This window comes from Oncorhynchus gorbuscha, unplaced genomic scaffold (genome assembly GCF_021184085.1).
Source record: "Oncorhynchus gorbuscha isolate QuinsamMale2020 ecotype Even-year unplaced genomic scaffold, OgorEven_v1.0 Un_scaffold_1017, whole genome shotgun sequence".
NCBI lineage: Eukaryota > Metazoa > Chordata > Actinopteri > Salmoniformes > Salmonidae > Oncorhynchus > Oncorhynchus gorbuscha.
This window is the reverse complement of record NW_025745930.1, coordinates 42,501-104,022: the sequence shown is the minus strand read 5'-3', so window position 1 is coordinate 104,022 and position 61,522 is coordinate 42,501. Positions and strand designations below refer to the sequence as shown.

The window sequence follows — 61,522 nt, the reverse complement described above, 5'->3', positions numbered from 1 at the left end:
TCACCTGGTTCACCAACTACTTCGCAGACAGAGTTCAGTGTGTCAAATCGGACGGCATGTTGTCCGGACCTCTGGCAGTCTCTATAGGGGTACCACAGGGTTCAATTCTCGGGCCCACTCTTTTCTCTGTATATATCACCGATGTTGCTCTTGCTGCGGGTGATTCCCTGATCCACCTCTACGCAGACTACACCATTCTGTATACATCTGGCCCTTCTTTGGACACTGTGTTAACTAACCTCCAAACAAGCTTCAATGCCATACAACTGTCCTTCCATGGCCTCCAACAGGTCTTAAGTGCTAATAAAACTAAATGCATGCTTTTCAACCGTTCGCTGCCCGCACCCGCCCGCCCGACTAGCATCACTACTCTGGACGGTCCTGACCGAGAATATGTGGACAACTACAAATACCTAGGTGTCTGGTTAGACTGTACACTCTCCTTACAGACTCATATTAAACATCTCCAATCCAAAATCAAATCTTGAATCGGCTTTCTATTTCGCAACACAGGCTCCTTCACTCACGCCGCCAAACTTACCATTGTAAAACGGACTATCCTACCGATCCTCGACTTCGGCGATGTCATCTACAAAATAGCTTCCAATACTCTACTCAACAAACTGGAAGCAGTCTATCACAGTGCCATCCGTTTTGTTACCAAAGCCCCTTATACCACCCACCACTGCGACCTGTATGCTCTAGTTGGCTGGCTCTCGCTACATATTCATCACCACACCCACTGGCTCCAGGTCATCTATAAATCTATACTAGGTAAAGCTCTGCCTTATCTCAGCTCACTGGTCACCATAACAACACCCACCCATAGCATGCGCTCCAGCAGGTATATCTCACTGGTCACCATAACAACACCCACCCATAGCATGCGCTCCAGCAGGTATATCTCACTGGTCACCATAACAACACCCACCCATAGCACGCGCTCCAGCAGGTATATCTCACTGGTCACCATAACAACACCCACCCATAGCACGCGCTCCAGCAGGTATATCTCACTGGTCACCATAACAACACCCACCTATAGCACGCGCTCCAGCAGGTATATCTCACTGGTCACCATAACAACACCCACCCATAGCACGCGCTCCAGCAGGTATATCTCACTGGTCACCATAACAACACCCACCCATAGCACGTCACCATAACAACGCTCCAGCAGGTATATCTCACTGGTCACCATAACAACACCCACCCATAGCACGCGCTCCAGCAGGTATATCTCACTGGTCACCATAACAACACCCACCCGTAGCACGCGCTCCAGCAGGTATATCTCACTGGTCACCATAACAACACCCACCCATAGCACGTGCTCCAGCAGGTATATCTCACTGGTCACCATAACAACACCCACCCATAGCACGCGCTCCAGCAGGTATATCTCACTGGTCACCATAACAACACCCACCCGTAGCACGCGCTCCAGCAGGTATATCTCACTGGTCACCATAACAACACCCGCCCATAGCACGCGCTCCAGCAGGTATATCTCACTGGTCACCATAACAACACCCACCCATAGCATGCGGTCCAGCAGGTCTATCTCACTGGTCACCATAACAACACCCACCCATAGCACGCACTCCAGCAGGTATATCTCACTGGTCACCATAACAACACCTGCTTTTGCCATCTTTCCTTCCACTAACTTTAAACATCAGCTATCTGAGCAGCTAATCGATCACTGCAGCTGTACATAGTCCATCTGTAAATAGCCCACCCAATCTACCTACCTCATCACCATATTGTTTTTATTTACTTTTCTGCTCTTTTGCACACCAGTATCTCTACTTAAACACCATCATCTGCTCATCTGTCACTCCAGTGTTAATCTGCTAAATTGTAATTATTTCGCTACTATGGCCTATTTATTGCCTTACCTCCTCTCGCCCTTTGCACACACTTTATATAGACTTTATTTTGTTCTATTTCGTTATTGACTGTACGCTTGTTTATTCCATGTGTAACTCTGTGTTGTTGTCTGTGTCACACTGCTTTGCTTTATCTTTGCCAGGTCGCAGTTGTAAATGAGAACATGTTCTCAACTAGCTTACCTGGTTAAATAAAGGTGAAATAAAAATAAAAATATTGTTGTGTTGCTAACTAGTTAGCCCTGTAAACCACCATTGATAAGCACCCATAATATATCTACCCTAGAAATATAATCTATAGAACAGGCCTCGTCATTCAAGTCAACGATGGCATAATAGGTGGACTAAAACTGTCTCTAGGTGGAACAGATATCTACCAGATATCTCAGAGGGTTCACCTTCAGACTGTAGTCTGTAGTCCTCTCTCTCCGTCTCCTTAAGCTCCTCCTCTTTCTTTCTTTTCCTTCTCGCAGGTTGTCCAAAAACCGTTCCCGTTATCGTTTTTTCTTCATCTCTCTTTATCTTGTCTGTTCTGCTGTTGTTTCCCTCCCTCTCTTTCTCCCTCTCTTTCTCCCTCTCTCTCCCTTCTTTCTGCTTTATTCCTTCATTCTTTATTCGTCTGCCTCTCTTCCCAGTGTTTTCCCTCTCTCTCTCTCTCTCTCTCTCTCTCTCTCTCTCTGTCCCCGTGTTTCTCTCCCTGCCGCCTCCCCTCTCCTCCCCCTAGAGTGGGAGATTAGCTGGGTCAGAAGAGTAGAGTGATTCAGACACTGAGAATATCACCTGTGTGGGAGACAGAGATATATAGAAGAAAGAGACAGAGAGAGACAGAGACAGAGAGACAGAGAGACAAAGAGAGACAGAGAGAGACAGAGAGAGACAGAGAGAGACAGAGAGAGAGAGATATAAGAAAGAGAAGAGAGACAGAGAGAGACAGAGAGAGACAGAGAGACAGAGAGACAGAGAGAGACAGAGAGAGACAGAGAGACAGAGAGAGACAGAGAGAGACAGAGAGAGACAGAGATATATAGAAGAGAGAGACAGAGAGAGACAGAGAGACAGAGAGAGAGACAGAGAGAGACAGAGATATATAGAAGAGAGAGACAGAGAGAGACAGAGAGACAGAGAGAGACAGAGATATATAGAAGAGAGAGACAGAGAGAGAGAGAGACAGAGAGAGACAGAGACAGAGAGAGAGAGAGAGAGACAGCTAAACCCTAGCGGATCAACTACACTAATCACATTATATCAGAAGGATAGGGGAGAAGAGAGAAAGATAGAGGGGAGAGAGAGAGAGGGTGACGGGTGGTGGTGGTGTGTGTGTGTGTGTGTGTGTGTGTGTGTGTGTGTGTGTGTGTGTGTGTGTGTGTGTGTGTGTGTGTGTGTGTGTGTGTGTGTGTGTGTGTGTGTGTGTGTGTGTGTGTGTGTGTGTGTGTGTGTGTGTGTGTGTGCTGAATGTGTGTGTTGTGTGTGATTGTGTGGCTGAATGTGGTGAAGTGTGTGTTGATGTTAATCCAATAAGAAACAAAGGCTGAAAATACCTGCAGACTAATCTCATAGAGAGAGAGAGAGAGAGAGAGAGAGAGAGAGAGAGAGAGAGAGAGAGAGAGAGAGAGAAAAGAATACAAAGAGAGAGAGAGAGTGAGAGAGAAAAGATCCACCCTTCCCTTGGCTCGCTCTTTGTGCAGCTCATGCGAAATCTCGAAAGAAGACGCCCCCTGTAGGCCACGGGACGGCAACTAGATTCAACTGCTTGACTATTTTTGAAATACAGACTCAAATGAGAATAACTTTATCGCCCCTGTGTGGTGTGATAAGGAATTGCATATATAACAGACTATTTTGGAGTGAGTCATGGGTATCTTCATAGATGTGGGAAGTAGGGGTCCTGAGTTTGCAGCCTCGCTGGAAAAATTGGAATAAAAAAATAGGAGGTATGGCTAAGCAGTGACGTTCTTTATAAAAAATAATAACCAGATTCATAATAATCCTAATCATAAGGTTTGTAAAGCTCTTTTTTTTAGTACGTCCTATGTTGCCAGTGAAAGGTGTGACCTTTATAATGGGTAATGATATTGCCGGAGGAAAGGTAGTACCCGTTTTGGAAGTATATTGGATAAAAGTGACCACTCTCTATCGAATGAGCTGGCACAGAGTTATCCACATGTGTTCCCCGCTTGCGCTGTCACTCGTGCTCAGGCACGACAAGAGCAGCTGAATGCCAACCAAAAGGTTGACAACAAGCTTTACATGGGAATTTCTAAGCAAACAGGCAGGGCTTTCTCCTAAAGAGCTCCAATTTTATGGAATGATCTGTCTACCTATGTGAGAGACGCAGACTCGGTCTCAACCTATAGGTCTTTACTGAAGACTCGTCTCTTCAGTGGGTCATGTTACTACTACTAACATGTTACTACAACACATGACTACAGCTCCTGTATAACATGCTGTTACAACACAGACCATGGTGATAGCTACAGCATAAACAAAACCCCCTGGTAAGCAGGATCGGACTCAGTTCCATTTCCATTCCAGTCACTTCTGGAAGTACATTGAATTTCATATTCCAATTATCTTCACTGCTTTTCAACGAGGAAAACATTTAAACTCAGCAAAAATAAGAAACGTCTCTTTTTCAGGACTCTGTCTTTCAAAAGATATTTCATAAAAATCCAAATAACTTCACAGATCTTCATTGTAAAGGGTTTAAACACTGTTTCCCATGCTTTTTTAATGAACCATAAACTATTAATGAACATGTACCTGTGGAACGGTTGAAACTTCATTGGGATAAGGGGCAGCATTTTCACTTTTGGATGAAAAGCGTGCCCAGAGTAAACTGCCTACTACTCAGTCCCAGATGCTAACATATGCATATATTAGTAGAACACTCTGAAGTTTTGAAAACTCTTTGAAAGATGTCTGTGAGTATAACATAACTCATATGGCAGGCAAAACCTAAGAAAAAAATCTGAGGTTTGTAGTTTTTCAACTCAGCCCCTATTAAAGATACAGTGGGATATTGGTCATGTTGTACGTCCTAAGGCTTCCACTAGATGTCAACAGTCTTTAGAAACATGTTTCAGGCTTCTACTGTGAAGTGGGGCTGAATGAGAGGGGAATGAGTCAGGTGTCTAGCAGAGAGCCACGGGCTCGTGAAGCGCGGTCATGAGAGAGTTAGCTCGCGTTCCATTGCTTTTCTACAGACAAAGGAATTCTCCAGGTTGGGACATTATTGAAGATTTATATTAAAAATATCCTAAAGATTGATTCTATACTTCATTTGACATGTTTCTACGACCCAGTAACCAGTAACTTTTTGGACTTTTCATCCGACCTTTCCGCTGGACTTGCACGCACGTTTGGATTTGTTTTCCAAACGCCCTAACAAAAGGAGGTTTATGGACATAAATTATGTACTTTAACGAACAAATCAAACATTTATTGTGGAACTGGGATTCCTGGGAGAACATTCTGACGAAGATCATCAAAGGTAAGTGAATATTTATAATGCTACTTCTGACTAATGTTGACTACACAACATGCTGGATATTTCTTTGGCTGGTTTGGGCACTATGCTCCATACTCAGATTATTGCATGGTGTGCTTTTTCCGTAAAGTTTTTAGAAATCTGACACAGCGGTTGCATTAAGGAGAAGTTTATCTAAAGTTCCATGTATAATAGTTGTATCTATAATCAATGTTTATTATGAGTATTTCTGTGAATTGATGTGGCTCTCTGCAAAATCCCTGCATGTTTTGGAACTACTGAACATAACACGCCAATGTAAAATTTGATTTTTGGATATAAATATGCACTTTATCGAAAAAAACATACATGTATGTTCATGTGTAACATGAAGTCCTATGAGTGTCATCTGATGAAGATCATCAAAGGTTAGTGATTAATTGTATCTATATTTCTGCTTTTTGTGAAAACGGCTGTATTTTTCTGTGACTTGGTGGTGACCTAACATAATCAAGGACCGCAGATGTGGCCAGGGCAATAAATTGCAATGTCTGTACTGTGAGACACCTAAGACAGCGCTACAGGGAGACAGGACAGACAGCTGATTGTCCTCGCAGTGGCAGACCACATGTAACAACACCTGCACAGGATCGGTACATCCGAACATCACATTTGTGGGACAGGTACAGGATGGCAACAACAACTGCCCAAGTTAAAGCAGGAATGCACAATCCCTCCATCAGTGCTCAGAGAGGCTGGACTGTGGGCATGTAAGCCTGTTGTAAGGCAGGTCTTCACCAGACATCACTGGCAACAACGTCGCCTATGGGCACAAACCCATCGTCGCTGGACCAGACAGGACTGGCAAAAATTGCTCTTCACTGACAAGTCACGGTTTTGTTTCACCAGGGGTGATGGTCGGATTCGTGTTTATCGTCAAATGAATGAGCGTTACACCGAGGCCTGTACTCTGGAGCGCGACCGATTTGGAGGTAGAGGACCGTCGTGTTCTGTGGAACTGGTTCAGTTTATGTCTCAGTTGTTGAATCTTGTTATGTTCATACAAATATTTAGACATTGTAAATTTGCTGAAAATAAATGCAGTTGACAGTGAGAGGGCGTTTCTTTTTTTTGGTGAGTTTATATAATCACATAACATGTCTAAATCCTTAATTATATCATAAACAATTATGACAAATGGAAATATTCCGAAGCCATTTCTTTTTTTATGAATTCAAATTCAAAATGTATGTTTTTAAAGTGTTTCCTGCTGTCGTGTCTTTGGCCGGATTAAGTAATATGACATGCTATTCTATAAAATAATTTCTCCGTAATTACTATTACCTGATTGAGCTAATCATGTAAATGTAATTAACTAGAGAGTCGGGCACCACAAAATAATATTTATAGAGCTGTTATCTTCCGAATAAACTCTTAAAGACCTAGTAATATTTTACATCAATAGCAGTCAACATTAATCTTCATCTTAATTCAGTCTCATCTGAAAGTTGTAAATTCTTGCACGAACCCTGTCTAACAATTTGAATCAGCAACACATAATTGTGTTTAATTATTTATTTACTAAATACCTAAATAATCACACACAATTACACATAATTAAATCATAACTTGATTACAAATTACGTCATAAAGGAAAACGTCCCTAGCGGGCGGAACAGATATGACAGCTTTTTACACAAATGAAAAGGGGCTGTGTTTGAGTGAAGGAGCGGGAAGACTGAAGAACAAGTGGAAGAAGCTGGGCTATCATAAATACAGTATCTGATGCATTCTAAATTACCGGCCATTTGGAAAAGGAAAATGCAATAAATATTTACTCTGAGCTGCGCTTCGGTAGGTTGGTGGTAGATGGAAGGCCGTGTTGCCAAACCGAGTCCTTTGAAGAATGTCTCTGGTTGTCAATTGGATACGTTGTAGTAATGTCGTTGGGTGATAGACGGGATACTCTGTCTGTTCCTTCCTAACCCTCGTTGCATATGCTGTTGCTAACTCAACGGCTAAGAGGTATCACTTCTGCAGTGAATAAGAGTTCAAAGTTCATACCATTCACAACCAAAGCTCACGCTGATGTTGGCTTCGTTCTGTAGTTATTATCTGAACCATTCTGACATAGGACCGTCGTCCTCACATCTTTGGAACAGGATTACAACATATTGACGTCAAGGGCTTATGTTGTCTGAATGGTAATATTATTTGTAACAAGGAGGAATCTGAAGAGGAAGATTGTGATGCTGGACTGGGACAGAGGAGAGGTTTCCTTTGTTAACGCTGCCAACAACAAAATCCTCTGCACGTAATACCACCGATTTACAGAGAAGATGTATCCGTTCTTCTTTGTACTAGATAATCACCTGCTAAGGTGTCTGTTACAGTGGAAAATGCTACGTGATGGCGGCATGGAAATAAAATACATCCTTTTAGTGTATATTTTCCTGATGGTGTATATTATGTGATATTTGGTTATCGTACCTGGAAGCTAAGTGTCACTTGCCACATCATCATGATGATGCTAAACGTACCATCATGACTCTAAACGTACCATCATGACTCTAAACGTACCATCATGACTCTATATGTATCATCATGACTCTAAACGTACCATCATGACTAAAAGTACCATCATGACTCAAAACGCATCATCATGACTCTAAACGTACCACCTAAATCCATCATGACTCTAAACGTATCATCATGACTCTAAACGTATCATCATGACTCTAAACGTACCATCATGACTCTAAACGTACCATCATGACTCTAAACGTACCATCATGACTCTAAACGTACGAGCATGACTCTAAACGTACCATCATGACTCTATATGTATCATCATGACTCTAAACGTATCATCATGACTCTAAACGTACCATCATGACTCTAAACTTATCATCATGACTCTAAACGTCCCATCATGACTCTAAACGTACCATCATGACTCTAAACATATCATCATGACTCTAAACGTACCATCATGACTCTAAACGTACCATCATGACTCTAAACGTCCCATCATGACTCTAAACGTACCATCATGACTCTAAACATATCATCATGACTCTAAACGTACCATCATGACTCTAAACGTACCATCATGACTCTAAACGTACCATCATGACTCTAAACGTACCATCATGACTCTAAACGTATCATCATGACTCTAAACGTACCATCATGACTCTAAATGTACCATCATGACTCTAAACGTACCATCATGACTCTAAACGTAAACCATCATGACTCTAAACATGCACGATCATGACTCTAAACGTACCATCATGACTCTAAACGTACCATCATGACTCTAAACGTACCATCACGATCATGACTCTAAACGTATCATCATGACTCTAAACGTACCATCATGACTCTAAACGTACCATCATGACTCTAAACGTACCATCATGACTCATCATGACTCTAAACGTACCATCATGACTCTAAACGTACCATCATGACTCTAAACGTACCATCATGACTCTAAACGTACCATCATGACTCTAAACGTACCATCATGACTCTAAACGTACCATCATGACTCTAAACGTACCATCCTGACTCTAAACGTACCATCATGACTCTAAACGTACCATCATGACTCTAAACGTACCATCATGATCATGACTCTAAACGTACCATCCTGATGCCTAAACGTACCATCATCCTGACTCTAAACGTACGATCATGACTCTAAACGTACCATCCTGACTCTAAACGTACCATCCTGACTCTAAACATACGATCATGACTCTAAACGTACCATCATGACTCTAAACGTACCATCATGACTCTAAACGTACCATCCTGACTCTAAATGTACCATCCTGACTCTAAACGTACCATCATGACTCTAAACGTACCATCATGACTCTAAATCATGACTCTAAACGTACCATCATGACCATCCTGACTCTAAACGTACCATCCTGACTCTAAACGTACCATCATGACTCTAAACGTACCATCATGACTCTAAACGTACCATCATGACTCTAAACGTACCATCATGACTCTAAACGTACCATCATGACTCTAAACGTACCATCATGACTCTAAACGTACCATCATGACTCTAAACGTACCATCATGACTCATGACTAAACGTACCATCCTGACTCTAAAACATCATACCATCATGACTCTAAACGTACCATCATGACTCTAAACGTACCATCATGACTCTAAAACATGACTCTAAACGCACCATCATGACTCTAAACGTACCATCATGACTGACTCTAACTGACTCTAAACGTACCATCATGACTCTAAACGTACCATCATTACTCTAAACGTACCATCATGACTCTAAACGTACCATCCTGACTCTAAAAATCATTACTCTAAATCATCATGACTCTAAACGTACCATCATGACTCTAAACGTACCATCATGACTCTAAACGTACCATCATGACTCTAAACGTACCATCCTGACTCTAAACGTACCATCATTACTCTAAACGTACCATCATGACTCTAAACGTACCATCATGACTCTAAACGTACCATCATGACTCTAAACGTACCATCATGATGATGTAGCAAGTGACACGTTGCTTCTTAAAAAATGTCCTATATCTTGAAAACTTGACCTCTGACATGCAAAACATTTCGGGGCTGTGTCAACAGTGGACCAGTTAAAAAAAAAACACCTAAATATTATTTTGGGGTGGATTTTTCTTTTAAGTTGAATGAATTAACTGAAAGTCACTCCAGATACAAGCGTCTACTAACGACTCACATGTAAATGTAACGTGCCAGTCAGATGAATATGGATAACTTCCTTCTCTTTTATATTTCATGCAAATGATGTGTGTGTGACCTGTGAATTTGTTACTAGCAATAAAAATGATCTATGTGAAATATGATATGACAATATAAGTACATGACATTATTATTACATCACAGTACATTACATCATTAGTACATGACACCATTTTACGTTACAGTACATTACATCATTAGCACATGACACCATTATTACATCACAGTACATTACATCATTAGTACATGACACCATTATTACATCACAGTACATTACATCATTAGTACATTACATAATTATTATATTATGTGATAATTGTATCTTTATACAGGGGCAAGTATATGGTATAATAATGCACTTACTTTAGATACATCCATATACGCTGTAGTGCACTACGTAGGGAATAGGGTGCCATTTGAGAGTTACTGTAGATACATCCATATACGCTGTAGTGCACTACGTAGGGAATAGGATGCCATTTGAGACACAGCCTCTTAGTTGCAATGAAGTCGCATCCTTGGTTGGTAGCTGTGGGTTGAATCCTAATTTAAGCAGTGCACATGGAAGCCGTGCCTCACACACAAACATAGTCGGAGACTCAGACTGACACTCGTGCTTGATTTAAGGGAACGTTCAGGTTACAAGCGACCATACCTGGGTTCAAATAGTATTTACTTTTCTTTTGCTTTAGCCTGCCAGGAGTGCCAGGTGGGCGGGGTTCTGGACTTTTGAGACTTGTCTATGAGTTCCATTGCTGCCAGGCGAGTTCAATCAAGCCCAGATGAAGTATTTGAAATAAAGCAGATACTATTTGAACCCAGGTATGTTCGCTCGTAACCTGAAGAAGCATTTAATGAAGCATTAAATCAAGCATTAGTGTCAGTCTGAGTCTCCAGTTATGTGTGCATGTGAGGTTCAGCTTCCATGTTCCCTGCTTAAAGTAGGATTTGAACCGTATATACCAACCACAGACATGGTCTGGTGAGAGAGAGTAGAGAGTAGAGAGTAGAGAAATATATATATATATATATATATATATATATATATATATATATATATATATATATATATATATATATATATAGAGAGAGAGAGAGAGAGAGATCACTTCAGTACACCCCATTGAAGTTGCATGATTAGTGATGACTCATACGAAAGTAGTGCACTAGATAGGGAATAGGTGGCCATGGGTCCATAGGAGTTATCACACATACATCTAGCATTCAGTTCATGGAGTTATCACACAGGTACTGATATAGACACACACATACAAACACACACATACACACCCACTCTCACACACACACGCACCTATGCACACACAAACACATGCATACGCACACACATGAACACAAAATGCCAATATCCCCCCCCTGTCTCTCTCTGTCTCTCGCTCTCTCTACGCTTCCCTTCCCTCCCCTCTCTCGCTCTCTTTCCCTCTTCTCATGCCCTTTCTCCCTCCCTCCTTTAGTCTCCCCTCCCTCTTCTCCCTCCCTCGTCTCCCTCTCCCTCCCGCTCTGTCTCACAGCTGAATCTCTCTCTCTCTCACAGCTGTCTCTCTCTCTCTCTCTATATATATATACTGTATATATCTTTCTCTCTCCCTCCCTCCCTCTCCCTCCCTTCCCTCCCCCTCCCTCCCTCCCCCTCCCTCCCTCCCTCCCTCTTTCTCCCTCCTCCCTCCCTCCCTTCCCTCCCTCCCTCCTCTCTTTCTACCTTCTTGCACTCTTGCTCAGAAAAATAATCCATGGAGGCTCTCAGACTAGAAGCTCGAGCATTAGGGTCCCACTCAGGGGGTTCCACCCCGCTCAAGGCCCTTCTCCCTGGGGCAGAGGGCCTCGTCCTTCCCCCTGGAGATCCAGAGCTGTGCCGGGAGCATGGAGAGACGTTTACCTTGTTCTGTGTGGATGACCTGGAGCCAGTGTGCAGTCAGTGCGGACTGACTGAGACCCACGAGGGGCACAGAGTCTACCCCATAACGGAGGCTGTACCTGACTGTAAGGTAAGAGATGGACGGACAGACGGACAGACAGGCAGGCACACAGACAGGCAGGCACACAGACAGGCAGGCACACATACATACATACATACATACATACATACATACATACATACATACATACATACATACATACATACATACATACATACATACATACATACATACATACATACATACATACATACATACATACAGACAGACAGACAGACAGACAGACAGACAGACAGACAGACAGACAGACAGACAGACAGACAGACAGACAGACAGACAGACAGACAGACAGACAGACAGACAGACAGACAGACAGACAGACAGACAGACAGACAGACAGACAGACAGACAGACAGACAGACAGACAGACAGACAGACAGACAGACAGACAGACAGACAGACAGACAGACAGACAGACAGACAGACAGACAGACAGACAGACAGACAGACAGACAGACAGACAGACAGACAGACAGACAGACAGACAGACAGACAGACAGACAGACAGACAGACAGACACTCCTACTTTATGTAACTTCGCATTTAAATATCTGTTCATCGAGTATCTGCCATTTAGCAGATACTTTTATTTGCAGTTACATCAGATAGTGTGTGATGTGGTTACCGTGTGTGTGTGTGTGTGTGTGTGTGTGTGTGTGTGTGTGTGTGTGTGTGTGTGTGTGTGTGTGTGTGTGTGTGTGTGTGTGTGTGTGTGTGTGTGTGTGTGTGTGTGTGTGTGTGTGTGTGTGTGTTGTGTGTGTGTGTGTGTGTGTGTGTGTGTGGTTTGCACTGATTGTTTTCCACTCTGTTGTTGTTGCCATGCCGCATACATACAGATGTAGCATCGTAATTTGACCAGCATTGTCACAGTAAAATAATACTGCAGCAACAGGATTTGAACGTTCAGTCCGTAATGTTGCTTGATCGGTGGTTAGGCTGTTAGCTGGCTAATATGAGGCTACGTGAAGTGTGATACTGTTCATTTAACCGTGAGTCACTGCAGGGTTTCAGTGAATTGATGTAAATCTCAAAGCTCACGTGCATTTAATGTGGTGCAGGAAAATTCTCAGCAAAAAAATAGTTCTGACATTAAGATCCTACATTTGTACGTGTTTGGCTCATGAGGTGTTGTTTCGGTTCCAGTCTCCATGTGCTTTGACACTTAATTGACGCGTAGAGTAACACACACACACACACACACACACACACACACACACACACACACACACACACACACACACACACACACACACACACACACACACACACACACACACACACACACACACACACACACACACACACACACACACACACACACACACACACACACACACACACACGCAGGGGTGGACTGGCCATCTGGCATTTCAGGCAAGTGACAGATGGGCTTGTCCACTTTTAGCCCAGTGGGCTGGTGTCACTTGTTTCTTTTTTAGCAGTTTTATTATCTGGGTAATAATGGGGGATTCACATAAAAGGCCTCAAGGAAAAAAATGGGCCAGTGTGGGGGCCCTTTAAAATTGGCCAGTGTGGGGGACCTTTAAAATGGGCCAGTGTGGGGGCCCTTTAAATGGGCCAGTGTGGGGGCCCTTAAAATGGGCTAGTGTGGGGGCCCTTTAAAATGGGCCAGTGTGGGGGCCCTTTAAATGGGCCAGTGTGGGGGCCCTTTAAAATGGACTAGTGTGGGGGCCCTTAAAATGGGCTAGTGTGGGGGCCCTTTAAAATGGACTAGTGTGGGGGCCCTTAAAATGGGCCAGTGTGGGGCCCTTTAAAATGGGCCAGTGTGGGGCCCTTTAAAATGGGCCAGTGTGGGGCCCTTTAAAATGGGCCAGTGTGGGGCCCTTTAAAATGGGCCAGTGTGGGGCCCTTTAAAATGGGCCAGTGTGGGGCCCTTTAAAATGGGCCAGTGTGGGGCCCTTTAAAATGGGCCAGTGTGGGGCCCTTTAAAATGGGCCAGTGTGGGGGCCCTTTAAAATGGGCCAGTGTGGGGCCCTTTAAAATGGGCCAGTGTGGGGGCCCTTTAAAATGGGCCAGTGTGGGGGCCTTTAAAATGGGCCAGTGTGGGGGCCCTTTAAAATGGGCCAGTGTGGGGGCCTTTAAAATGGGCCAGTGTGGGGGCCCTTTAAAATGGGCCAGTGTGGGGGCCTTTAAAATGGGCCAGTGTGGGGGCCCTTTAAAATGAGCCAGTGTGGGGGCCCTTTAAAATGGGCCAGTGTGGGGGCCCTTTAAAATGGGCCAGTGTGGGGCCCTTTAAACTGGGCCAGTGTGGGGGCCCTTTAAAATGGGCCAGTGTGGGGGCCCTTTAAACTGGGCCAGTGTGGGGGCCTATTTTGGGATGTGTTGGAACAGTCCCAAAACGTTTTGCAGGTCATCAATCAAGTTGACAAGAACTTTCAAAATGTGTGAAGCGAAACACATCAATCACACTGTGACACTTTCTGTATGTTGAAAGTTCTATCACACTGTGACACTTTCTGTATGTTGAAAGTTCTATCACACTGTGACACTTTCTGTATGTTGAAAGTTCTATATCTTCAGTAGATTTTTTATTTTTTTTGTAAAATCGATCACTTTACAACTTCATTTTCATTACCTCAAAAAAATCAAATCAAACCAAATCTCCTTCCAGTACCAGTACCAGTGTCTATGAGTGAAAACAGCACATTTCTACATTTTTGCAGAAAGAAAAAAAATAGTAATGACATCATCAAAAGTTGAAACAATTTCCAAACAGTGATACTCAAATACAATGATGTTCCTGGTGACCAGGGGAGCATGAACATACCCTTCCCTTCCTCTGACTAGAAACCCCTTTCAGGTTTTCAAAATCACCGTTTTTCTTTCTTTTAATCCCACCCTGTGATGTCACATAGAAGACTTTTCTTGGGGGACTTTTCTTCTTCTTTTTTTAACATCACAGATCATGGAGAATATCATTCACGATTGACAGTGATGACGCCACGTTCTGAAAGCAGCTAGGCCTAATTTGGTGTTTGAGGGAGTAAAAATACAAACATTTCTTCAAGTCAATCAAATCAAATCAAATATATTTATATAGCCCTTCGTACATTCAGCTGATATCTCAAAGTGCTGTACAGAAACCCAGCCTAAAACCCCAAACAGCAATGCAGGTGTAGAAGCACGGTGGCTTGGAGAAACTACTTAGAAAGTCAATGTGTGTAAGAAATGATGACACCATTTTTTTTTTTTTTTGTGCACTGGCAACTAAATAAAGCTGTCAATAAACCACTGTTTAAGGAGAATACTAAGTAGAATATAATTATATGAAGTCTCCAATCTTCATTTTATTTTTTTATAGGCCGACAGGATTTCATTTCTCCCGGTCTCTGGCCCACACTCCAGTACAGTAGGTGGCGGTAATGCGTCATTACCCCTTGACTGCCACCCGCAGATAAACCCCCCGAAGAAGAAGAAGAAGCTCGTCAGCCACCTTCTTAGCTTGCTAGCCAATATAGCCGGAATATTGCAGCTCTTTAGACGGTTTCGGTAAATGGGAAGTTGCTGTGTTTAAAGCACACGTCTGACGTATCTACTAGTTACCCCGTTGAATTTCATATTTACATTGTTAGTCATTTAGCTAGCTGGTTAAGTTAGCACTAGGCTAATTGTTTATGCTAACTAACTAGCTAGGTAGCATCCCCGACCATGAGCTCACTAAACAACTCCCCCGCTGCCAAAGGACAGGAGGTCTGCTGGACGGAGAAAGAGGGTCTGTGGCTTAATATTGTCGTGAAAGAAGAGGAGGAAGAAAGAGGAGAGGAGGAAGGAAGGAGGACGTCACAGGAGTCAGAGAGGAAGAGGAGGAAAGGAGAGATACAGGAGCGCTCAGAGAGGAAGAGGAGGACGTCACAATGAAAGGAGATACAGGAGCGCTCAGAGAGGAAGAGGACGTCACAATGAAAGGAGATACAGGAGCGCTCAGAGAGGAAGAGGAGGACGTCACATTGAAAGGAGATACAGGAGCGCTCAGAGAGGAAGAGGAGGACGTCACAGTGAAAGGAGATACAGGAGCGCTCAGAGAGGAAGAGGAGGAAGAGGCGGATGTCGTTTTTGGAGTGAAGGAGCAGGGGAGGTTACTGTCACATTGGAAAATGAGGAGGGAAAAACTGGAGATCTGATGAACACCGGTAAGTAACTAGTGGGCTGATAATAATGAACTAAAGGAGTCTGTAATGTTCTGTTTAGAGGCGAATTGGCTCTTGCAGCCAAAACAGCCAAAAACTCTGTCTAAACGTGAATCGGTTCTCAATTGCGGTACAGTTCTAGAAACATAAATCCCTCTACTTTCATATCACATCAAGATAATTAACCAAATGCTAAATATATACACTTACTGTACACCAGAGGAGGCTGGTCGGATGATCTATAGGAGGACAGGTTCATTGTAATGGCTGGAATGGAATAAATGGAATGGTATTAAACATATAGAAACCACGTTCAACTCCGGTTCCATTCCAGCCATTACAATGAGCCCGTCCTCCTATAGCTCCCCCACCAGCCTCCACTGCTGTGCACTTTAACCATAGAGAATAATACATTTACATTTACATTTAAGTCATTTAGCAGACGCTCTTATCCAGAGCGACTTACAAATTGGTGCATTCACCTTATGACATCCAGTGGAGCAGTCACTTTACAATAGTGCATCTAAAACTTAAGGGGGGTGAGAGGGATTACTTATCCTATCCTAGGTATTCCTTAAAGAGGTGGGGTTTCAGGTGTCTCCGGAAGGTGGTGATTGACTCCGCTGTCCTGGCGTCGTGAGGGAGTTTGTTCCACCATTGGGGGGCCAGGGCAGCGAACAGTTTTGACTGGGCTGAGCGGGAGCTGTACTTCCTCAGTGGTAGGGAGGCGAGCAGGCCAGAGGTGGATGAACGCAGTGCCCTTGTTTGGGTGTAGGGCCTGATCAGAGCCTGGAGGTACTGAGGTGCCGTTCCCCTCACAGCTCCGTAGGCAAGCACCATGGTCTTGTAGCGGATGCGAGCTTCAACTGGAAGCCAGTGGAGAGAACGGAGGAGCGGGGTGACGTGAGAGAACTTGGGAAGGTTGAACACCAGACGGGCTGCGGTGTTCTGGATGAGTTGAAGGGGTTTAATGGCACAGGCAGGGAGCCCAGCCAACAGCGAGTTGCAGTAATCCAGACGGGAGATGACAAGTGCCTGGATTAGGACCTGCGCCGCTTCCTGTGTGAGGCAGGGTCGTACTCTGCGGATGTTGTAGAGCATGAACCTACAGGAACGGGCCACCGCCTTGATGTTGGTTGAGAACGACAGGGTGTTGTCCAGGATCACGCCAAGGTTCTTGGCGCTCTGGGAGGAGGACACAATGGAGTTGTCAACCGTGATGGCGAGATCATGGAACGGGCAGTCCTTCCCCGGGAGGAAGAGCAGCTCCGTCTTGCCGAGGTTCAGCTTGAGGTGGTGATCCGTCATCCACACTGATATGTCTGCCAGACATGCAGAGATGCGATTCGCCACCTGGTCATCAGAAGGGGGAAAGGAGAAGATTAATTGTGTGTCGTCTGCATAGCAATGATAAGAGAGACCATGTGAGGTTATGACAGAGCCAAGTGACTTGGTGTATAGCGAGAATAGGAGAGGGCCAAGAACAGAGCCCTGGGGACACCAGTGGTGAGAGCGCGTGGTGAGGAGACAGATTCTCGCCACGCCACCTGGTAGGAGCGACCTGTCAGGTAGGACGCAATCCAAGCGTGGCCGCGCCGGAGATGCCCAACTCGGAGAGGGTGGAGAGGAGGATCTGATGGTTCACAGTATCGAAGGCAGCCGATAGATCTAGAAGGATGAGAGCAGAGGAGAGAGAGTTAGCTTTAGCAGTGCGGAGCGCCTCCGTGATACAGAGGAGAGCAGTCTCAGTTGAATGACTAGTCTTGAAACCTGACTGATTTGGATCAAGAAGGTCATTCAGAGAGAGATAGCGGGAGAGCTGGCCAAGGACGGCACGTTCAAGAGTTTTGGAGAGAAAAGAAAGAAGGGATACTGGTCTGTAATTGTTGACATCGGAGGGATCGAGTGTAGGTTTTTTCAGAAGGGGTGCAACTCTCGCTTGAAGACGGAAGGGACGTAGCCAGCGGTCAGGGATGAGTTGATGAGCGAGGTGAGGTAAGGGAGGAGGTCTCCGGAAATGGTCTGGAGAAGAGAGGAGGGGATAGGGTCAAGCGGGCAGGTTGTTGGGCGGCCGGCTGTCACAAGACGCGAGATTTCATCTGGAGAGAGAGGGGAGAAAGAGGTCAGAGCACAGGGTAGGGCAGTGTGAGCAGAACCAGCGGTGTCGTTTGACTTAGCAAACGAGGATCGGATGTCGTCGACCTTCTTTTCAAAATGGTTGACGAAGTCATCTGCAGAGAGGGGGGGGGGGGAGGAGGATTCAGGAGGGAGGAGAAGGTGGCAAAGAGCTTCCTAGGGTTAGAGGCAGATGCTTGGAATTTAGCGTGGTAGAAAGTGGCTTTAGCAGCAGAGACAGAGGAGGAAAATGTAGAGAGGAGGGAGTGAAAGGATGCCAGGTCCGCAGGGAGGCGAGTTTTCCTCCATTTCCGCTCGGCTGCCCGGAGCCCTGTTCTGTGAGCTCGCAATGAGTCATCGAGCCACGGAGCGGGAGGGGAGGACCGAGCCGGCCTGGAGGATAGGGGACATAGAGAGTCAAAGGATGCAGAGAGGGAGGAGAGGAGGGTTGAGGAGGCCTCTAGTGGCCAAAAGACTGTACTAGCATGGGCAGCGTCATTGAAAGGCTTCCATCATTTTAATGTAGTCAACTGGGTGGGACTTCCAACTTCTTTGGCTGAGCCGTCCTGGTGACCATGTTGGAGTCGCGTCCAACCGGGTCATCAGGAGGGATCAGCCAATCCTAAAGAAGAAAATGGACTACTTCAAAATGGAGACGAGGAATCCTCTATCTCTATAAAGGTGTATCACTGTAACCTTTTTTAACGAAACTCCCCCGCACAGAAGACATCTTTGTCCAATGACTCTTATCAAATCAAATTGTATTGGTCACACATGTTTAGCAGATGTTATTGCGGATGTAGCGAAATGCTTGTGTTTCTAGCTCCAACAGTGCAGTAATATCTAATAGTTCACAACAACAATAATAATAATACACATGTAAAAGTAAAATAATGGAATTCTGTGTATTATAATGGAACTGAGAGTCACGATCAAGTCCTTGATGGTTGACGAAGAAAACAATACATTATTCAAATACTGAACTAGCCAATAGTGTATATGCTCACAAAAGGGAGGAATTACATTTCTCAAAAGGTAGTATGTACCGGAGCACCAAGTCTAGGTCCAAGAGGCTTCAAAACAACTTCTACCCCCAAGACATAAGACCCCTGAACATCTAATGAAATGGATACCCAGACTACTTGCATTGCCCAGCCCCAACCACCCTCTCTTCTACACGGCTGATGATCTCTGTTATTATCTATGCATAGTCACTTTACCTACATGTACATATTACCTCAACAACCTCAACACCTGTGCCCCCGCACATTGACTCTGTACCGTAATACCCTGTATATAGCCTCCACATTGACTCTGTACCAGTACCCCCTGTATATAGCCTCCACATTGACTCTGTACTGGTACCCCCTGTATATAGCCTCCACATTGACTCTGTACCTGTACCCCCTGTATATAACCTCCACATTGACTCTGTACCGGTACCACCTGTATATAACCTCCACATTGACTCTGTACCAGAACCCCCTGTATATAGCCTCCACATTAACTCTGTACCGGTACCCCCTGTATATGGCCTCCACATTGACACATTGACTCTGTACCGGTACCCCCTGTATATAGCCTCCACATTGACTCTGTACCGGTACCCCCTGTATATAGCCTCCACATTAACTCTGTACCGGTACCCCCTGTATATAGCCTCCACATTGACTCTGTACCGGTACCCCCTGTATATAGCCTCCACATTGACTCTGTACCTGTACTCCCTGTATATAGCCTCCACATTGACACATTGACTCTGTACCGGTACCCCCTGTATATAGCCTCCACATTGACTCTGTACCGGTACCCCCTGTATATAGCCTCCACATTGACTCTGTACCGGTACCACCTGTATATAGCCTCCACATTGACTCTGTACCTGTACCCCCTGTATATAGCCTCCACATTGACTCTGTACCTGACCGCCCTTTATATAGCCTCCACATTGACACATTGACTCTGTACCGGTACCCCCTGTATATAGCCTCCACATTGACTCTGTACCTGTACCCCCTGTATATAGCCTCCACATTGACTCTGTACCTGTACGCCCTTTATATAGCCTCCACATTGACACATTGACTCTGTACCTGTACGCCCTGTATATAGCCTGCACATTAACACATTGACTCTGTACCGGTACCCCCTGTATATAGCCTCCACATTGACTCTGTACCTGTACCCCCTGTATATAGCCTCCACATTGACACATTGACTCTGTACCGGTACCCCCTGTATATAGCCTCCACATTGACTCTGTACCTGTACCCCCTGTATATAGCCTCCACATTGACTCTGTACCTGTACCCCCTGTATATAGCCTCCACATTGACTCATTGACTCTGTACCGGTACCCCCTGTATATAGCCTCCACATTGACTCTGTACCGGTACTCCCTGTATATAGCCTCCACATTGACTCTGTACCGGTACTCCCTTTATATAGCCTCCACATTGACTCACCGGTACCCCCTGTATATAGCCTCCACATTGACTCTGTACCGGTACCCCCTGTATATAGCCTCCACATTGACTCTGTACCGGTACCCCCTGCATATAGCCTCCACATTGACTCTGTACCTGTACCCCCTGTATATAGCCTCCACATTGACTCTGTACCGGTACCACCTGTATATAGCCTCCACATTGACTCTGTACCTGTAACCCCTGTATATAGCCTCCACATTGACTCTGTACCTGTACGCCCTTTATATATAGCCTCCACATTGACTCTGTACCGGTACCCCCTGTATATAGCCTCCACGTTGACTCTGTACCGGTACCCCCTGTATATAGCCTCCACATTGACTCTGTACCTGTACCCCCTGTATATAGCCTCCACATTGACTCTGTACCTGTACGCCCTTTATATAGCCTCCACATTGACACATTGACTCTGTACCTGTACGCCCTGTATATAGCCTGCACATTAACACATTGACTCTGTACCGGTACCCCCTGTATATAGCCTCCACATTGACTCTGTACCTGTACCCCCTGTATATAGCCTCCACATTGACACATTGACTCTGTACCGGTACCCCCTGTATATAGCCTCCACATTGACTCTGTACCTGTACCCCCTGTATATAGCCTGCACATTAACACATTGACTCTGTACCGGTACCCCCTGTATATAGCCTCCACATTGACTCTGTACCTGTACCCCCTGTATATAGCCTCCACATTGACACATTGACTCTGTACCGGTACCCCCTGTATATAGCCTCCACATTGACTCTGTACCGGTACCCCCTGTATATAGCCTCCACATTGACTCTGTACCGGTACCCCCTGTATATAGCCTCCACATTGACTCTGTACCGGTACTCCCTGTATATAGCCTCCACATTGACTCTGTACCGGTACTCCCTGTATATAGCCTCCACATTGACTCTGTACCTGTACTCCCTGTATATAGCCTCCAAATTGACTCTGTACCGGTACCCCCTGTATATAGCCTCCACATTGACTCTGTATGTACCCCCTGTATATAGCCTCCACATTGACTCTGTATCGGTACCCCCTGTATATAGCCTCCACATTGACTCTGTACCCCCCCTGTATATAGCCTCCACATTGACACATTGACTCTACCGGTACCACCTGAATATAGCCTCCACATTGACTCTGTACCAGTACCCCTGTATATAGCCTCCACATTGACACATTGACTCTGTACCGGTACCCCTGTATATAACCTCCACATTGACTCTGTACCGGTACCCCCTGTATATAACCTCCACATTGACTCTGTACCGGTACCACCTGTATATAGCCTCCACATTGACTCTGTACCGGTACCCCCTTATATAGCCTCCACATTGACACATTGACTCTGTACCGGTACCCCCTGTATATAACCTCCACATTGACTCTGTACCGGTACCCCCTGTATATAGCCTCCACATTGACTCTGTACCGGTGCCCCCTGTATATAGCCTCCACATTGACTCTGTACCAGTACCCCCTGTATATAGCCTCCACATTGACACATTGACTCTGTACCGGTACCCCCTGTATATAGCCTCCACATTGACTCTGTACCAGTACCCCCTGTATATAGCCTCCACATTGACACATTGACTCTGTACCGGTACCCCCTGTATATAGCCTCCACATTGATACATTGACTCTGTACCGGTACCCCCTGTATATAACCTCCACATTGACTCTGTACCGGTACCCCTGTATATAACCTCCACATCGACTCTGTACCGGTACCCCTGTATATAGCCTCCACATTGACTCTGTACCAGTACCCCTGTATATAGCCTCCACATTGACACATTGACTCTGTACCGGTACCCCTGTATATAGCCTCCACATTGACTCTGTATCGGTACCCCTGTATATAGCCTCCACATTGACTCTGTATCGGTACCCCTGTATATAGCCTCCACATTGACTCTGTATCGGTACCCCCTGTATATAGCCTCCACATTGACTCTGTACCAGTACCCCCTGTATATAGCCTCCACATTGACACATTGACTCTGTACCTGTACGCCCTGTATATAGCCTGCACATTAACACATTGACTCTGTACCGGTACCCCCTGTATATAGCCTCCACATTGACTCTGTACCTGTACCCCCTGTATATAGCCTCCACATTGACACATTGACTCTGTACCGGTACCCCCTGTATATAGCCTCCACATTGACTCTGTACCTGTACCCCCTGTATATAGCCTCCACATTGACTCTGTACCTGTACCCCCTGTATATAGCCTCCACATTGACTCATTGACTCTGTACCGGTACCCCCTGTATATAGCCTCCACATTGACTCTGTACCGGTACCCCCTGTATATAGCCTCCACATTGACTCTGTACCGGTACCCCCTGTATATAGCCTCCACATTGACTCTGTACCGGTACCCCCTGTATATAGCCTCCACATTGACTCTGTACCGGTACTCCCTGTATATAGCCTCCACATTGACTCTGTACCGGTACTCCCTGTATATAGCCTCCACATTGACTCTGTACCGGTACCCCCTGTATATAGCCTCCACATTGACTCTGTACCGGTACCCCCTGTATATAGCCTCCACATTGACTCTGTACCGGTACCCCCTGCATATAGCCTCCACATTGACTCTGTACCTGTACCCCCTGTATATAGCCTCCACATTGACTCTGTACCGGTACCACCTGTATATAGCCTCCACATTGACTCTGTACCTGTAACCCCTGTATATAGCCTCCACATTGACTCTGTACCTGTACGCCCTTTATATATAGCCTCCACATTGACTCTGTACCGGTACCCCCTGTATATAGCCTCCACGTTGACTCTGTACCGGTACCCCCTGTATATAGCCTCCACATTGACTCTGTACCTGTACCCCCTGTATATAGCCTCCACTTTGACTCTGTACCTGTACGCCCTTTATATAGCCTCCACATTGACACATTGACTCTGTACCTGTACGCCCTGTATATAGCCTGCACATTAACACATTGACTCTGTACCGGTACCCCCTGTATATAGCCTCCACATTGACTCTGTACCTGTACCCCCTGTATATAGCCTCCACATTGACACATTGACTCTGTACCGGTACCCCCTGTATATAGCCTCCACATTGACTCTGTACCTGTACCCCCTGTATATAGCCTGCACATTAACACATTGACTCTGTACCGGTACCCCCTGTATATAGCCTCCACATTGACTCTGTACCCCCTGTATATAGCCTCCACATTGACACATTGACTCTGTACCGGTACCCCCTGTATATAGCCTCCACATTGACTCTGTACCGGTACCCCCTGTATATAGCCTCCACATTGACTCTGTACCGGTACCCCCTGTATATAGCCTCCACATTGACTCTGTACCGGTACTCCCTGTATATAGCCTCCACATTGACTCTGTACCGGTACTCCCTGTATATAGCCTCCACATTGACTCTGTACCTGTACTCCCTGTATATAGCCTCCAAATTGACTCTGTACCGGTACCCCCTGTATATAGCCTCCACATTGACTCTGTATCGGTACCCCCTGTATATAGCCTCCACATTGACTCTGTATCGGTACCCCCTGTATATAGCCTCCACATTGACTCTGTATCGGTACCCCCTGTATATAGCCTCCACATTGACACATTGACTCTGTACCGGTACCACCTGAATATAGCCTCCACATTGACTCTGTACCAGTACCCCCTGTATATAGCCTCCACATTGACACATTGACTCTGTCCCGGTACCCCCTGTATATAACCTCCACATTGACTCTGTACCGGTACCCCCTGTATATAACCTCCACATTGACTCTGTACCGGTACCACCTGTATATAGCCTCCACATTGACTCTGTACCGGTACCCCCTTATATAGCCTCCACATTGACACATTGACTCTGTACCGGTACCCCCTGTATATAACCTCCACATTGACTCTGTACCGGTACCCCCTGTATATAGCCTCCACATTGACTCTGTACCGGTGCCCCCTGTATATAGCCTCCACATTGACTCTGTACCAGTACCCCCTGTATATAGCCTCCACATTGACACATTGACTCTGTACCGGTACCCCCTGTATATAGCCTCCACATTGACTCTGTACCAGTACCCCCTGTATATAGCCTCCACTTTGACACATTGACTCTGTACCGGTACCCCCTGTATATAGCCTCCACATTGATACATTGACTCTGTACCGGTACCCCCTGTATATAACCTCCACATTGACTCTGTACCGGTACCCCCTGTATATAACCTCCACATCGACTCTGTACCGGTACCCCCTGTATATAGCCTCCACATTGACTCTGTACCAGTACCCCCTGTATATAGCCTCCACATTGACACATTGACTCTGTACCGGTACCCCCTGTATATAGCCTCCACATTGACTCTGTATCGGTACCCCCTGTATATAGCCTCCACATTGACTCTGTATCGGTACCCCCTGTATATAGCCTCCACATTGACTCTGTATCGGTACCCCCTGTATATAGCCTCCACATTGACACATTGACTCTGTACCGGTACCACCTGAATATAGCCTCCACATTGACTCTGTACCAGTACCCCTGTATATAGCCTCCACATTGACACATTGACTCTGTACCGGTACCCCTGTATATAACCTCCACATTGACTCTGTACCGGTACCCCCTGTATATAACCTCCACATTGACTCTGTACCGGTACCACCTGTATATAGCCTCCACATTGACTCTGTACCGGTACCCCCTGTATATAACCTCCACGTTGACTCTGTACCGGTACCCCCTGTATATAACCTCCACATTGACTCTGTACCGGTACCCCCTTATATAGCCTCCACATTGACTCTGTACCGGTACCCCCTTATATAGCCTCCACATTGACACATTGACTCTGTACCGGTACCCCCTGTATATAACCTCCACATTGACTCTGTACCGGTACCCCCTGTATATAGCCTCCACATTGACTCTGTACCGGTGCCCCCTGTATATAACCTCCACATTGACTCTGTACCGGTACCCCCTGTATATAGCCTCCACATTGACTCTGTACCAGTACCCCCTGTATATAGCCTCCACATTGACACATTGACTCTGTACCGGTACCCCTGTATATAGCCTCCACATTGACTCTGTACCAGTACCCCTGTATATAGCCTCCACATTGACACATTGACTCTGTACCGGTACCCCTGTATATAGCCTCCACATTGATACATTGACTCTGTACCGGTACCCCCTGTATATAACCTCCACATTGACTCTGTACCGGTACCCCCTGTATATAACCTCCACATTGACTCTGTACCGGTACCCCCTGTATATAGCCTCCACATTGACTCTGTACCAGTACCCCCTGTATATAGCCTCCACATTGACACATTGACTCTGTACCGGTACCCCCTGTATATAGCCTCCACATTGACTCTGTACCAGTACCCCCTGTATATAGCCTCCACATTGACACATTGACTCTGTACCGGTACCCCCTGTATATAGCCTCCACATTGACTCTGTACCTGTACCCCCTGTATATAGCCTGCACATTAACACATTGACTCTGTACCGGTACCCCTGTATATAGCCTCCACATTGACTCTGTACCTGTACCCCTGTATATAGCCTCCACATTGACACATTGACTCTGTACCGGTCCCCCTGTATATAGCCTCCACATTGACTCTGTACCTGTACCCCTGTATATAGCCTCCACATTGACTCATTGACTCTGTACCGGTACCCCCTGTATATAGCCTCCACATTGACTCTGTACCGGTACCCCCTGTATATAGCCTCCACATTGACTTGTACCGGTACCCCCTGTATATAGCCTCCACATTGACTCTGTACCGGTACCCCCTGTATATAGCCTCCACATTGACTCTGTACCGGTACCCCTGTATATAGCCTCCACATTGACTCTGTACCGGTGCCCCCTGTATATAGCCTCCACATTGACTCTGTACCGGTACCCCCTGTATATAACCTCCACATTGACTCTGTACCAGTACCCCTGTATATAACCTCCACATTGACTCTGTACCGGTACCACCTGTATATAGCCTCCACATTGACTCTGTACCGGTACCCCTGTATATAGCCTCCACATTGACACATTGACTCTGTACCGGTACCCCTGTATATAACCTCCACATTGACTCTGTACCGGTACCCCTGTATATAGCCTCCACATTGACTCTGTACCGGTACCCCCTGTATATAGCCTCCACATTGACTCTGTACCAGTACCCCTGTATATAGCCTCCACATTGACACATTGACTCTGTACCGGTACCCCTGTATATAGCCTCCACATTGACTCTGTACCAGTACCCCCTGTATATAGCCTCCACTTTGACACATTGACTCTGTACCGGTACCCCTGTATATAGCCTCCACACATTGACTCTGTACCAGTACCCCCTGTATATAACCTCCACATTGACTCTGTACCGGTACCCCCTGTATATAACCTCCACATCGACTCTGTACCGGTACCCCCTGTATATAGCCTCCACATTGACTCTGTACCAGTACCCCCTGTATATAGCCTCCACATTGACACATTGACTCTGTACCGGTACGCCCTGTATATAGCCTCCACATTGACTCTGTATCGGTACCCCCTGTATATAGCCTCCACATTGACTCTGTATCGGTACCCCCTGTATATAGCCTCCACATTGACTCTGTATCGGTACCCCCTGTATATAGCCTCCACATTGACACATTGACTCTGTACCGGTACCACCTGAATATAGCCTCCACATTGACTCTGTACCAGTACCCCCTGTATATAGCCTCCACATTGACACATTGACTCTGTACCGGTACCCCCTGTATATAACCTCCACATTGACTCTGTACCGGTACCCCCTGTATATAACCTCCACATTGACTCTGTACCGGTACCACCTGTATATAGCCTCCACATTGACTCTGTACCGGTACCCCCTGTATATAACCTCCACGTTGACTCTGTACCGGTACCCCCTGTATATAACCTCCACATTGACTCTGTACCGGTACCCCCTTATATAGCCTCCACATTGACTCTGTACCGGTACCCCCTTATATAGCCTCCACATTGACACATTGACTCTGTACCGGTACCCCTGTATATAACCTCCACATTGACTCTGTACCGGTACCCCTGTATATAGCCTCCACATTGACTCTGTACCGGTGCCCCTGTATATAACCTCCACATTGACTCTGTACCGGTACCCCTGTATATAGCCTCCACATTGACTCTGTACCAGTACCCCTGTATATAGCCTCCACATTGACACATTGACTGTACTCTGTACCGGTACCCCTGTATATAGCCTCCACATTGACTCTGTACCAGTACCCCTGTATATAGCCTCCACATTGACACATTGACTCTGTACCGGTACCCCTGTATATAGCCTCCACATTGATACATTGACTCTGTACCGGTACCCCCTGTATATAACCTCCACATTGACTCTGTACCGGTACCCCTGTATATAACCTCCACATCGACTCTGTACCGGTACCCCCTGTATATAGCCTCCACATTGACTCTGTACCAGTACCCCCTGTATATAGCCTCCACATTGACACATTGACTCTGTACCGGTACCCCCTGTATATAGCCTCCACATTGACTCTGTACCAGTACCCCCTGTATATAGCCTCCACATTGACACATTGACTCTGTACCGGTACCCCCTGTATATAGCCTCCACATTGACTCTGTACCTGTACCCCCTGTATATAGCCTGCACATTAACACATTGACTCTGTACCGGTACCCCCTGTATATAGCCTCCACATTGACTCTGTACCTGTACCCCCTGTATATAGCCTCCACATTGACACATTGACTCTGTACCGGTCCCCCTGTATATAGCCTCCACATTGACTCTGTACCTGTACCCCCTGTATATAGCCTCCACATTGACTCATTGACTCTGTACCGGTACCCCCTGTATATAGCCTCCACATTGACTCTGTACCGGTACCCCCTGTATATAGCCTCCACATTGACTCTGTACCGGTACCCCCTGTATATAGCCTCCACATTGACTCTGTACCGGTACCCCCTGTATATAGCCTCCACATTGACTCTGTACCGGTACTCCCTGTATATAGCCTCCACATTGACTCTGTACCGGTACCCCCTGTATATAGCCTCCACATTGACTCTGTACTGGTACCCCCTGTATATAGCCTCCACATTGACTCTGTATCGGTACCCCCTGTATATAGCCTCCACATTGACTCTGTACCAGTACCCCCTGTATATAGCCTCCACATTGACACATTGACTCTGTACCGGTACCCCCTGTATATAGCCTCCACATTGACTCTGTACCTGTACCCCCTGTATATAGCCTGCACATTAACACATTGACTCTGTACCGGCACCCCCTGTATATAGCCTCCACATTGACTCTGTACCTGTACCCCCTGTATATAGCCTCCACATTGACACATTGACTCTGTACCGGTCCCCCTGTATATAGCCTCCACATTGACTCTGTACCTGTACCCCCTGTATATAGCCTCCACATTGACTCATTCTGTACCGGTACCCCTGTATATAGCCTCCACATTGACTCTGTACCGGTACCCCTGTATATAGCCTCCACATTGACTCTGTACCGGTACCCCTGTATATAGCCTCCACATTGACTCTGTACCGGTACCCCTGTATATAGCCTCCACATTGACTCTGTACCAGTACTCCCTGTATATAGCCTCCACATTGACTCTGTACCGGTACCCCTGTATATAGCCTCCACATTGACTCTGTACCGGTACCCCCTGTATATAGCCTCCACATTGACTCTGTATCGGTACCCCCTGTATATAGCCTCCACATTGACTCTGTATCGGTACCCCCTGTATATAGCCTCCACATTGACTCTGTACCAGTACCCCCTGTATATAGCCTCCACATTGACACATTGACTCTGTACCGGTACCACCTGTATATAGCCTCCACATTGACTCTGTACCAGTACCCCCTGTATATAGCCTCCACATTGACACATTGACTCTGTACCGGTACCCCCTGTATATAACCTCCACATTGACTCTGTACCGGTACCCCCTGTATATAACCTCCACATTGACTCTGTACCGGTACCACCTGTATATAGCCTCCACATTGACTCTGTACCGGTACCCCCTGTATATAACCTCCACGTTGACTCTGTACCGGTACCCCCTGTATATAACCTCCACATTGACTCTGTACCGGTACCCCCTTATATAGCCTCCACATTGACACATTGACTCTGTACCGGTACCCCCTGTATATAACCTCCACATTGACTCTGTACCGGTACCCCCTTATATAGCCTCCACATTGACACATTGACTCTGTACCGGTACCCCCTCTATATAACCTCCACATTGACTCTGTACCGGTACCCCCTGTATATAGCCTCCACATTGACTCTGTACCGGTGCCCCCTGTATATAACCTCCACATTGACTCTGTACCGGTACCCCCTGTATATAGCCTCCACATTGACTCTGTACCAGTGCCCCCTGTATATAGCCTCCACATTGACTCTGTACCGGTACCCCCTGTATATAGCCTCCACATTGACTCTGTACCAGTACCCCCTGTATATAGCCTCCACATTGACACATTGACTCTGTACCGGTACCCCCTGTATATAGCCTCCACATTGACACATTGACTCTGTACCGGTACCCCCTGTATATAACCTCCACATTGACTCTGTACCGGTACCCCCTGTATATAACCTCCACATTGACTCTGTACCAGTACGCCCTGTATATAGCCTCCACATTGACACATTGACTCTGTACCGGTACCCCCTGTATATAGCCTCCACATTGACTCTGTACCTGTACCCCCTGTATATAGCCTGCACATTAACACATTGACTCTGTACCGGTACCCCTGTATATAGCCTCCACATTGACTCTGTACCTGTACCCCTGTATATAGCCTCCACATTGACACATTGACTCTGTACCGGTCCCCCTGTATATAGCCTCCACATTGACTCTGTACCTGTACCCCCTGTATATAGCCTCCACATTGACTCATTGACTCTGTACCGGTACCCCCTGTATATCGCCTCCACATTGACTCTGTACCAGTACCCCCTGTATATAGCCTCCACATTGACACATTGACTCTGTACCAATACCACCTGTATATAGCCTCCACATTGACTCTACCGGTACCCCATGTATATAACCTCCACGTTGACTCTGTACCGGTACCCCTGTATATAACCTCCACATTGACTCTGTACCGGTACCCCTTATATAGCCTCCACATTGACACATTGACTCTGTACCGGTACCCCCTGAAAATAACCTCCACATTGACTCTGTACCGGTACCCCCTGTATATAGCCTCCACATTGACTCTGTACCGGTACCCCCTGTATATAGCCTCCACATTGACACATTGACTCTGTACCGGTACCCCCTGTATATAGCCTCCACATTGACTCTTTACCGGTACCCCCTGTATATAACCTCCACATTGACTCTGTACCGGTACCCCCTGTATATAACCTCCACATTGACTCTGAAACCGGTACCCCCTGTATATAGCCTCCACATTGACCCTGTACCGGTACCCCCTGTATATAACCTCCACATTGACTCTGTACCGGTACCCCCTGTATATAGCCTCCACATTGACACATTGACTCTGTACCAGTACCCCCTGTATATAGCCTCCACATTGACACATTGACTCTGTACTGGTACCCCCTGTATATAGCCTCCACATTGACTCTGTACCAGTACCCCCTGTATATAGCCTCCACATTGACACATTGACTCTGTACCGGTACTCCCTGTATATAGCCTCCACATTGACACATTGACTCTGTACCGGTACCCCCTGTATATAGCCTCCACATTGACCCTGTACCGGTACCCCCTGTATATAACCTCCACATTGACTCTGTACCGGTACCCCCTGTATATAGCCTCCACATTGACACATTGACTCTGTACCGGTACCCCCTGTATATAGCCTCCACATTGACCCTGTACCGGTACCCCCTGTATATAACCTCCACATTGACTCTGTACCGGTACCCCCTGTATATAGCCTCCACATTGACACATTGACTCTGTACCGGTACCCCTGTATATAGCTTCCACATTGACTCTGTACCGGTACCCCTGTATATAGCCTCCACATTGACTCTGTACCGGTACCCCCTGTATATAGCCTCCACATTGACTCTGTACCGGTACCCCTGTATATAGCCTCCACATTGACACATTGACTCTGTACCGGTACCCCCTGTATATAGCCTCCACATTGACACATTGACTCTGTACTGGTACCCCCTGTATATAGCCTCCACATTGACACATTGACTCTGTACCGGTACCCCTGTATATAACCTCCACATTGACTCTGTACTGGTACCCCTGTATATAGCCTCCACATTGACCCTGTACCAGTACCCCCTGTATATAACCTCCACATTGACTCTGTACCGGTACCCCCTGTATATAGCCTCCACATTGACACATTGACTCTGTACCGGTACCCCCTGTATATAGCTTCCACATTGACTCTGTACCGGTACCCCTGTATATAGCCTCCACATTGACTCTGTACCGGTACCCCTGTATATAGCCTCCACATTGACTCTGTACCGGTACCCCTGTATATAGCCGACACATTGACACATTGACTCTGGGTACCCCCTGTATATAGCCTCCACATTGACTCTGTACCGGTACCCCCTGTATATAGCCTCCACATTGACACATTGACTCTGTACTGGTACCCCCTGTATATAGCCTCCACATTGACACATTGACTCTGTACCGGTACCCCTGTATATAACCTCCACATTGACTCTGTACTGGTACCCCTGTATATAGCCTCCACATTGACTCTGTACCGGTACCCCTGTATATAGCCTCCACATTGACTCTGTACCGGTACCCCCTGTATATAGCCTCCACATTGACACATTGACTCACCGGTACCCCTGTATATAGCCTCCACATTGACTCTGTACCGGTACCCCCTGTATATAGCCTCCACATTGACTCTGTACCAGTACCCCTGTATATAGCCTCCACATTGACTCTGTATCGGTACCCCTGTATATAGCCTCCACATTGACTCTGTACCGGTACCCCCTGTATATAGCCTCCACATTGACTCTGTACCAGTACCCCTGTATATAGCCTCCACATTGACTCTGTACCAGTACCCCTGTATATAGCCTCCACATTGACTCTGTACCAGTACCCCTGTATATAGCCTCCACATTGACTCTGTACCAGTACCCCTGTATATAGCCTCCACATTGACTCTGTACCAGTACCCCTGTATATAACCTCCACATTGACTCTGTCGGTACCCCTGTATATAGCCTCCACATTGACTCTGTACCAGTACCCCTGTATATAGCCTCCACATTGACTCTGTACCAGTACCCCTGTATATAACCTCCACATTGACTCTGTACCAGTACCCCTGTATATAGCCTCCACATTGACTCTGTACCAGTACCCCTGTATATAACCTCCACATTGACTCTGTACCAGAACCCCTGTATATAACCTCCACATTGACTCTGTACCAGTACCCCTGTATATAGCCTCCACATTGACTCTGTACCAGTACCCCTGTATATAGCCTCCACATTGACTCTGTACCAGTACCCCTGTATATAGCCTCCACATTGACTCTGTACCAGAACCCCTGTATATAGCCTCCACATTGACTCTGTACCAGTACCCCTGTATATAGCCTCCACATTGACTCTGTACCAGTACCCCTGTATATAGCCTCCACATTGACTCTGTACCAGTACCCCTGTATATAGCCTCCACATTGACTCTGTACCAGTACCCCTGTATATAGCCTCCACATTGACTCTGTACCAGTACCCCTGTATATAGCCTCCACATTGACTCTGTACCAGTACCCCTGTATAGCCTCCACATTGACTCTGTACCAGTACCCCCTGTATATAGCCTCCACATTGACTCTGTACCAGTACCCCTGTATATAGCCTCCACATTGACTCTGTACCAGTACCCCCTGTATATAGCCTCCACATTGACTCTGTACCAGTACCCCCTGTATATAGCCTCCACATTGACTCTGTACCAGTACCCCCTGTATATAGCCTCCACATTGACTCTGTACCAGTACCCCTGTATATAGCCTCCACATTGACTCTGTACCAGTACCCCTGTATATAGCCTCCACATTGACTCTGTACCAGTACCCCTGTATATAGCCTCCACATTGACTCTGTACTGTACCCCTGTATATAGCCTCCACATTGACTCTGTACCAGTACCACCTGTATATAGCCTCCACATTGACTCTGGGTACCCCCTGTATATAACCTCCACATTGACTCTGTACCAGTACCCCTGTATATAGCCTCCACATTGACTCTGTACCGGTACCCCCTGAGCCTCCACATTGACTCTGTACCAGTACCCCCTGTATATAGCCTCCACATTGACTCTGTACCAGTACCCCTGTATATAGCCTCCACATTGACTCTGTACTGGTAGCCCCTGGTATAGCCTCCACATTGACTCTGTACCAGTACCCCCTGTATATAACCTCCACATTGACTCTGTACCAGAACCCCTGTATATAGCCTCCACATTGACTCTGTACCAGACCCCCTGTATATAGCCTCCACATTGACTCTGTACCAGTACCCCCTGTATATAACCTCCACATTGACTCTGTACCAGTACCCCTGTATATAACCTCCACATTGACTCTGTACCAGAACCCCTGTATATAGCCTCCACATTGACTCTGTACCAGAACCCCTGTATATAGCCTCCACATTGACTCTGTACCAGTACCCCCTGTATATAACCTCCACATTGACTCTGTACCAGTACCCCCTGTATATATTGTTATTTACTGCGGCTCTTTAATTATTTGTTGTTCTTATCTCTTACTTTAAAAAAAATATATATTTTCAAATTTAATTAATTTGTTTTTAAAATATCAATGGTGTTATTAGTTTTTTAGTTAACAGTGGGTGAATCTGATTGAAATCTCTAAAATACAATATAATGTAGGCTATTATTACGTGGTTGTAATTTAATAAGTAAATTATGAAGAGGACCAAATCAGGACAAGGAAAGATCAAATTATGTAGAAGACTGAATCAGGACAAGGAAGGATCATTTCGATATGAATTAAATGTTAAAAGTAAAACAGGTTATTGAATTGAAGCAATAATGCATGAGAACATTTCTATTCAATAACACAAACTAAAATATCAACTAATACTGTCTGATACCCCTGTCTCTAACAGATATAGCGCAGGCATACGCCTGTCTTTAGTTCTATTTCTGAGGTTGAGAGACGGAAGCTTCTGTAAGCACAGTTTCTAGCCAACCACACTGGTCTATTCTAAACCGGAATGGTTTCTGTCAGCACAGTTTCTAGCCAACCACACTGGTTGTCTATTCTAAACAGGAATGGTTTCTGTAAGCACAGTTTCTAGCCAACCACACTGGTCTATTCTAAACAGGAATGGTTTCTGTCAGCACAGTTTCTAGCCAACCACACTGGTTGTCTATTCTAAACAGGAATGGTTTCTGTCAGCACAGTTTCTAGCCAACCACACTGGTTGTCTATTCTAAACAGGAATGGTTTCTGTAAGCACCGTTTCTAGCCAACCACACTGGTTGTCTATTCTAAACAGGAATGGTTTCTGTCAGCACAGTTTCTAGCCAACCACACTGGTTGTCTATTCTAAACAGGAATGGTTTCTGTAAGCACAGTTTCTAGCCAACCACGCTGGTTGTCTATTCTAAACAGGAATGGTTTCTGTAAGCACAGTTTCTAGCCAACCACACTGGTTGTCTATTCTAAACAGGAATGGTTTCTGTAAGCACAGTTTCTAGCCAACCACACTGGTTGTCTATTCTAAACAGGAATGGTTTCTGTAAGCACAGTTTCTAGCCAACCACGCTGGTTGTCTATTCTAAACAGGAATGGTTTCTGTAAGCACAGTTTCTAGCCAACCACACTGGTTGTCTATTCTAAACAGGAATGGTTTCTGTAAGCACAGTTTCTAGCCAACCACACTGGTTGTCTATTCTAAACAGGAATGGTTTCTGTAAGCACAGTTTCTAGCCAACCACGCTGGTTGTCTATTCTAAACAGGAATGGTTTCTGTAAGCACAGTTTCTAGCCAACCACACTGGTCTATTCTAAACAGGAATGGCTTCTGTAAGCACAGTTTCTAGCCAACCACACTGGTCTATTCTAAACAGGAATGGTTTCTATGCTGGCCGTCTGGTATTCTTTTCCCTTGCTAGCTAGCCAACTAAAGCTGACAGTTGCATCACCTTTGTTTATTTGTTATATACACATGATGAATGTGGGGTAAACATTGTTATTTATTATTTATTTAACCTTTATTTCATTATACTGCTCAATGTCCCACTACATACTATTTTTTTAAATGATTTTCACCTTTATTTAACTAGGCAAGTCAGTTAAGAACAAAATTTACATTGACGGCCTACGCCGGCAATGAGATTGGTTACAGGTTTATCTCTGGACAGAGCAACAACAGTATACAATTAAATGAGAGAGAAACAGGATTTTGCAAGAATAAATATAATAGAAGATAGTCAACTAATTTAAAACGGATGTTTCCAACCTGGGCTGGAGAATTGTGCAGTAGACCGTGTTAGTCTACTGCAGACCGTGTTAGTCTACTGCAGACCGTGTTAGTCTACTGCAGACCGTGTTAGTCTACTGCAGACCGTGTTAGTCTACTGCAGACCGTGTTAGTCTACTGCAGACCGTGTTAGTCTACTGCAGACCGTGTTAGTCTACTGCAGACCGTGTTAGTCTACTGCAGACCGCGTTAGTCTACTGCAGACCGCGTTAGTCTACTGCAGACCGCGTTAGTCTACTGCAGACCGCGTTAGTCTACTGCAGACCGCGTTAGTCTACTGCAGACCGCGTTAGTCTACTGTAGACCGCGTTAGTCTACTGTAGACCGCGTTAGTTACATTTACATTTACATTTAAGTCATTTAGCAGACGCTCTTATCCAGAGCGACTTACAAATTGGTGCATTCACCTTATGACATCCAGTGGGACAGTCACTTAACAATAGTGCATCTAAAACTTAGGGGGGGTGGGGTGAGAGGGATTACTTATCCTATCCTAGGTATTCCTTAAAGAGGTGGGGTTTCAGGTGTCTCCGGTTTCAGGTGTCTCCGTTAGTCTACTGTAGACCGCGTTCAAATCCCCAAGCTGACAAGGTACAAATCTGTCATTCTGCCCCTGAACGAGGCAGTTAACCCACTGTTCCCAGGCCGTCATTGAAAATAAGAATTGGTTCTTAACTGACTTGCCTAGTTAAATAAAGGTGAAAATCATTTTAAAAAATAGTAGTGGGACATTGAGCAGGAAAATATCATTCAGTTTTGCATTTTGATCGAAGGACCAATTATGTTCATGTCTTATCATAATCTTGAGCAAATCAATACATTTTTAATTAGTTCAATACATTTGGTTGATTTCCTACGATGATCAATACATTTAGTAGATTTCCTACGATGATCAATACATTTAGTTGATTTCCTACGACGATCAAGACATTTAGTAGATTTCCTATGATGATCAATACATTTAGTTGATTTCCTACGAAGATCAAGACATTTTCTATACATTTTCTGAATTCTGTTTTAATGTCTGGAATCCCTGATTCCGTCCTGCACATCGGCGATTTGATTGGGTCTCACAGGTGGCACGGTTTATACAATTCCCCTCTGTTACACACCAAATGTTAGGCAAGAAGCATGGGGTAAAAATGGAGGTTAGTTTCTGAATTGCCAGGCTGGGCTGTGGGACAGTGGACACGTAGGGAGGATTCAAATGGAACTATTAAAGAGATGCAACGAGGCCCTTTATCTACTTCCCTAGAGGCAGATGAACTGATGAATACCATGTTATGTCTCTGTGTCAAGTATGAAGGAAGCTACAGGTAGTTTCTGCTAGCATGCTAGCAGATACTATAGACTTCCAGTGATTATGCTAACGCTAGTTAGCAATTGCGCTACGGCTAGTTAGCCACTGCCGTCAAACTGCACGCACAGACATACACATGGTATCCATGAGTTCATCTGACTCCGTGGAAGTAGATATTGTGAAAATTCCGAAATATCCCTTTAACAGGCATTACCTGTGGATTATTGGGATTTAACTAACAGCTATCAACCAATCAGCATCCAGGATCCAAACGTACCGTTTGGGATCGAGTCTAGATTAAACCTCATGGGAAGACAGTTTAATCATGTGGAGGTTTCATTTCTGTTTAACCAAATACTCTGTTTGTCTTTGGCAGGAGAGAGGCCAGACTTTCCCTCTGACAACGGGAAGAGTCCCTCAGGGGAACCAGACCCAGAGACACCCAAACCAGTGAGACCACACCACTGCTCCCACTGTGGAAAGACTTTTACCTGGTTATCAAAGCTGAAAGAGCACGAGAGAACCCACACTGGAGAAAAGCCTTACCAATGTGCCATTTGTGGCAAGACTTTTACCCAGTTAGGGGGATTTCAATATCATGAGCGGACACACAGAGAAAAAAAGACCTACCACTGCTCTCAGAATGGAACGACATTTACCCAGTTGGGGAACCTGAAAAAGAACGACAGAATTCTCACACAAGGAGAGAAGACAAACCACTGCTCCCAGTGCGGAAAGGGTTTTAAATGGTTATCCAAGCTGAAAGAGCACGAGAGGACCCACACAGGAGAAAAGCCTTTCCAATGCTCCCATTGTGAAAAGAAATTTAACCAGTCATCGCATCTGAAAGAGCACGAGAGAATACACACAGGAGAGAAGTCTTTCCAATGCTCCCAGTGTGGAAAGGGTTTTACCTGGTTATGGAACCTGAAAACACACGAGAGAACACACACGGGAGAAAAGCCGTACCGATGCTCCCTGTGTGGAAAGACTTTTACCCAGTTAGGGGGCTTTAAATATCATGAGAGAACACACGCAGAAAAAAAGACCTACCACTGCGCTCAGTGTGAAAAGACATTTACCCGGTTAGGGAACCTGAAAAAGCATGAGAAAACATGAGACAATACACACACAGGAGGAGACAATACACACACAGGAGGAGACAATACACACACAGGAGGAGACAATACACACACAGGAGGAGACAATGCACACACAGGAGGAGACAATGCACACACAGGAGGAGACAATGCACACACAGGAGGAGACAATGCACACACAGGAGGAGACAATGCACACACAGGAGGAGACAATACACACACAGGAGGAGACAATACACACACAGGAGGAGACAATGCACACACTGGAGGAGACAATGCACACACTGGAGACGACAATACACACACAGTAAGTCGCTCTGGATAAGAGCGTCTGCTAAATGACTTAAATGTAATGTAAATGGAGGAGACAATACACAATACACACACAGGAGGAGACAATACACACACAGGAGGAGACAATACACACACAGGAGGAGAAGGCTCCCAGTGCGGAGAGACTTTAAGTCAGTTAGGGAACCTGAAAGAGCATGAAATGACACATAAAGGATAGAAACCAGGGGTGAATTCGCCACCTGGTAATTCTGGCCAATGCCAGATGGGCTGGACCATTTTTTAGTTGGGGGTTAAAATTGACACACATGTATTTAAAAAAATATATATATTAAATACAAAAATGAAAAAGGTGACATGGCCTGCAGCCTATGGACCTGTTAATATATATTTTTGTGCAATTTCTAAGTTACACTAATGAACCTTTGACTGGTCAGTGCAGTAGAACCTTCACTGGGCAACGGCCGGCCCCCTTAGTAAGTTGGGCTGGCCAATTTTCCCATTCAAAGTCAAACGCGGCATCAGCATGGAGACGGGCTCCGACTGTCATTAGTAAGAGAGCCAATATAGACTGTCATCAGTTAGACAGCCAATATAGACTGTCATCAGTTAGACAGCCAATATAGACTGTCATCAGTTAGACAGCCAATATAGACTGTCATCAGTTAGACAGCCAATATAGACTGTCATCAGTTAGACAGCCAATATAGACTGTCATCAGTTAGACAGCCAATATAGACTGACATCAGTAAGACAGATTGTAAGACAGAAGGCTACAACCTTCTCTGTCTGTTGTAACTAAGGATATTACACTAGCAGAAGGCTACAACCTTCTCTGGCTGTAAGGATATTACACTAGCAGAAGGCTACAACCTTCTCTGGCTGTTGTAACTAAGGATATTACAGTAGCAGAAGGCTACAACCTTCTCTGGCTGTTGTAACTAAGCATATTACAGTAGCAGAAGGCTACAACCTTCTCTGGCTGTTGTAACTAAGGATATTACAGTAGCAGAAGGCTACAACCTTCTCTGGCTGTTGTAACTAAGGATATTACAGTAGCAGAAGGCTACAACCTTCTCTGGCTGTAGGGATATTACAGTAGCAGAAGGCTACAACCTTCTCTGGCTGTAAGGATATTACAGTAGCAGAAGGCTACAACCTTCTCTGACTGTTGTAACTAAGGATATTACAGTAGCAGAAGGCTACAACCTTCTCTGGCTGTTGTAACTAAGGATATTACAGTAGCAGAAGGCTACAACCTTCTCTGGCTGTAAGGATATTACAGTAGCAGAAGGCTACAACCTTCTCTGGCTGTAAGGATATTACAGTAGCAGAAGGCTACAACCTTCTCTGACTGTTGTAACTAAGGATATTACAGTAGCAGAAGGCTACAACCTTCTCTGGCTGTAAGGATATTACAGTAGCAGAAGGCTACAACCTTCTCTGGCTGTAAGGATATTACAGTAGCAGAAGGATACAACCTTCTCTGACTGTAAGGATATTACAGTAGCAGAAGGATACAACCTTCTCTGACTGTTGTAACTAAGGATATTACAGTAGCAGAAGGCTACAACCTTCTCTGTCTGTTGTAACTAAGGATATTACAGTAGCAGAAGGCTACAACCTTCTCTGGCTGTTGTAACTAAGGATATTACAGTAGCAGAAGGCTACAACCTTCTCTGGCTGTTGTAACTAAGGATATTACAGTAGCAGAAGGCTACAACCTTCTCTGGCTGTTGTAAGGATACTAAGGATACCTTTCTGTCTGTAAGGATATTACAGTAGCAGAAGGCTACAACCTTCTCTGTCTGTAAGGATATTACAGTAGCAGAAGGCTACAACCTTCTCTGTCTGTAAGGATATTACAGTAGCAGAAGGCTACAACCTTCTCTGTCTGTAAGGATATTACAGTAGCAGAAGGCTACAACCTTCTGTCTGTAAGGATATTACAGTAGCAGAAGGCTACAACCTTCTCTGTCTGTAAGGATATTACAGTAGCAGAAGGCTACAACCTTCTGGCTGTAAGGATATTATTGGGGCAAAATTATCTGCTTTTTTATCACACGTTTACATATGTGATGATGTAATCTTTATAGTTATGCTGCCATATTTTAGCCTGAGATGCTGAAAAAGAACACTACTATTTTGACTGCTTGTAATGATGCTGAAAACAGAACATTAAATGACTATTCAGACTGCCTGTCTGTGTCTTGCTTGTATGAAAAATGCTGCTGAGATCGCTGTATGCAAGGGCACACCTTTGGTTTTAGAAGACTGGCCACGTCTTTTGTATCACATTCCAATGATAAAACTGGGTGGGACAAAAACATGTCATTTTTGAATATGAGGGGGACATGCTTGCAAATGTAAAAAATAAATAAAAGAAGATCCCTTATTTCCATAAGTATTGAGACTCGAATTTGAGGCACCTAAAGACTCAGACCATGAGACACAATATTCTCTGGTCTTATGAAACCAAGATTGAACTCTTTGGCCTGAATGTCAAGCCTCACGTCTGGAGGAAACCTGACACCAGTCCCATGACAGCCTCCACTGATCTCCAGTGGTGTTTTTGTATTAGTTTTAAACATGAGCTGGTTCAAAAAGACAAGGACCGTGTCTCGCCAGTCACTGATACAGAAATGGTTGAGAAACGCTGTACTGTATTGCCAATATTGGCTATGGCCGTCAGGTGACCGGGCGAAATCAGTGAGGGAGGCGCCCCACGCTCAAATGGAACAGTCATCTGCGCTACTCTGTCAACAATCCAGCATGGGCCAATGGCTGTAAAAAGAATGGGCAAAACCATCGATCACGTGACTCCATTCATTCCTATAGGACGAGTCAATAGCGCACGACACGCTCAGTTTGAGCTACTCCAGGAATTGACTTTGCAGGCTAGCTCAGTGCTGCCCCCTCTGAGTAACTGAAGTTGAAGGCCGACCGAGGTACTGCAGGTTGCCAGTACGATTTTACAAAAGTCGGACATCTGGTGTATTAGAAGCAATTATTCAATTATTACTATAATTGTATTCAATTTAAAAACCAAAATGGGGGGGGGGGGGGGTTCTGCTAACAACGCCCGCAGTACCGCTGTCGGCCTTGACTCTCCGTGGCTTCAATGAGAGGGAATCGTTTTCCCCTGAGTGGTGCTGCGTCGTTTGAGAAAAATACAAACATCTCTTTTCCACAAAATATATGTTGACTTTTTTTTTTTTAACTATTTTGAATTGGGGAGGTAGATAAAGTGTTTATCATAGTCAATCACTTTTTTATTTTTTTTAAATGTTTGTTTAACTTGGATAGGGACAAACACATTGACACATTGAACAACAATCGTCCGATGCATTTCCACTGACGTATTACAATCAAATGTTCAACACCACCAGAGTCCCTATGGGCTTTTATGGAAACAAAAATAAAGAATGAAAAAAAAAGTATATGAAAGATAAAGTATACATCTGTTGTATTGTGACACGCTGGTTGTCATTCTTCCTACTGCCCACCAGGGGGAGCTGAACTCTTCACTGGGGAAGCTGCTCGGGAAGAGCAGGAGGTTTGAGAAGGTTACGCGGATCTTTGAACACGCCTCCCAACACAACCAGGTACGACTTGCATTGTCTGTCTGTCAATGAATCAATCCCAATTAAACAATTTATTTATAAAGCCCTTTTTACATGAGTTGTCACAAATCAGCTGTCACAAAGTTATCTCATCTGTGCACCCCCCCGTCCCTGCCTCCCCACTCCGTTCCTCCCTCCCTCCCTCCCTCCCTCCCTGCCTCCCCACTCCGTTCCTCCCTCCCTCCCTGCCTCCCCACTCCGTTCCTCCCTCCCTCCCTGACTCCCCACTCCGTTCCTGCCTCCCCACTCCGTTCCCCCTCCCTGCCTCCCCACCCGTTCCTCCCTCCCTCCCTGCCTCCCCACTCCATTCCTCCCTCCCTCCCTGCCTCCCCACTCCGTTCCTCCCTCCCTCACCTGCCTCCCCACTCCGTTCCTCCCTCCCTCCCTGCCTCCCCCTCCGTTCCTCCCCCCTCACCTGCCTCCCCCTCCCTCCCTCCCTGCCTCCCCACTCCCTGCCTCCCCACTCCGTTCCTCCCTCCCTCCCTGCCTCCCCACCCATTCCTCCCTACCTCCCTGCCTCCCCACTCCGTTCCTCCCTCCCTCCCCCAGAGCCATGCCCAGCAGACAGAGAGACAGATAAAGGAGGAGTTTGAGAAGCTGCACCAGTTCCTGAGAGAGGAGGAGGAGGCCAGGCTAGCCAGGCTGAGGGAGGAAGAGGAGGAGAGGAATAGAGTGATGAAGGAGAAGAGAGAGAGAGTGGGAAAAGAGATGAAGCTGCTGGCTAAAACCATCCGAGAGATCGAGGAAGAGATGAAGGAAGACAGGGATGACATCGCCTTTCTGCAGGTGTGTGTGCGTGCGTGTTTGCGTGATGGCATACTGTGCATTGGCATAAATGTGATAAGACATTGCTTTGTTTTCCAGAATTACCAGGAGACAGTAAAGAGGTATGCTCTCTCTCTGTCTCTCTCTCTCCCTCTGTCTCTCCCTCTGTCTCCCCTGTCTCTCCCTCTGTCTCTCTCTCTCTCTCTCTCTGTCTCTCTCTCTGTCTCTCTGTCTCTCTCTCTGTCTCTCTGTCTCCCTCTGTCTCTCTCTCCCTCTGTCTCTCTCTCTCCTCTGTCTCTCTCTCTCTCTGTCTCTCCTCTCTCTCTTCCTCTGTCTCCCCTGTCTCTCTCTCCCTCTTCCTCTGTCTCTCCCTGTCTCTCTCTCTCTCTCTCTCTCTCTCTCTGTCTCTCTCTCCTCTGTCCCTCTGTCTCTCTCTCTCCTGTTCTCTCTCTCCCTGTTTCTCTCTCTCCCTGTTTCTCTCTCTCTCTCTCTCTCTTTCTCTCTCTCTCGCTCTGTGCTTCTCTCCCTTGTTTTCTTTTTGACACAAATCACACGCAGACACACACAGAGCCCTGTAACAGAATAGAGTATGTGTGTTTGTAGGACGTGGCAGAGTCATGGCGAGCCAGAGGAGGTGTGTGGTCCTCTGATAGTCGTATCTAAACACCTGACCAACCTCCGTTACTCCATCTGGAACGACATGCTGCACATAACCCCTTACAGTGAGTCTGGGGGGAGGGATGGAGTTGTGTGTCCCCTATCTCCCCCTCTCACTTTGCCTCCCCTGCCCCCTCTTCTCCCAACCCCTCCCTTTCAGCTCCAGTAACCCCCTTACACGTCCTGTCCCCTCTTCCCCAACCCCTCCCTTTCAGCTCCAGTAACCCCCGACCACGTCCTGTCTTCCCCAACCCCTCCCTTTCAGCTCAGTAACCTTCCCTCCCCTGTCCCCCTCTTCCCCCAACCCCTCCCTTTCAGCATAACCCCTTACAGTGAGTCTGGGGGAGGGACCATGTGTGTCCCCTCTTCCCCCCTCTCACCTTCCCTCCCTGGACCCGACCCGTCCTGCCCCCTCTTCCCCCAACCCCTCCCTTTCAGCTCCAGTAACCCTGGACCCGACCACGTCCTGTCCCCCTCTTCCCCCAACCCCTCCCTTTCTGCTCCAGTAACCCTGGACCCGACCACGTCCTGTCCCCCTCTTCCCCCAACCCCTCCCTTTCAGCTCCAGTAACCCTGGACCCGACCACGTCCTGCCCCCCTCTTCCCCCAACCCCTCCCTTTCAGCTCCAGTAACCCTGGACCCGACCACGTCCTGTCCCCCTCTTCCCCCAACCCTCCCTTTCAGCTCCAGTAACCCTGGACCAGACCACGTCCTGTCCCCTCTTCCCCCAACCCTCCCTTTCAGCTCCAGTAACCCTGGACCCGACCACGTCCTGTCCCCCTCTTCCCCCAACCCCTCCCTTTCAGCTCCAGTAACCCTGGACCCGACCACGTCCTGTCCCCCTCTTCCCCCAACCCCTCCCTTTCAGCTCCAGTAACCCTGGACCCGACCACGCCTGCCCCCCTCTTCCCCCAACCCCTCCCTTTCAGCTCCAGTAACCCTGGACCCGACCACGTCCTGTCCCCCTCTTCCCCCAACCCCTCCCTTTCAGCTCCAGTAACCCTGGACCAGACCACCTGTCCCCCTCTTCCCCCAACTCCTCCCTTTCAGCTCCAGTAACCCTGGACCCGACCACGTCCTGCCCCCTCTTCCCCCAACCCCTTCCTTTCAGCTCCAGTAACCCTGGACCCGACCACGTCCTGTCCCCCTCTTCCCCCAACCCCTCCCTTTCAGCTCCAGTAACCCTGGACCCGACCACGTCCTGCCCCCTCTTCCCCCAACCCCTCCCTTTCAGCTCCAGTAACCCTGGACCCGACCACGTCCTGCCCTCTTAACCCCTCCCTTTCAGCTCCAGCAACCCTTCTCCCTTCTTCCCCCAACCCCTCCCTTTCAGCTCCAGTAACCCTGGACCCACCACGATCCTGTCCATCTCTGGTCCTCTCCCTTTAACCTCTGTCCAGCTGGGAAAGGAGAGGATCCAGATCCAGCCTGCTAACCCGGAGAGATTTGACCCGATCGACTGCGCTCTGGGCTGGGAAGGATTCAGCACCGGCACCCACTGCTGGACCGTGGAGGTGGGGCACTCACTGACTGAGGATGGGTTTCACATGGCACACCGTTCACTATTTGGTGCTTTTGACCAGGGCCCATAAACACACACTGATGGAGGTTCTTGGTGTTTTTGACCAGGGCCCATAAACACACACTGATGGACGTTCTTGGTGTTTTTGACCAGGGCCCATAAACACACACTGATGGAGGTTCTTGGTGTTTTTGACCAGGGCCCATAAACACATACTGTTGGAGGTTCTTGGTGTTTTTGACCAGGGCCCATAAACACATACTGATGGAGGTTCTTGGTGTTTTTGACCAGGGCCCATAAACACACACTGATGGACGTTCTTGGTGTTTTTGACCAGGGCCCATAAACACACACTGATGGACGTTCTTGGTGTTTTTGACCAGGGCCCGTAAACACACACCGATGGAGGTTCTTGGTGTTTTTGACCAGGGCCCATAAACACACACCGATGGAGGTTCTTGGTGTTTTTGACCAGGGCCCATAAACACACACTGATGGAGGTTCTTGGTGTTTTTGACCAGGGCCCATAAACACATACTGATGGAGGTTCTTGGTGTTTTTGACCAGGGCCCATAAACACACACTGATGGAGGTTCTTGGTGTTTTTGACCAGGGCCCATAAACACATACTGATGGAGGTTCTTGGTGTTTTTGACCAGGGCCCATAAACACACACCGATGGAGGTTCTTGGTGTTTTTGACCAGGGCCCATAAACACACACCGATGGAGGTTGTTGGTGCTTTTGACCAGGGCCCATAAACACACACTGATGGAGGTTCTTGGTGTTTTTGACCAGGGCCCATAAACACACACTGATGGAGGTTCTTGGTGTTTTTGACCAGGGCCCATAAACACACACTGATGGAGGTTCTTGGTGTTTTTGACCAGGGCCCATAAACACACACTGATGGAGGTTCTTGGTGTTTTTGACCAGGGCCCATAAACACACACTGATGGAGGTTCTTGGTGTTTTTGACCAGGGCCCATAAACACACACTGATGGAGGTTCTTGGTGTTTTTGACCAGGGCCCATAAACACACACTGATGGAGGTTCTTGGTGTTTTTGACCAGGGCCCATAAACACACACTGATGGAGGTTCTTGGTGTTTTTGACCAGGGCCCATAAACACACACTGATGGAGGTTCTTGGTGTTTTTGACCAGGGCCCATAAACACACACTGATGGAGGTTCTTGGTGTTTTTGACCAGGGCCCATAAACACACACTGATGGAGGTTCTTGGTGTTTTTGACCAGGACCCATAAACACACACTGATGGAGGTTCTTGGTGCTTTTGACCAGGGCCCATAAACACACACACGGATCTTTATTGATGGTATTGGAGGAATATTATATATATTTGTCTTTCAGGAATGTTACTTTGTAGGTACAATTCAAAATATCATTTTAAGTATTCAAGAGTATAATGATAACAAATATATCCTGCTTCAAGGTTGGAGAGAGCAGCAACTGGACAGTTGGAGTGGCCAGCCAATCTGTGCGTAGGAGGGAGGAGTTTGAGGCGTGTCCGGAGGAGGGGCTATGGACCCTCAGCCTACGGAATGGGACGTACCGTGCCATGACCACACCGTGTACCACCCTCCCTCTGGACTGGTCCCGCCCCTTTCACAGGATCAAGGTGGGGCAATAGTTAGATAAGAGGGTGTACTTGAGAGAGGGGGAGGCACACCCACAAGTATTAGAATAGAATCAAATAGATTCAGTTAATTAACTGTTGACCCTGTGTGTCTAATCGTCTTCTGTTTCTGTAGTTTTACCCTGTAAGACAGAGTGTCAACAACAGATTTCCTTTTTTCTTCATTTATCATTTCTTATAGATAAACCATCCTCATAAAATGAAGTTTTATGTTATCTTTAGGTGTTTCTGGACTGGGAGGAGGGTCAGGTGGAATTCTGGGATGCGATGAGGGACAAACTCCTGTTCACCTTCACGCACCGCTTCACAGAGACGCTGTATCCGTACTTCCAGAGCAGCTGTTCTAAGTGCTGGCTAGTGGTGTTACCCCAGAGAGTGTGTGTGGAGGTAGAGCTAGATCCTATCCCTGGAGATGACGATGGAGACCAGATCCCACACGACGGATCATCCAATGAGGGAGAGGATACCGAGACTAGATCCACTGACTACAGCAAGCTGACAGAAACTGGATCCCCTGTCGGAGCCCAGATCCCAATGACCGGATCTCCCAAAATCTCAACCACTGACCAGAACCAAGAGACAAGATCCCCTGACAAAATGTCAAACACCGGATCCGCTCAAAGGATGGGCCGGATCCCAAAGACTAAATCCACCGGAAAGGGAAAGATCCAACAGACTGGATTCGCTGTTCAGAAGCAGATCAAAAACACCAGATCCAATGGAAGCTACCACGTCACGAAGGATAGGCCACTAGTCCAGGTCAGGAGGACAGGATCCACTGAGAGATCCACCGAGAGATCCACTGAGAGATCCACCGAGAGATCCACAAGCAACAACACAGAGATCAAGTTGCGCTGCAGCTCAGCCCAGATCATCCAACACACAAGAGATCGCCCAACACAGACTGGATCTCCTACCTCCACAGACTAGATTCCCTACCTCCACAGACTAGATCCCCTACCTCCACAGACTAGATCCCCTACCTCCACAGACTAGATCCCCTACCTCCACAGACTAGATCCCCTACCTCCACAGACTAGATCCCCTACCTCCATAGACTAGATCTCCTACCTCCATGTGTATTATAGTGGAGGTAATGTTGTAATACACAGTGTATTATAGTGGAGGTAATGTTGTAATACACAGTGTATTATAGTGGAGGTAATGTTGTAACACACAGTGTATTATAGTGGAGGTAATGTTGTAACACACAGTGTATTATAGTGGAGGTAATGTAATACACAGTGTATTATAGTGGAGGTAATGTTGTAATACACAGTGTATTATAGTGGAGGTAATGTTGTAACACACAGTGTATTATAGTGGAGGTAATGTAATACACAGTGTATCATAGTGGAGGTAATGTTGTAATACACAGTGTATTATAGTGGAGGTAATGTTGTAATACACAGTGTATTATAGTGGAGGTAATGTTGTAATACACAGTGTATTATAGTGGAGGTAATGTTGTAATACACAGTGTATCATAGTGGAGGTAATGTTGTAATACACAGTGTATTATAGTGGAGGTAATGGTGTAATACACAGTGTATCATAGTGGAGGTAATGTTGTAATACACAGTGTATTATAGTGGAGGTAATGTTGTAATACATAGTGTATTATAGTGGAGGTAATGTTGTAATACACAGTGTATCATAGTGGAGGTAATGTTGTAATACACAGTGTATCATAGTGGAGGTAATGTTGTACTGCACAGTGTATTATAGTGGAGGTAATGTTGTAATACACAGTGTATTATATTGGAGGTAATGTTGTAATACACAGTGTATTATAGTGGAGGTAATGTAATACACAGTGTATTATAGTGGAGGTAATGTTGTAATACACAGTGTATTATAGTGGAGGTAATGTTGTAATACGAAGTGTATTATAGTGGAGGTAATGTTGTAATACACAGTGTATCATAGTGGAGGTAATGTTGTAATACACAGTGTATCATAGTGGAGGTAATGTTGTAATACGCAGTGTATTATAGTGGAGGTAATGTTGTAATACACAGTGTATTATAGTGGAGGTAATGTAATACACAGTGTATCATAGTGGAGGTAATGTTGTAATGCACAGTGTATCATAGTGGAGATAGTGTTGTAATACGCAGTGTATTATAGTGGAGGTAATGTAATACACAGTGTATCATAGTGGAGGTAATGTTGTAATACACAGTGTATTATAGTGGAGGTAATGTTGTAATACACAGTGTATTATAGTGGAGGTAATGTTGTAATACACAGTGTATTATAGTAGTGGTACTGTAATACACAGTGTATTATAGTGGAGGTAATGTTGTAATACACAGTGTATTATAGTGGAGGTAATGTTGTAATACACAGTGTATCATAGTGGAGGTAATGTTGTAATACACAGTGTATTATAGTGGAGGTAATGTTGTAATACACAGTGTATTATAGTGGAGGTAATGTTGTAATACACAGTGTATTATAGTAGTGGTACTGTTGTAATACACAGTGTATTATAGTGGAGGTAATGTTGTACTGCACAGTGTATTATAGTGGGGGTAATGTTGTAATACACAGTGTATCATAGTGGAGGTAATGAAGCATCTGTTCTCCCAGTGTAATGTGTTTTGAATAAAGAACAAATAAAGAATGATACTGTTTGAGTGATTAAAAAAACATGTTTTAACTGGGCAAGTCAGTGAGGAACAAATTATTATTTACAATGACGGCCTAATGTGGAACAGTGACTTAACTGCCTTGTTCAAGGGCACAACAACAGATTTATACTTTGTCCGTTTGGGGACTTGATCAACATTTACATTTAAGTCATTTAGCAGACGCTCTTATCCAGAGCGACTTACAAATTGGTGCATTCACCTTATGACATCCAGTGGAACAGTCACTTTACAATAGTGCATCTAAATCTTAAAGGGGGAATACTTATCCTATCCTAGGTATTCCTTAAAGAGGTGGGGTTTCAGGTGTCTCCGGAAGGTGGTGATTGACTCCGCTGTCCTGGCGTCGTGAGGGAGTTTGTTCCACCATTGGGGGGCCAGAGCAGCGAACAGTTTTGACTGGGCTGAGCGGGAGCTGTACTTCCTCAGTGGTAGGGAGGCGAGCAGGCCAGAGGTGGATGAACGCAGTGCCCTTGTTTGGGTGTAGGGCCTGATCAGAGCCTGGAGGTACTGAGGTGCCGTTCCCCTCACAGCTCCGTAGTCAAGCACCATGGTCTTGTAGCGGATGCGAGCTTCAACTGGAAGCCAGTGGAGAGAACGGAGGAGCGGGGTGACGTGAGAGAACTTGGGAAGGTTGAACACCAGACGGGCTGCGGCGTTCTGGATGAGTTGAAGGGGTTTAATGGCACAGGCAGGGAGCCCAGCCAACAGCGAGTTGCAGTAATCCAGACGGGAGATGACAAGTGCCTGGATTAGGACCTGCGCCGCTTCCTGTGTGAGGCAGGGTCGTACTCTGCGGATGTTGTAGAGCATGAACCTACAGGAACGGGCCACCGCCTTGATGTTTGTTGAGAACGACAGGGTGTTGTCCAGGATCACACCAAGGTTCTTAGCGCTCTGGGAGGAGGACACAATGGAGTTGTCAACCGTGATGGCGAGATCATGGAACAGGCAGTCCTTCCCCGGGAGGAAGAGCAGCTCCGTCTTGCCGAGGTTCAGCTTGAGGTGGTGATCCGTCATCCACACTGATATGTCTGCCAGACATGCAGAGATGCGATTCGCCACCTGGTCATCAGAAGGGGGAAAGGAGAAGATTAGTTGTGTGTCGTCTGCATAGCAATGATAGGAGAGACCATGTGAGGTTATGACAGAGCCAAGTGACGTGGTGTATAGCGAGAATAGGAGAGGGCCTAGAACAGAGCCCTGGGGGACACCAGTGGTGAAAGCGAGTGGTGAGGAGACAGATTCTCGCCACGCCACCTGGTAGGAGCGACCTGTCAGGTAGGACGCAATCCAAGCGTGGGCCGCGCCGGGAGATGCCCAACTCGGAGAGGGTGGAGAGGAGGATCTGATGGTTCACAGTATCGAAGGCAGCCGATAGATCTAGAAGGATGAGAGCAGAGGAGAGAGAGTTAGCTTTAGCAGTGCGGAGCGCCTCCGTGATACAGAGGAGAGCAGTCTCAGTTGAATGACTAGTCTTGAAACCTGACTGATTTGGATCAAGAAGGTCATTCAGAGAGAGATAGCGGGAGAGCTGGCCAAGGACGGCACGTTCAAGAGTTTTGGAGAGAAAAGAAAGAAGGGATACTGGTCTGTAATTGTTGACATCGGAGGGATCGAGTGTAGGTTTTTTCAGAAGGGGTGCAACTCTCGCTCTCTTGAAGACGGAAGGGACGTAGCCAGCGGTCAGTGATGAGTTGATGAGCGAGGTGAGGTAAGGGAGAAGGTCTCCGGAAATGGTCTGGAGAAGAGGGGAGGGGATAGGGTCAAGCGGGCAGGTTGTTGGGCGGCCGGCCGTCACAAGACGCGAGATTTCATCTGGAGAGAGAGGGAGAAAGAGGTCAGAGCACAGGGTAGGGCAGTGTGAGCAGAACCAGCGGTGTCGTTTGACTTAGCAAACGAGGATCGGATGTCGTCGACCTTCTTTTCAAAATGGTTGACGAAGTCGTCTGCAGAGAGGGAGGAGGGGGGGGGGAGGATTCAGGAGGGAGGAGAAGGTGGCAAAGAGCTTCCTAGGTTTAGAGGCAGATGCTTGGAATTTAGCGTGGTAGAAAGTGGCTTTAGCAGCAGAGACAGAGGAGGAAAATGTAGAGAGGAGGGAGTGAAAGGATGCCAGGTCCGCAGGGAGGCGAGTTTTCCTCCATTTCCGCTCGGCTGCCCGGAGCCCTGTTCTGTGAGCTCGCAATGAGTCATCGAGCCACGGAGCGGGAGGGGAGGATCGAGCCGGCCTGGAGGATAGGGGACATAGAGAGTCAAAGGATGCAGAGAGGGAGGAGAGGAGGGTTGAGGAGGCAGAATCAGGAGATAGGTTGGAGAAGGTTTGAGCGGAGGGAAGAGATGATAGGATGGAAGAGGAGAGAGTAGCGGGGGAGAGAGAGCGAAGGTTGGGACGGTGCGATACCATCCGAGTAGGGGCAGTGTGGGAGGTGTTGGATGAGAGCGAGAGGGAAAATGATACAAGGTAGTGGTCGGAGACTTGGAGGGGAGTTGCAATGAGGTTAGTGGAAGAACAGCATCTAGTAAAGATGAGGTCGAGCGTATTGCCTGCCTTGTGAGTAGGGGGGGAAGGTGAGAGGGTGAGGTCAAAAGAGGAGAGGAGTGGAAAGGAGGCAGAGAGGAATGAGTCAAAGGTAGACGTGGGGAGGTAAAGGTCGCCCAGAACTGTGAGAGGTGAGCCGTCCTCAGGAAAGGAGCTTATCAAGGCATCAAGCTCATTGATGAACTCTCCGAGGGAACCTGGAGGGCGATAAATGATAAGGATGTTAAGCTTGAAAGGGCTGGTAACTGTGACAGCATGGAATTCAAAGGAGGCGATAGACAGATGGGTAAGGGGAGAAAGAGAGAATGACCACTTGGGAGAGATGAGGATCCCGGTGCCACCACCCCGCTGACCAGAAGCTCTCGGGGTGTGCGAGAACACGTGGGCGGACAAAGAGAGAGCAATAGGAGTAGCAGTGTTGTCTGTGGTGATCCATGTTTCCGTTAGTGCCAAGAAGTCGAGGACTGGAGGGAGGCATAGGCTGAGATGAACTCTGCCTTGTTGACCGCAGATCGGCAGTTCCAGAGGCTACCGGAGACCTGGAACTCCACGTGGGTCGTGCGCGCTGGGACCACCAGATTAGGGTGGCCGCGGCCACGCGGTGTGGAGCGTTTGTATGGTCTGTGCAGAGAGGAGAGAACAGGGATAAACAGACACATAGTTGACAGGCTACAGAAGAGGCTACGCTAATGCAAAGGAGATTGGAATGACAAGTGGACTACACGTCTCGAATGTTCAGAAAGTTAAGCTACGTAGCAAGAATCTTATTGACTAAAATGATTAAAATGATACAGTACTGCTGAAGTAGGCTAGCTGGCAGTGGGTGCGTTGTTGACACTACACTAATCAAGTCGTTCCGTTGAGTGTAATAGTTTCTACAGTGCTGCTATTCGGGGGCTAGCTGGCTAGCTAGTAGTGTTGTTTACGTTACGTTGCGTTAAAAGAACGACAATAGCTGGCTAGCTAACCTAGAAAACCGCTCTAGACTACACAATTATCTTTGATACAAAGACGGCTATGTAGCTAGCTATGTAGCTAGCTACGATCAAACAAATCAAACCGTTGTACTGTAATGAAATGAAATGAAAATGTGATACTACCTGTGAATGCGACCGGGTTGTTGAGTTCTATTCAGAAGACGTTGGCTAGCGTTGGCTAGCTGTTGGCTAGCTAGCAGAGTCTCCTACGTTAAGGACGACAAATAGCTGGCTAGCTAACCTCGGTAAATTAAGATAATCACTCTAAGACTACACACTCTAAACCTAAACAACACAATTATCTTGGAACGAAGATACGAAGACAGCAAAGACAGCTATGTAGCTAGCTAACACTACACTAATCAAGTCGTTCAGTTGAGTGTAATAGTTTTCCCAGTGCAGCTAATCAGTGGACGTTAGCTAGCTGGCTAGTGAAGACTACGTTAGGACGGCGAAATACGATAATTACGCAATTATCAAGCAACCTTTCGGTTACTGGCCTAATGCTCTGACCGCTAGGATACCTGCCACACGTACAAACACTATGCTTAACATATTCACACCAAAATGAATGCATCTTAATAAATAGTCACTTTTTTATACAATCATTTACTCACATCAAATTCATAATTCTCCCCCCAAACCTGAAGACAATAGAAAACAGACTACTAGACGCTACAGTAAAGTGCAGTGTCGTGTCTCACAAGTACAGCTAACACAGAATATATGGTCTGTCCCAAATTATACCCTATTCCCTATGGGCTAAGATCAGAAGTAGTGTATGTAGGGAATAGGGCTCTGGTCTAAAGTAGTGCACTACTGTATGTAGGGAATAGGGCTCTGGTCTAAAGTAGTGCACTACTGTATGTAGGGATTAGGGCTCTGGTCTAAAGTAGTGCACTACTGTATGTAGGGATTAGGGCTCTGGTCTAAAGTAGTGCACTACTGTATGTAGGGATTAGGGCTCTGGTCTAAAGTAGTGCACTACTGTATGTAGGGATTAGGGCTCTGGTCTAAAGTCTAATGGCATAATCTACACACAATACCCCAGAATGAAAAAAACAAAAACAGGTTGGAGAGAGGGAGGGAGTGAGGATTGAGAGAGGGCTAGATGGATGGAGGGTTGGAGGGAGCGAGGATTGAGAGAGGGAGGGCTGGATGGAGGGAGGAGGGGAGTGAGGATTGAGAGAGGAGAGAGGGAGGGCTAGATGGAGGGGGAAGAGAAGGACATTGGTCAACAGTATCCAAAGTAGACTCGACAGACAGAAGCTGCTCTCAAATGGAACAATTACAGTGGGGAGAACAAGTATTTGATACACTGACGATTTTGCAGGTTTTCCTACTTACAAAGCATGTAGAGGTCTGTAATTTCTATCATAGGTACACTTCAACTGTGAGAGACCTTCTCTCTGCCCCATGGTAAATGTGTAGAATTTCAGGAAATTAGTTATAAGATCTTTATTTTTTACCTAGGCAAGTCAGTTAAGAACAAATTCTTACTTTCAATGACGGCCTAGAAACAGTGGGTTAACTGCCTGTTCAGGGGCAGAACGACAGATTTGTAACTTGTACCTTGTCAGCTCGGGGATTTGAACTTCCAACCTTTCGGTTACTAGTCCAACGCTGTAACCACTAGGCTACCCTGCCGCCCCATGGTAAATGTGTAGAATTTCAGAAAATTAGTTATAAGATCTTCTCTCTGCCCCATGGTAAATGTGTAAAATTTCAGTAATTAGTTATAAGATCTCTCTGCCCCATGGTAAATGTGTAGAATTTCAGAAAATTAGTTATAAGATCTTCTCTCTGCCCCATGGTAAATGTGTAGAATTTCAGAAAATTAGTTATAAGATCTTCTCTCTACCTCTGAGAGCCTATAGGGGCAGGAAACTCTGAGGGCTTATAGAGGAAGGAAACTGAGGGCCTAGAGGCAGGAAACTCTGAGGGCCTGTAGGGGCAGGAAACTCTGAGGGCCTATAGAGGCAGGAAACTATAACCTATAGAGGCAGGGCCCAGAATAGGCTAGTTGATACAATGTTGCAAGGTTGTTAGACAACTACTGCTGGACATTCATATTGGGCCGTTGCCGGGTGATTGATTTGATACAATGTTGCACTTCACTAACTCAAGTCAATACAGAAAGGGAGGCAGGCAGACAGGCGGAGTAACTTCCAAACGAGCTTCAATGCCATACAGCACTCCAACTCCAACTGCTCTTAAATGCTAGTAAAACCAAATGAATGCTCTTCAACCGTTCGCTGCCCTCACCCGCCCGCCCGAATAGCAGCACTACTCTGGAAGGTTTTGACCTAGAATACGTGGACAAGTACAAATACCTAGATGTCTGCCTAGACTGTAAACTCTCCTTCCAGATTCATATCAAACATCTCCAATCCAAAATCAAATCTTGAATCGGCTTTCTATTTTGCAACACAGCCTCCTTCACTCACTCCGCCAAACTTACCCTAGTAAAACTGACTATCCCATCGATCCTCGACTTCGGCGATGTCATCTATAAAATAGCTTCCAATACTCTACTCAGCAAATTGGATGCAGTCTATCACAGTGCCATCTGTTTTGTTACCAAAGCCCCTTATACCACCCACCACTGTGACCTGTATGCTCTAGTTTGCTGGCACTCGCTACATATTCGTCGCCAGACCCACTGGCTCCAGGTCATCTATAAATCTATACTAGGTAAAGCTCTGCCTTATCTCAGCTCACTGGTCACCATAACAACACCCACCCGTAGCATGCTCTCCAGCAGGTCTATCTCACTGGTCACCATAACAACACCCACCCGTAGCATGCTCTCCAGCAGGTATATCTCACTGGTCACCATAACAACACCCACCCATAGCATGCGCTCCAGCAGGTATATCTCACTGGTCACCATAACAACACCCACCCATAGCATGCGCTCCAGCAGGTATATCTCACTGGTCACCATAACAACACCCACCCATAGCATGCGCTCCAGCAGGTATATCTCACTGGTCACCATAACAACACCTACCCATAGCATGCGCTCCAGCAGGTATATCTCACTGGTCACCATAACAACACCCACCCGTAGCACACGCTCCAGCAGGTATATCTCACTGGTCACCATAACAACACCCACCCATAGCATGCGCTCCAGCAGGTATATCTCACTGGTCACCATAACAGGGTGGACGAGAGGTAGAGGGAGGGAAAGAGAGAAGAGAGAGGGTGGAGGAGAGGTAGGGAGAGAGAGAGAGAGAGAGAGGAGAGAGAGATGGTGGTGGAGAGGTAGGGGGAGGGAGAGAGAGAGAAGAGAGAGAGAGGGTGGGGGAGAGGTTGGGAAGAGAGAGAAGAGAGAGGGTGGAGGAGAGGTAGGGGGAAGGAGAGAGAGAGAAGAGAAAGAGAGAGAGTGAAGGAGAGGTAGGGGGAGAGTGAGAGAGAGGGTGAGAGAGAGGTAGAGGGAGGGAAAGAGAGGGTGGAGGAGAGGTAGGGAGAGAGAGAGAGGAGAGAGAGATGGTGGAGGAGAGGTAGGGGAAGGGAGAGAGAAGAGAGAGAGTGAATAGAAAGGGGGAGGAGAAGTAGGGGGAGGGAGAGAGGAGAGAGGTTGGAGGAGAGGTAGAGGGAGGGAAATAGAGAAGAGAGAGAGAGTGGAGGAGAGGTAGGGAGAGCGAGAGGGTGGTGGAGAGGTAGGGAAGGCAGAGAGAGAAGAGAGAGAGTGAATAGAGATGGTGGAGGAGAAGTAGGGGGAGGGGGAGAGAGAGAGAGGGTGGACGAGATGTAGAGGGAGGGAAAGAGAGAAGAGAATTTGGGTTAGGGGTTATGTTAGGGTTACAATCAGGGTCAGAATTTGGCTTAGGGGTTATGTTAGGGTTACAATCAGGGTCAGAATTTGGGTTAGGGGTTATGTTAGGGTTACAATTCTGAATGGGGAGCAGTTGTTTGGTCCCCACAAGGATAGTAAAACAAGTGTGTGTGTGTGTGTGTGGTAAGAAGACATCTACAGTAGGTTCTTTGTAACAACAATTTAATTGTAGCTAAAATGACAGATATACCTGAAAACACACCCACCCACTGACACACCCACACAGACGCCACACAGACCCCACACAGACCCCACACAGACCCCACACAGACCCCCCCCCCCAGCCATACAGTCTCCCGCAGTCAAGTACAACAATAAGTGCTTACATTCAGAACTCTGCTCATAAAATAACATAAAAATTATACATTCTAAAAAAATACACAGTCGCTTTGAATAATTGTTCATATAATACACATTCATAAAAAAAAAAAAACTAAACCAAACCGATTGTTGAAGTGAAAGTGCAAAATAATAGAATTAAAAATAAATATTGATTGCAGACATTGTTTTGACAATTTCTGGAAGACAGCTGAGTATCTGGATGATTGTGCTTAGACCAAGTATTAGGGTGGAACCTTAAAGCCCCCCCCCCCCCAGCTGAGGGATGTGACCACTTTCAAACAATAGACTGAGCTGTGGATGCAAGAACATCCGTGAGCTCAAAATGACAAACAATGGATTAACACAAGTTTATATTTCGGGTTCTGATGTTGAACTTGAACAGTTCAACTTAACTTATTAGGCAGTTATAAGTCATAATCTTCAAGAATCAATGGCTATAAATAAATATAAATCACTAATTTAAAATAAAAAAATAAAAAATAATTTGATGTACCTTAGATCTGTGGCTAAGGATTCAGGGTTCAGTTGGTCAGAAGTAAACTAACCTTCCTGTGTCCAGGAAAATGCCCGTAGGGTATCACATTGTCTTTAACCTTTCAAACAAATGACCAGGTTTTCCCCAAGATCCCGATTGGAGAATTCCTGCTGATTTCCTCCTGATTCCGGGAATCTTTCAACTGGGATTTCTGGAAAAACCTGTCGATAAACACTGTTTTTGGACAAAAGCAGTGTGATTGATGAAGCCATGTTCTACTCAAAGACTCTTATATTATCTCATTATAATGATGATGATTATAATGATGATGCCTCAGAGGTCAGAGGCATCATGCCCATAGGGGACACAGGGGCTTATCCAGGTTGTTAACTATCTTAGCTGACATGCCTGCTGGCAAAGTTGGCAGACTTTGGAAAAGAAAGCAATAACTAAATGTAATGAATAAGACTCATATTCCATTGAATATTTTAGCCAGATTTTAAAAGAGATTTCTTTAAAACAGTACAGACATCTCAAGAGATAAACTTAGACATGCAGAAATAAATATATATATATATATATATATATTTGACATAGAATTAAACATAATGGTTTTGGCTCTAGATTGCAGGAAAAAGCTTTTTGAGGTCTTTGAAAAATTCTAAATGATTCAACTAGTCCCCTTCTGGACCACCCACCATCCATCCTCTCATCCCCTTCTGGACCACCCACCATCCATCCTCTCATCCGCTTCTGGACCACCCACCATCCATCCTCTCATCCCCTTCTGGACCACCCACCATCCATCCTCTCATCCCCTTCTGGACCACCCACCATCCATCCTCTCATCCGCTTCTGGACCACCCACCATCCATCCTCTCATCCCCTTCTGGACCACCCACCATCCATCCTCTCATCCGCTTCTGGACCACCCACCATCCATCCTCTCATCCCCTTCTGGACCACCCACCATCCATCCTCTCATCCGCTTCTGGACCACCCACCATCCATCCTCTCATCCGCTTCTGGACCACCCACCATCCATCCTCTCATCCCCTTCTGGACCACCCACCATCCATCCTCTCATCCGCTTCTGGACCACCCACCATCCATCCTCTCATCCGCTTCTGGACCACCCACCATCCATCCTCTCATCCCCTTCTGGACCACCCACCATCCATCCTCTCATCCGCTTCTGGACCACCCACCATCCATCCTCTCATCCCCTTCTGGACCACCCACCATCCATCCTCTCATCCGCTTCTGGACCACCCACCATCCATCCTCTCCTGCCCTTCTGGACCACCCACCATCCATCCTCTCATCCCCTTCTGGACCACCCACCATCCATCCTCTCATCCCCTTCTGGACCACCCACCATCCATCCTCTCATCCCCTTCTGGACCACCCACCATCCATCCTCTCATCCCCTTCCGGACCACCCACCATCCATCCTCTCATCCCCTTCCGGACCACCCGCCATCCTCTCATCCCCTTCTGGGCCACCCACCAGCCATCCTCTCATCCCCTTCCAGACCACCCACCATCCGTCCTCTCATCCCCTTCTGGACCACCCACCATCCATCCTCTCATCCCCTTCTGCACCACCCACCATCCATCCTCTCATCCCCTTCTGGACCACCCACCATCCATCCTCTCATCCCCTTCTGGACCACCCACCATCCATCCTCTCATCCCCTTCTGGACCACCCACCATCCATCCTCTCATCCCCTTCTGGACCACCCACCATCCATCCTCTCATCCCCTTCTGCACCACCCACCATCCATCCTCTCATCCCCTTCTGCACCACCCACCATCCATCCTCTCATCCCCTTCTGGACCACCCGCCATCCTCTCATCCCCTTCCGGACCACCCACCATCCATCCTCTCATCCCCTTCTGGACCACCCGCCATCCTCTCATCCCCTTCTGGGCCACCAGCCATCCTCTCATCCCCTTCTGGGCCACCCACCAGCCATCCTCTCATCCCCTTCCGGACCACCAGCCATCCTCTCATCCCCTTCCGGACCACCAACCATCCTCTCATCCCCTTCCGGACCACCAGCCATCCTCTCATCCCCTTCCGGACCACCAGCCATCCTCTCATCCCCTTCCGGACCACCAGCCATCCTCTCATCCACTTCCGGACCACCAGCCATCCTCTCATCCCCTTCTGGACCACCAGCCATCCTCTCATCCCCTTCTGGACCACCCACCAGCCATCCTCTCATCCCCTTCTGGACCACCCACCATCCATCCATCCTCTCATACTCTGTGTCCCTTCAGATTGTTGGGGTGCATGAAGGCCCTGATAGAGGTTGCTATGGTAACACTTCATAATAACTATAACGAATAAGCATTTTAACAAACAATTAATGAACTATAAAAAAATATACGTTTGTAATCGTTTATAAAAGATCAGTAAAATAGTACTGATCTTTTGTGGCTGTAATATAACTTCTGATTGGATGACATAAGATCAAATGGATTCCTATTGGATGACATTAAGATCATATGGATTCCTATTGATGACATAAGATCAAATGGATTCCTATTGGATGACATTAAGATCATATGGATTCCTATTGGATGACAGGAAGATGATATGTATTCTGATTGGATGACATAAACACCATATGGTCCTTCTTTCTTTTCTGTCTGTAAGATCATCTGCATATGAACATCTGCTTAATGACTGAAATGTAAATTTTACGTCGGTGAAAATGAAACTACTGTGACATCATTGCATCATTGTCACTTCCTACTCCCCCTTATCCTATTGGATGACATAAAGAGAATATGGAGTCCTATTGGATGACAAAGATCATATGGATTCCTATTGGATGGCATGAAGATCATTTAACTTCTGATTGGATGACGTAACGCTTGATAAGACAGTGGTTAACATCAAGTTTGATATGAAGTGTCTAATCAGAGGAGGAATTGAAGGATTCCGAGCACTGATCACTGGGGCTAAGACACATTTAAGACACATTTTCTGCTGACCAGCCGGGCTAAGTACACGTTTAGACAAGGGGGTCCCTAAAGGGGTTTTCTGCTGACCAGCCGGGCTAAGTACACGTTTAGACAAGGGGGTCCCTAAAGGGGTTTTCTGCTGACCAGCCGGGCTAAGTACACGTTTAGACAAGGGGGTCCCTAAAGGGGTTTCTGCTGACCAGCCGGGCTAAGTACACGTTTAGACAAGGGGGTCCCT

General features: G+C 46.5%; 1 protein-coding gene across 1 annotated transcript; it reads left to right on the top strand.

Annotated features, from left to right (window-relative positions):
* Positions 1-11,891: 11,891 nt before the first annotated feature.
* Positions 11,892-50,107, top strand: LOC124021001. The gene is made up of 12 exons (XM_046336314.1): positions 11,892-12,146; positions 42,759-42,854; positions 43,422-43,658; positions 43,737-43,759; positions 44,241-44,359; positions 44,801-44,861; positions 44,919-44,984; positions 45,102-45,350; positions 45,469-45,534; positions 45,629-45,809; positions 47,272-47,457; positions 47,698-50,107. Exons 1-12 carry the CDS (start codon positions 11,892-11,894, stop codon positions 48,403-48,405), a joined length of 2,247 nt encoding a protein of 748 aa, XP_046192270.1. The 3' UTR covers positions 48,406-50,107.
* The last annotated feature ends 11,415 nt before the right edge of the window (positions 50,108-61,522 follow it).

What these genes read in the sequence shown, in the direction of transcription:
- LOC124021001 (XM_046336314.1), top strand. Translation starts at nt 11,892, where the DNA reads ATGGAGGCTCTCAGACTAGAAGCTCGAGCATTAGGGTCCCACTCAGGG. An exon ending in ACGCCTCCCAACACAACCAG is followed by an intron (nt 42,855 to 43,421) that starts GTACGACTTGCA and finishes TCCCTCCCCCAG; the next exon opens with AGCCATGCCCAGCAGACAGA. An exon ending in AACCCTCCCTTTCAGCTCCA is followed by an intron (nt 44,985 to 45,101) that starts GTAACCCTGGAC and finishes CCTCCCTTTCAG; the next exon opens with CTCCAGTAACCCTGGACCCG.